Here is a 72,089-nt window from a genome sequence, read left to right as displayed (position 1 = left end):
GTGTTCCATATCAATATAGTAATACACTGGACATCTATTCTTGTCTTGTTTGGCAAGCAAAATGTGTGTGGGGAGGGAGGGGGGACGATATGCATATTCAACGCACATTCTAAAATCCATGGGGAGCGACGGAAACTATAGCGAAGCGTTTAATTAAAGGATTTACAACTAACGGCGATGCGCACAACTTTGCTTACTGTCATGCTATGCAAAGTGTCATGTCATGCAATGTCTATGTTTATGCACCACAAACTCACAATTTTATTATCTTCCAATTTTTGTATTTATGCACTACATCGCTCACCAGCTATACCGTAAGCAAACTCCAAATCAGGGGATGCACAGTGTGATGATGATGATGATGTCCTTAAAGTCATTGAACAGTGTCCTCATACAGTCCTTCTTCCCAGCTGTTACGGTTCTTTTGCTCTGTAGACACAAGAAATGTTTACTGATCATCGAAGAGAACCATGCAGTCAGCATGTAATAATAAACTCATCCAATTATCATCATCAATTACCGTTCCGAAGGCAGATCCCCCCTTGAAAAAAAATAAAGCTGGATCCGCGCCTGACGGTGACTGTACGACGACCATTCAATGGCGAGGATGGAGTGACAACGACGACACGCGATGACAATGCTGGAATGGCGATCACGGCGCGAGGACGACGTTATGACGAGAATGGGATGACGATGCTGGAATTACGGCGATGATTATGACAACGCTTTGATGAAGACGGCAAAACAAGGACCGCGGAACGACACTCACGGCATCACGACGAAGTGAGTGACGACGACGGTAAGATTACGGCAGCGTGACAGCGGTGGAAATATGACGATGAGGTGATGACGACGGAATGGCGTCGACGGCGGCACGCCGACAGGTTTACGACGACGAAAGAGTGAAGACGGCGGAACAAAATTACGACGGCATCACAACGAGGGAAAGCTTACGACGCCGAATGAAGGCGACGAAATGACAATGGCTGCATAAAACACGCCGTCGTGCCACAAAGACGACGACGGCGTGTTTGTGTACTAAAGCTCACGTCCACGCTTGCGCGTATCACCGGCCGTCTCGAGCCGTTTTGCTTTGCGATAGCTTCCGGTACTGGTTTGCTCTATAGGGACCGGATAATCGTGGAAGACGGTTAGCATCCAGCATCCGAAGAGTTGAGGGCAGAAGAAGAGAAAGGTCCACTCAAAAAATAGCAAGATAGCAAGAAAGAAAGATACTGAGATCTAACGCACATCTTGGATTTTATGTGAAGCAATTAAAGCTTTCGTGAAATGGTTTATCAAATGTTACGAGTGCGCCCATTTCATTCCTGCGTCTTTGGCTTAAAAAGGAAGCTGCGACGTGCGCATGTGTGCTTTCGTGCAGCAATATATGTGACACACGCAGCGTTAATGTCAAATAACTATAGTTGTCGTTGGCACGATGGAAGTATGCGTGTGATTGTGGCCTATACCATTTCAAACCATTCTGTCTATATAAGACACAAAATGTCTTCGACGAAACGGAGGTTCTGTACATGGCGCGCAACTTAGACAAATTTTCAGTTAAAGATATGCAGACACAGGTCGCGCATCAATGTCTCGAAGTTCTTTACAGCCGTTCGGCTGCGCCAGAAGCTGTGGAGGCCAAAGAGGAAGAAAAGGTCGTAATCATAGGCTTCTATTTGCCAAGAAAAGGATTCCATGTGGATTCAACGGTATAGGTCTATTTTTCATGCGCCCGCTGGAGCACGTTGTACCACCATCGCCCCCTCCCCCCCCCCCAAGAAAGAAGAAAAGAAAGAAAAGCGCGTCCCAGCACAGTCGGTGAAGACATGTTCGATTGGCTCGGGCTTCTCGCATAGGGTGTGAGGCCGGGCTAGTTGGTATTCCATGCTGACGTGACTAGCGCAAGAGTGGACACGGGGCACAAAACCTTTTTTTTTTTTATATAATAAACACCAGTTGGAAGTTACGCTTGTCCTTGTCGCCCTTTTGTGCCCCGTGTCCACTCTTGCACTAGTCACTTCAGCTTCCTGTACAACCGGCAGTCCATGCCTCATGGCAGGCAATATATCCATTGTCCCCCATCCAAGTTTTCAGAGGCAACGACCCAGTACGTATAGCGTGTGAGGTTTCGAGCGGTCTCAATAGTTGCGCGACGCCGTATACTTGCGTTGCGTTTCCCAGAGATACATATGTCCCTCGCCTCCCTGCTTGGACGGGATGGCAGCGGGCCATAAAACGCTGCCACTCGGCTGTCATCCCGGAAAGGTCAACGGGCTGCATGCCCTCATTGGCCGACTTTCTAGCGGGATTCGGGCCCTTGCTTGCGCACGCTCTGGGTGCGCGCGCGCATGGCGGAGGAGACCGCATCCAGGCGTCTGAAGGTGCGCATGTGTGTTCCTCTCGGCTGGCGACGGCCCCGCTGCCGGCCGATCGTTATACTGTTAACGCCATAGTGTCGCAGAAAATCCGGCACCGTTGTCAGATGGGAAGAGGACTTGGCACCCGGAGATGCCGCGTCCCAGAACTATCATGTACTCATCAACCCAGCATCATTCGGTACATTGACCCCGGCGCTCCCCCTCTACCCGGGCCGACTGGGCGGGGGGCTTTGGTTTGGGCCAACAGTCCTTCCCGGACAAGGGGGCTGCTGTGGTGCAGCGCAAGTGAGTTACTGCACTCAACACACAGACAGCCATGTCGGTCTTGCAGGGCGTGAGCCTGACTGACCCACGGACTGACTGCCTTGACACAAAAGAGGTCAAGGTATACAACAGCCATGGGGATCAGCAAAGCCATCCGAGGAGCAGCGCGACCACACGAGGGTGCGCCACGACCGGTTCCGGCTCTGAGTTCCACTGAGCCAAACAAAACCTCGTAGATCGACTGGCACACACGGCCGAGTCGAGCGACCTTAGGAGCATGCATCATAACTTAATGGATAGCTTTCCACCTTACTCATCAGAAATCACGGCAGGACGAGCCCACACCTCGAGAAGTTTCTTGTCGCCCAAGCGATGCCGCTCCCGGCTGAGATGGAACCAGACCTCCTTCCGTGCTTTCGCAAGCACTTCGTGAAGGCTCGGCGCCCGTCCCCCGAAAACCGCATCACAGCGTGCCAACCAAACTTGGTATGAGCAATGGACGAGAAGCACGAACTGGTTGATCGCCTGTTTAGGCAAAGGGAGCAAAAATCGAGCAGTCTGATATGGAACACCTGGGAACCTAAAAAGGCTAGCAATCCTTTGAAGAAGAGCTGCAGGAAGCAAACACTGCGTAAAGACATAAACCGAATCCTCACGACCGCCACAAAAAAGGGCACACTCCACGAGCCGGGATGGCTGTGAAGGGCCTGTAACTCATGCGGCAGGCACCTTTGCGCCAGACGGTACATGAACGTAGCTCGCCTAGCGTTGAAGAAACTGGCCGTAATGAGCTTCCAGTTTGGCCTGTGGGTGGACAGATCGTACCTTTGGCAATGTGGGGGGAGGCCTGCGGTGAGGATATCGAGTCGTTCTTGGACTGGAGTTGAAACTACGTCGATGCCGGGTGAACCTTTCGGAGGCATACCAGAGAATTGGCAGCCGCTGCATAAATGGTGGACGGGAAACCTGAGCGAGGCACACAGTGGGAAAATGTGCTCTGCGAAAACAAGCGGAGTCGGGTGCTAAGAAACCCTGTGAACCACGCACGTCTCTTCAGCGTCTACAATTGATCCAAACGTCAACGTCTTGAAGTCACGTACATGTTACCTCTCGCGCACGTGCCGTTTTTATAAGAAAAAGCGTGGCTGTTTATAGGACGCGCAATCTACACGATTGGTACGCTACCAAATAACGTATACTGGATGTACAGTCGCGGTCAAAAATACGCGGCCCACGGCTCCAGTCGGCGGAGCGGCCGCGAGCCGCACCGCGGCGCTCGCGTCGGCGCTGCGAGAGTTTGCGCTCTGACGACAGGTATCTCCCTACGTATCGTCCGTATCCGTTACGTATCCGCCCGTTACGTATCGTCCGTTACGTATCCGCCCGAGAGCGAGGGAGATACCTGTCGTCAGAGCGCAAACTCTCGCAGCGCCGACGCGAGCGCCGCGGTGCGGCTCGCGGCCGCTCCGCCGACTGGAGCCGTGGGCCGCGTATTTTTGACCGCGACTGTACATAGGATATCATTCAAGCACCAATTCCAAGCACCATTCAAGTACCACACAGTCTACAGACATGATATATCGTCGGATTGTAATTTGAACATATACGAGCAAACGTCATTCTGTTAGGTGAAAACTAAAAAAAAAAGAAGAATCTGGCAGAGTGACGTCGGCGATATGGTCGCTTGCAGCAGCTGTCGCTATTGCAAGAACCCAGAGTGCCCGCTCTCTGAAATTTCGTGCATACATCGTTCGCCACCAGCGTTTCCCGGTAAACATTACGGTTGCTTAAGCTACAGTTGCCGGGAAGCGTGAGAAGCAAGTCAGGGAGTTTTGAATGCTGTCGCGTTCCGCTCTTCCAAAAATGCTCCAAATCCTGCAGTCCTCCAAAATTTTATTTTTATGCTCGTCGGGGTCCGGGGTCCCCGGCCTCGGTGGGCCCAGCGCCGCCTTCCGTCGTCTCGATGCCCCGAGGCGGGGCCTAATTCTCATCGTGCCCCCGTCTTAATTCCTCTGTTTCTTTATTTTCCAATTTTCTCTGCTGTTGGGGTGCGCGCGCTGGCCAAAGGATATATGCGGCTGCTTGGTAGACTGGGTTCTTTCTTCTCTTTGTCGCTGTGCGGCCACCGGCGACCATTTGACGATGTTATGCAGCAATTGGATCGAATGCGGTCGTGTTGTTAACCTTGTGTTGCATCGAAACGCAGACTGGATGGAGTACCCGACCCACATTAAATATTCAGAGCGTCTCTTAGATAAGTTATCCCTAAGACAACTTGAAGGCGAAACCCCAAGTCGGATAGCCAAAGACATAAGCCTACTTCGCTGAGTCATCCCTCTTAATTCACTAGCTCAACCTTTTAATTCTCCAAGTCGTCACCCTTAATTCGCTTAGTCTGCTTCGCATAGTCGTCCTCTTAAATCGCCTAATCATCAATCTTAAGAGGAAGCTTCAGCTCGGGCTTAGAGTTACTGTATATGCTACCAAAGTTACATTTGGTAGCATATACAGTAACTCTACTCGGGCCCAACATCGGACGCCACCTATTCAAATGCATGTAAAATGCAAAAACGTTTTTCTGAGATAGCACCTGGACCGATTTCAATGAAACTTGTTGCATTTGATAAGAGAGATTCTAGTGACTGTTGGAAGCGGAATTTCGATTTAGTGCCTGAATATTCTTTAAAAAGATTTTGAAAAATTCGAAAGTCTGAAAAAAGTAGACGCACGAAGTTTATAAATTAATAACTCTGCTTCAAAAACAGATATCGCGGTTCTGTACACCGCATCCATTAGATCATTCAAAGCGGAAACATTCGATGTCAATTTATATCTTACGTGAATTTGTTACGTTGTGTACGACGCTTCTGCAAAATCTGGATTTCCATATTACCCAATTTTTTTACATATATGTGTAACATATCACTATCAGGTGCAATTCACAGAATTGCGATATAATTTTTCCTTGCTGAGTGAGAGAGTTGTAAATTTGATAGTTTAGTTTCCTGAAAATTTTCGATTTTTGCCAACTTTAATAAAAAAAGTTTTAATAAAAAAAAAAGTTTTTCTTTTAAATGTAACAAACCTCGTCAAATCTGGTGCACTGGTGGCCGAGAAAAACGAATTCTCCTTTTACATGTATTATAGGAGAAACCGAACTGAAGCTTCCTCTTAACTCTATATTGTCTTTAACTCGCCTGAGACATCCACTTGATTCGCTTAGCCATCCACTTAATTCGCTTCATCATCCATCTTGCTTCTTACGGGGCATGAGCCATTGATGATGATAGTTTTTGTACCATTCGTGTCGTCGACGAGTTTTCACTCAAGGACTTTGAAAGTCGAAAGTTGTAAACATAGGCTTACTAACTAAATTAACAAGCGTGGTGTCACACGGGCACAAACAAACATATCTCACTCGATGGCCGCGGAAACTCGCTGTCAGAACGCTGGAGTAAGCGCGGCAGCAGCAGCGAGCAAATTGACTTTCGTGCTCCCGCTCGCATCAGTGTGAACCACGCCACGAAAACAGCGCGCGGCGGATTCTGTAACCGTGTGGCTTTCAAGATCCCGGAGTAGAATGCCCCCCTTCTTCCCTACCCTCCCCCAGAGCCGACCGCACGTCCTCCCCACTTTCCTCTATTGTGTGCACGTGATTGAGCTGCGATCGCCGGCTCAACCTCGCATGCTTTCATTCACACATACAGTGACGCGCGGTTATGATTTTACCGCCCTTGCACTTTATACGGAACCTCACGGCGACGCCGACGGCGGAAATGCGCCTGGAATGTCCGTATAATTGATATCGCAAAAGAGTGCGTGTGTGAAGCTGGTCATGCGGTAGAGTTACAGAGTGTATATATATACATATATATATATATATATATATATATATATATATATATATATATATATATATATATATATATATATATATATATATATATATATATATATACACATGGCTGTATACATATACAGGAAGGGGGGCGTTCTACTCCACATATATATATTGACATGTGTACTTTATTGGGCGACCACTTCTCACCACCTAACAAATGTTATCGCGCAGCGCAGGACGCGCCTGCATCTAAAGGAAGTTTCTGGAATGTTCTCGATGGCTCCATCCGCTGTCTTTCCCCGCAACTTGTGTAATCTGATTGCATGCATGCGCAACGCGAATAGTGTAGAACATTGTGAAAGACACGCGGGTCCCAGCGGTTACTCTGGAACATTCGACGACTAATCTATAAAAGCCGACGCGCTTGACCCGCTGATCAGATTTTCGACGATCGCCGACTGTGTTCGCCGCTATCGTTGTGTTTTAAGTGTAGCCTGTCTTTGTGGGCACAGGTTCGCCCAATAAAAGCTAGTTTTGTCTTTCACAGTATTGCTACTGTGCTCTTTAACGTCACTACCACGTGACATCTCGTGGAGGTGCTTTTCGTCCATGTACCGGACGCCCCCGACAAGCCGTGATCCAAGCCCGGACCGCAAAGAGAGCACCAACGTAGTCCCGGACCATCGAGCAAGCCGTCGTCTACAACAGCTGCCCCCGGAGCATAGGTTTCTACCTGAGAAGACCAAAAAGATTGTGGCCAAGACAACCACAATGGCGGCCCCAGTGTCGCCCGTCGTACTATGGTGACCATAGTCGTACTTCAACAACCCAGAGAGCCCCCTACCTTCCGTGGAGCTACGTCGGAGGATCCGGTAACCTGGCTCGAAACCTTCGAAAGGATTTCGACTTTTAACAACTGGACATTTAAGGATAAGCTACGACATGTGTACTTCTTCTTGGAAGATGCCGCGAGGACTTGGTTCGAGAACCGGGAGTCAACCCTTGCAACATGGGACCTGTTCCGCAGTAACTTCCCGAGGACGTTCACGAGCGTTGTCCGAAAAGAAAGGGCTGAAGTTCTGCTGGAAACTCGAGGCCAACTACCCAATGAGACCATTGCCATCTTCACAGAAGAGATGACCCGTATTTTCCGGCACGCCGACCCGGAAATGTCCGAAGAGAAAAAAGTACGTTTCTTGATGCGAGACGTAAAGCAAGAACTTTTCGCCGGACTAATCCGAAACCCACTGAAGACCGTAGCTGAGTTCCTGACAGAGGCTACGACGATTGAGAAAACTTTAGAAATGCGCACTAGGCAATATAACCGCCAAGTGCTCACGCCTCAGTACGCCATCCAAGCGCTGGGCTCCGTTGATCTCCAAGAGACCACCAGGGCCATTGTGCGCGAAGAACTGCGCAAGGTCTTGCCTTCGTCGCAGCCTCAAGTAGCTTCGATCGCTGACATCGTGAAAGATGAGGTTCAGCGATCGCTGGGAGCTCCTGAGGTGCAACCTCAATTACCGCATCCCCAGCCAGAAGCGATGACCTACGCCGCCGTCGCACGCCGTCAAGGTCCCCCTCCGCGACCGCGCCAGGGCCCTGTAACGCCGCAATTCCGTCGTCCGCCGCCGCCGCCGCCGCCAGCACGGCCACCCGTCGCCCAGCGCACCTACGCGAGGAAGACGGACATTTGGCGCACCCCCGACCACCTCCCGCTCTGCTACCACTGCGACGAAGCCGGCCATGTGTACCGCCGATGCCCATACCGCGAGCTGGGATTGCGAGGCTTCGCCGTCAACGCACAGCGCCCGAGGGAAGGTGAACGCCCTCGTGACATCGCCGACTACCTCGCCGCTACTCAGTGGAGCCCTCGACGACCGTCCCGTTCGCCGTCACCTGGCCGCTACCTGTCGCCGCAGCGCCGTCCACACACTAGGCCAGCATGGGGCCGGTCAGCGAGCCCATATCCGAAAAACTAAAAGCAGCAACCGATGGAGGTGCGGTTGCTGTTTGACGAAGGGACGAAGATCCTCCGCCGCCGCCGCCGCCGAAGACGCCGAAGAAACTACCTCGACGACATAATGACACGCCGCCGTCCTGACGAAGTGTGGAAGCAAAAAATACGATGACGAAAGACTACCTGATGACGTCCCATACCAGCCACAGGTCAACGCGACACAACCGTGATCCAACGCCAAGACCTAACTGTAACCAAGACAAAGAACCACTGACCTCGACGTGCTTCTCGACGGCCACGCAGTCACCGCCCTAGTAGACACCGGCGCCGATTACTCTGTCATGAGTGGACACATCGCCGCCCAGTTGAAGAAAGTTAAGACTGCATGGGAAGGTCAGCAAATTCGGACCGCTGGAGGACACCTCATCACACCGACTGGAATATGCACGGCAAGAATTACCGTTCATGACCGGACTTACCCTGCCACCTTCGCTATCCTCCAACAGTTTTCACGAGACCTCATTCTCGGCATGGACTTCCTGAACCAACACGGCGCAATTATCGACCTGAAGTCGAAGTCGATAATGCTGTCGGAAGTACGAGCGATACCGTCGGAGAGCTCTCGTAGTCACCATGCCTTAAGCATGCTCAAAAGTCAAGTCAGCATCCCGCCTCGCTCCAGCATTGTCATTTCCGTCGGCACTAAAACACCTGCCGACGTACAAGGCGTCATCGAGGGTGACCAACGTCTACCGCTAGACCGTGAAATTTGCGTCGCAAGAGGGATTGCTTGACTGCACGAAGGAAAAACTAAAGTGTTGCTGACCAATTTCAGCCAGGAGTTCAAACACATCAACAAGGGCACTACGATCACGTACATCGAGGAAATTCTGGAAACCAGTAATGCGTTTGTTCTCTCCGGTTCTGCCGCATCTACCCCGACGACCATAGTTCCCGAACCAGACTTCGACGTAAATCCAAGTCTTCCCATGAGCAAGCAGCAACAGCTCAGAAGTCTTCTCCGATGATACAAGGACTGCTTTTCGACGTCATTGAGGATTCGACAAACACCAGTTGCAAAGCATCGCATAATAGCTGAAGAGTGTGCTCAACCACTTCACCAGATCCCTTACCGAGTTTCGACGCGAGAACGTGAAGCTATTAGGGAACAAGTCAACGAAATGCTCCGCGACGACATCATCCAGCCATCAAAAAGCCCGTGGGCATCTCCTGTTGTCCTGGTGAAGAAAAAGGACGGAACCCTATGTTTCTGCGTCGATTATCGTCGACTGAACAAGATCACGAAGAAAGACGTATACCCCCTTCCACGGATAGACGACGCATTGGATCGGCTCTGCAACACTAAACACTTCTCGTCGATGGACCTCAAGTCTGGCTACTGGCAAACAGAAGTCGACGAGAGAGATCGCATCTAAAGGAAGTTTCTGGAATGTTATCGATGGTTCCATCCGCTGTCTTTCCCCGCAACTTGTGTAATCTGATTGCGTGTATGTGCCATGCGAATAGTGTAGAACTTTGTGGAAGACACGCGGGTCCCAGCGGTTACTCTGGAACATTCGACGACTGATTTATAAAAGCCGACGTGCTTGACCTGCTGATCAGATTTTCGCCGATCGCCGACTGTGTTCGCCGCTATCGTTGTGCTTTAAGTGTAGCCCGTCTTTGTGGGCACAGGTTCGCCCAATAAAAGCCAGTAGAACACAGTATTGCTACTGTGTTCTTTAACGTCGCTACCACGTGACAATATATATATAGTGCCACTGACACTGGTCCGCTGCAGACCGTCAGTTGCTCTTCACTCCTCGAAGAGGCTAGTCGTGTGTTGAGTGAGCTCCTGAACAACACTTTGCTATGCGGTGAATGCAGCAATTAAGTCACAGATACGGGACCTCAAAGAGGTGCAACATAATGCTAATGCATTTCTCTCACATTTATCGCTGGAATCGACGCTGAAATTTTCTTTTTAAGTATGACCTATTTGACAAGACAGCAGCAGCACCCAGCACAAGGAACACCTAGCAGCAACGAAAAGACTGGGAGCATTGGCAAGAAAGCTTTGCTTAAAAATTGTGTAGAAGTGATAGATGAGGATCAACTGTCAGCATAAGCGAATAGCCCGATTGAATAAGGAAGCAGACGAATGAAAGTTTTCCTTTCAGAGTCTGACCATCAACCAACCATGAAAACCCGTGAAAAGAGCCGATGAAATGTATTCACTTTAAAACAATGGTAGAATGAATGCAACGAGAATGGCGACTGTGGGCATGCTCGTGCTGGAGCTCACCTGTCGCCTGGGTGTGCACATGCCCAGAAACGGTCGCGTGCAAGACAGCAGCAGTTGGCAGGTAAATGTTTCAATTAATTCATGACACTTTCTTGTTAAACACTGCTATTGGAGTGTACGGAAATATAGCACGGAATGAAGGCTCTGTTAACGCAGCCCCCAAGGCTGCTCTGGCTGCCTGAAGGCTTCTTGTCTGTAGGCTACTTTAACGCCGGAGCAGCCCCCAAGGCTGCTCCGGCTGCCTGAAGGCTTCTTGTCTGTATGCTACTTTAACGTTTCTGCACCGCGCAGGGTGCAAGCAGACTTGCAGAGGCACACATCGCCTGCATCGATCATGTAACACAAAAATTACGCGGATCCCACGCACTGTGGGAATCTATGTATATGTGGAGCTTTCTGTGCTGTTTGCTTTGATTTACAATTAGCGGTCACATCGATGGTGAATGTTTAATTTCTTCAGCGTTTAGTGCGATACAAAAGTTGCGAGTTGACGGTAAAGGTTACCTTGCATGCATCACTGTTGCTTGTCTTTGTAATTCACAGAACGAACAGCAAAACGTGTTTGCTTGAGGCATTGTTCATAATCTTTGAGAAGGTTAGCAATGTCATTGCCTCGCATGACACATGGCATCGTGGCTGAAATGTTAAACTTTATATGAATTATGGTGCTACGACTGTGTATACACAGAACACACGGCGAGATGTGTTTGCTTGAGGCGTTGTTGTGCGCCACTGTTCATAACCTCCGAGAAGGTTAGCATTGTCATTGCCCCACATGGCACCTATCTCCTCAAATGCCATGTGAATGCAGCTTTACGTCTGCACGCCAGTTGTCCGCTCGACCAATCTGCATGGAGTTTGTTTTTCAGAAACAGCAGAAATGTGCGGCACTGTACCTTGAACTGAAATTTATCCAGCTTGTCCGCAACCTCTGTTGACGTCTCGAGTCACCTTTTTACTCTCCCATCCTCCCCCACATGTATAAGAACTGCGAGAGAACAGTGGCAAGGCTGCCATTCACTCGTTTCGTGGCTCCGTCGGCTCTATACCCATTCTCTGCCTCCTCTTCCTACCCTCCCTCATGGGCTGTTGCCCGATAATGGAAAGGTGAGCTCTGCAGTTTCTGTAATGCTTTTGTGGGGGGTCACATATAATTACAGCTGTCGGGATGATATTGTGCCGATGCCCAAGGAGCTCCAGAGGGCATTGTGACGACTGTCGATGGAAAGGTACAAGTGAGTTTTTCACATCGCCTTTCGTCTCTGCCACGCTCCTGCCATGTAGCTGCCTGCTCTGAACCACCTCCAGACGCAGTGCGCAAGACAGCGGCAGTAGAAAAGTAGAAGGAAGAGGCAAAGAAATCATCCTGGATGAACCAGCCTTGGGTTGATAAAAGACATCTTACTTTTAGAAGCTAACTGGTAAGCTAGCGAAAGATGACTTACTTCTTTATTTTTTTTTAGAGAGATCGCTTTCCATCTGAGCCCGAGCAAAGTGGAAGTCGCATTAATCTCAAGTTCGATGTGCAGGACTTGCCCTATAAATGGAGTGCTGTCAATTCATCCTATTGGAGGAATCGCTTGCACAATTTTTTACTTCCTTCGGAGAGTTCCCGAGCTCCTGAGAGAGATCATTAGCTTTCCATTTGAGCTAGAGCAGGTTGGAAGTTGTACTAATCACAAATGCGCTGGGTGGATCGAATGAACTCGCAGTCTCGCAGTATAAATGGAGTGCCGTCAATTTGTTACCAGAAGATCCATTAGTCTTTCCCTGTGCCGCCTGCTGGCTCCCGACATAGGTCACGGCACGCACACTTCTCGATATAGAGCTCTGAAGGCAGTTGAGAGCAGCTTACGAGCCTCAGTGAATCCAAAATGACACTTGATCCATGGCATTCATTCTAAGAAAAATTTGCACCCAGCGGGCCGTATCTTGTCCTCAAACAAGCATCAATCTTGCATGCCTTTCCCTTCATTAATGCCGAGGGCCCTGTAATTCCAGTTCTTGAATGGCTTGCGTGCTATCAGTGTGATATAGCATTCTCCAAAGGAAAGTAGCGAATGCAAGTTTACAAGGCTGGAAACACAAGCATGACATGAGACTATTATCATTTGGGGACAAGGTATGCCTCAAATAACGTAAACTAGTTTTAGTGTCAATTTCTTGTGGCTGAAGGTACACGAGGTTGACACTAGTTCAATTTCAAGCTACTTTAGAATCTTGTTAAGAAGGTGTCATTGAGCCCTTTTACGAAAAATTAGGTCGTAACTTACGTACAGTATGTCCCAAGAGAACGACTTTTAAGGGGTTACATCACAAAGCTGCATAGTGGCCGAGGAATACTGTAGTGCAGAGTCGCATACAGATTCTGACAACTGGGTGTTCTCCATGTGCTCGAAAGAGCTTATAAGTTGGCAGTGTGTTAAAAGGAACAAATGGTTGATAGTAGCACTTGTCCTCATAAGTACCGTGTGTCCTTGTCTAAATGATTTGCGCTTAGTTTTCCAGTCAACATGTCAGACCAACTAAGCCAAACAGTCAGTCCTTCCGAGGTGTTCTTTAGCGCACGCCCAAAACATGCTACACGGGTGTTTTTACATCTTGTCCCTGCAACATGCAGTCACTGTGCCCGGGACACCTTGAACCCGCAACGTCGGGATCAGCAGCAGAGTGCCATGGCGAGCGGACCCCTGTAGTAGCACACCTGGAGCTGTGGTTAAAAGGACACTAGAGATATACTAAGTAGAGCTTTACTAGTAAATTACCATTTTACAATGTCGAAAAAAAATAAAGAAAAAATAAACATGCCACTCTTGGCACTACAAGAGGCTTGGTAAAGTAGAAGAAGACTCAAAAACAAAAGATGGCTGTCCAGGCTGAACTGGAGCTCTCCGTGACATTGCGAACTCTGACAACCTCTGCTCGCACCAGTTTATGATTTATCAGTAAAGATGGATTACTTTGCATCTTATAATAGCTGAAGACCAACCTTGGAAAGTTTCAAAAACTCTCACAGAGTCACGACTCAAGTATGAAAAAAAAAAACTTTCAAATTCGTGCTACAAAAGTGACGTAATGGTGCAAATGTTCTAGCGTGAAATTAATAAAAAAATGAAAGTTTGGCCTTCATTATCTTTTCTAATAATCAACCTATTAGCGCAAAATTAATTAAAATATCTCAAAGAATACTTAATTTATCAGAACTGACTCAGTGTTTTTTTTTTCTTTGCTGTTCCTTTAAATATAGGTATTTCAAATGAGAAAAGACAAACACAGCACACAAGAGCTTTGTAACATGGTTTAATGAATCATGCCCTTTTATCTTGAAACCGGCAAGTGTGATCTCGATAAAAGGTAAAAACAAAAACACTTTTCTCCAGCCTTTCTCAAAACTGCTTTCGAAACATTCTAGTAAAGCAGTCAGTAAACAATCGTACAAAGACACCGTCTCCTTGCAAGTAGTGCCTTTCTGTGTTATTGAAGGTGTTTCACTTTCTAGATGAATGAAAAAAATAATAAAATTAAGAGAAGTGGCAGGCCTGTACACAAACGAAAGGCAACAACACTAGGGCTGCTGTGAAGCTGTTGGCTGTGCCCGTTCCAAATTACTACATCTAGCTTCAAAACATCTTTCCGCAAAATGGTTGTAAAGACCTAAATAAAAAATCTTCAGACTTTGAAGTGCGCCTCTCAAGTACAATCCACCATAGTGTGCCAGGCCTCTCCTGCATTGTCAAAGAGAGAGGGGGAAGAGAAAAAAAGAATAATTGTGCATTCAGTTCTTAACATCTTGCGCAAGTAGAGGCAATGCAGTCACAAGATAATAACAGTAACACCAACCACAAAATTATGAACAGGAACATGCAACTGCAAACATTTTCATAGCGTGGGATCAGCTTGCTCTTGACACTAAAGGCCTAATTCTGAAACCTTCCTTTCCTTAGGCCAATTCCTAACCTTATATGAGGAGCCCTTCATGCTTCCTTCCTGCAAATGATGCATGGAGGAAGCACGTGTATTCTGAAAGATCCTTCTAAACGCCTTAACGAAAGGAACCCTTTCGTTAGGCAAGCAACCGATTCCACACATTTGGGTTCAAGGGCATTTGTCATAAGTCTCCCACAAATGTCCTTACGCAGCCCAATAAAATTTGTTCACCAAATATTTTTTTATGAGTTACTATATAAATCTGAAAGCTCTTTCCTGATTTAGATGCAACACTAATGTACATATGGCTGCTTCAGATACACTGAGTCATCATACTGTGCTGTTTTGCCCTTTCGTTCTCAAATGAAAGGTTCTCAAAGGAAGGTATTGGTGACAGTAGAGCACTGTTTCTCAGATCCGCTCTCAATTTTTCATGGCCATAGGCTTAATGAGTGAGGCTGTAGGGGCTGAGCATGTTCATCGTGTAACACAAACACACGGACAACATAAGTTGAGGTTCTATAGAAGTAGAAGTTCGAAGCAGAAGTAGGACTGTGCATTTTGTCCACTTCTACTTCTGTTGTCTGTGCATTTACAGCGCAGTATCCCCCGTGTTACAAGATGAACTTCCACCAACTAGCCCAACATGCTGCTCTCGAGCTGAACATGGCCTCAACATTTGACGGCATGTGTAACAAGCAACATGCGCTGCACTATTTCAGAGGCCATAGACATCGAAGTTTGCTTGTATGTACTTTGAACTTTGTTTAGAGGGCATTGCTGTCTGCAAGAACTGGCACCCACCGCGTTTTCTTCTTGTGGGCCAGCTGGCCAGTAGAAAGTTAACTCCGTATGCGCAGAGGAGCATCACGTGATGAAGCATTGCCAAGAAGCACTCATTAAGTGAAAAGAGCTTGGAAAGGAAGCTTGAACGTAGGTTCAGGGCCGTCTTACCGTACGGGAGCGCCAAGGAAGCCTCCACTAAGGGCGTCTCAGTAATGAAGCTGTCATAATTAGTCTAACTGCGATGAAGGCTTCCTTGTTAAGGTAAGGAAGGTTTCGGAATTCGGGCCCAAGAAACGTGCCTTCGTTACTGCGAGCATATCTTCGTCCACACCCGGACAATGCCATCTTTCGGATATCTATAAAGTTCTATCCCTGCTTTGAGGCAACTTCAGTATCCATATTCGAGTACACGTTAAATGCAGAAATGCTCTCGTTACAAAGCCGGTGAACTGATTTGAATAAAATTTGTTGCATTTAAGAGGGAAAGCTGAGGTATAACGACTGTAGCAAGCAGAATTCTGATTTAGGGCCTATTTACCAACATTGCCAAAAATCTGTAAACAAAAAAGAATACAAGCATAAATTTTACAAATCTGTAACTGTGCACCAAACAGATATATTGCAGTTTTGCAAACTGTTTCTGTTCTGGCACCTGAAGTGGACAAATAGAATTATATGAGTTTACAGCTCATACAAAGCTAATAATGTTTATGAAGCTTTTGAAAAAGTCCTACTCTGTGGGGATGCGTGACTCTCACGCCTCCCCTGAGATCTAGTTTTCCCGCATAGCTCGTCTCCTGTAGGGCGGCTTCGCCCGTCGCGTGGCCTGGCGCCCGCGGCGGTCGGAGTGGTTGAAGCGCAGTGCGAGAGATGGCGTTAGTATTGCGCTGCGGCGGGGTTACTTAGGCGCGGGAAAGAAAGGCTCTTCGGCTTGAGCGGCGGACTGGCGAACGCGCCGGACATACCGCGCGCGCGCGCCAGTCCATGCTTCTGCGAGACCGTCTCGCGTGGCCGCTTTGGAACGCGCCACCGTTCACGTGACCGTACACGCGAACGACCAGGCGTTGCGATCCAGCATGGGGCGAACATATTCGCTCGCTCGGTGAGTCGGACTTTTAGATTTGTCGCGCGCCCATCGGCATGTTTTCTGGATAGCAACTCGGCTAGCTGGCATTGATCTATGAAAGGTGCAATAAATGCCCTTGTGATTGTTTGAACTACTGTGTTGTCGTTCCTTTGTCCCAAGAGTACGGGAGGAGAACCCCATATCTCCCACGTGATATATTTCATATTGGGGTATGATACATTACTTTTGTCTGCTTTAGATGTCTCGGTAGGTGCAGTTCAGAGAATTACAATATCGCCGTTTACTGCTGAGTTACAGAGTTGCAAACTTGATACTCGCATTTTTTAAAAATTTGCTATATTATTGCGACAACATTATAGGCGGACCTTACCCACTTTGTAGTTACATGTATATCTGTCCGACGAAACATATGCGCTGATCCTGAAGGCAGTGTAGTCTAACACAGTGTCTAAAAGAGCTAGCTGCCACGAAAGAAGAATATAAGCAACTGGCACATGGCGCGCATGCCAGATGTTTCAAAGAGTGACCTTGGCATGAGATAACCATGCATTCGATCGTGGCCTAATGTAGGCTGCTGTGCTGGACAACAGAGGTTCAATCGCACCACTGGCCAAGCATTTCCATGAAGCATTACAGTCGGACTTCACCAAGTTGGAGGCATCCGACCAAAAAACTCTAGGTGCATTGAGCGTACGTGGGCGCATCATAGCATGCACGAAATTGCAAGTTTGTGTAAGAGGTACGACGTACATATAGAAACTCCATTTTGATAAATGACAGTGTGCAAGGTTCTGCGTGATGCATGCGCGCGCAGCTGTAGAGCCGTCACGATCATCACATTCTAAGTATGCTGCTGCATACTTAGCACTCAAGTTAGCAGTGCTGAGTGCTGACCCAAGTTTTTTTCAAGAATTTTTCAAAACAGTATGTGTGAGTGAGTGAATGCTCACTTGTACTTGCTCACCAATACATACTTCTACAGGTTGATACTCATTCACACTTGTGTGCACTCAAACTCGTTGGCACTTACTCCCGTTCCTGCTTGCGCCCACTCGTACAGCTCGCCAACACTAACTCGCAGTCACAGTCGCTTTCATTCGCCTCTACCGGCACCCACTCATGTTCGTGCTTGCACCCACTCCAACTGATGTCCTACAGTAGGTAAAATTTGAACTTTTTCTCTTAAGTTCAACAAACCTTACCAAATTCAGTTCAGTGGAAGCCGAGCCAAACGATTTCTCCATTCCCATCAGTTCAGATAATTCGGATACGAGCTTCTGAGGTCTAGCTTTCTATTAAATGCAGTCTTGTGATTTCCCCAATCTCTTCACCTTATGTGATTTTCTGTCAGCCTCAATTACGTTTTTGTACCCTTGGAACAGTACCTTCCCCATACAGGCTGCTTGCTTTATGCTCTGCAAATTAGATGATCTCCTGCCTCAAAGCTCCCACAGTGACGATTCCAATTGCGTCTGGAACATGGTCTACTCATATTTGATTCCTAATCCCTTTTCACTGTCTTTCTGTAATTTATAATTTGTCTTTTCCTTTAATGTTACGACTTCCATTTTCCTTTATACTGCCTGCTGTGTGGTCTTCAACCTCCTGTCCTGTTTCTTTTAGCCTCTAAGCTTGGACATGACATGAACATGACTTTAAGCGCACTCTATCGAGACATAATCAGTAAGTAGCCCATCAGGATGAAGTATATTATTTATAGAGGCACTGCTGTTACACAACCTGGAGCTATAAATAGACAGGGAAGGTAATACTCATGCCTTCAACTATCCAGATGTGGCGTGAACATAACAAACATGACCTGATGTGCACTCTATCCAGACAAACTGCATGCACCCGCTGTCACGACGAAGGACCTTACATATATGGGTTCCTGGTGTACACCTCGAAACTATGGATGAACACAACAGGCACTACTTACACATTTAACTTTATCCAGACATTTCTATACGTGGTGCATCACCGGGCTCCGATCCAGTGCTAGACGTCAAGCACAAGCACATTAGGGTCCTCGACCGCGGACTTGACCTTCTTGAGGAACGTTACAGCTTCCCTGCCGTCGATCAGCCGATGGTCGTAGGTCAAGCAAATGTACATCATGGGCCGGATCTCAACCTGCGATGACAGGTTCACACAGGCATTTTACAGACAAGCTGCTGAGCGTGATGTTACAAAGATGGCAGTGGTGCTGTTGTCATGGTTCGTCACAAGACAAAAAGAATTATGGTACAAAGAATTAAGGCAAATTTACTGGCTTGAATTTTCTCAGAAGGCAAGGTGTAATACACATGGCAAAGCTCTCAAAAGACACTTAGCAAAGAGCACTGTTTATAGCATGGTGCAAAGATGCGAAGTAGAATCAAACCATCAACATTCAGAGTTGATGCGTCAATGGATCATCATTAGCTTAACGGATCATCATTAGCTTAATTTATGCCCACTGCACAAGAAAGGCCTCTCCCATCTACATCAGCCAATTCCTTAATTTCGCTACGAACAGATGGAGAGGTTCAAACCAACCTTTCCACTGATGGCCACGGGCCTTTCGAAAATGGCGTGCATGCCGAGGATGGCCGACTGGGGTGGGTTGATGATGGGTGTGCCAAACATGGAGCCAAAGACTCCACCGTTGCTGATGGTGAAGGTGCCACCGTCCATGTCCTCGATGGCCAAGCTGCCGGTGCGGGCCTTCTCGCCCAGCTCGAAGATGGCCTTCTCGATGTCAGCGTAGTTCATTCGCTCACAGTTGCGAATCACAGGCACGACAAGGCCCTGGCAAAACCAGGAAAAAGCCATTAGAACAATGCATGCAAAGACAGGCAACGAAATAGAATTATCTTGGTTTGACGATATTCAAGGTGAATGATGAGGAAAACTGGAACTAATCAGCCAATCAATCAATGAGTCAATCAAAATTTTATTCGTCACTTGAAGACAGAAGGGGTAATGAGAAAAATCTGCATAAATTGCAGTTTGACAAAGTGCTGCCCCCTAAGGTACAATTCGGCATTGAGCAGCACTGGCACACATAACAAGGTGACTTAGCATGAATCTAAGCACTGTATAATGACCCAAAAAGTGAGAGAAAAAAGTTATGTAATAAATTCAGCAGCAAAGCATACAGGCATGAAAGAAGTTTAGCTAAAGAAAAAAATATAGTACAACACTTGACTTGCAAAGAATACAATGGCAACAGACTCAGATGCACACCAATAATACAAAAAACAGTGTATAGCAAAAACAGCTAACTTCTTTCATGATTCCACATTTGTAAGAAATGCCATGCCAACATATGACAAACTCAAAGGCATATCTGACCAACTATTACCAAGCTTTCAGGCAGCATTATAAACGTTGTGTAAATCAGGAACTAAGCTGTATTGTGAGACCTAGCCAACCCCAATGCGTACAAGTTATAATGGTGCCTGGTAATCACAGTTCACATTTGTTTGCCCATGAAATATAGCTCAACTGCTACTCTACATGACACATATGTGTTGTTCCTCGACTACGATAAAAAAAAAGTTAGGATGGAAAGAAAGAAACGAAAGGTAGACACCTGTGCAAATTACTTCCGAGATGTGAGCCCTCAAGGCTGCACTGTTATATATTGCGATTCCTGCCCATGATCCTCTTGGGTAAAGGCAACAACCGCAAAAAAAAAAAAAAAAAAAAAAAGAGACACAATAGAACAATTAGAAGACAAGTCAATCCTGAATAAATGCTCTACTTGGTGCCACAGAAAAGAGCGAATGGATTTTGAAAGATGCTTCGTCTCGTTGGCTACTATAAATTAAAAGTTTGAGACAACGCATGCGAGACAACTAACAGAGTTAGAATGTGAAGGGCCCACCAGAATGACTACTCTCACAGTAATATCCTGCATCGCAATATGTCAAACTTATGACATCTTGGTGGGCTTCTGTGGATGTATCTACTGTTGCACATAGTATATGCAAACCCAATAAAGCATGTTAAAAAAAATTGAGAGAGAGAGAGAGAGAAAGAGAGAGAGAGAGAGAAAGGAATAGCAGCAGTAGAGGAGGTAAATTTGGGTATGAGTCACGATTTGAAGCCACAACAACAATGCAAAAAAAGCAGCATCGAGAACAAAAACACACCTTTGGCGTTGAAACTGCCACACTGATGTCGATGTAGTCACGGTACACAATTTCTTGCTCATCGATGACTGAAAATAAGAGCCAGACTGTGTTTACACCAAAAATCTACAACAGCTAAGCTGCAGTTTTTAGTTACGACACTATCACACACAGCAAGGTACAACAAGCACACTCAACCATTAAAAGTACAGTCAAATGACTTAACAATGAACCGCAATGTTGAAAATCACTCATCTAACAAAAGAGAAAGCATGGTCTGGGCAAATCTGAATTTTTTATGAGCAATTTGAGCACTGCTACAAGGAAGAAATGGTGAGGAATTTGCCTGTTTATTGATGGGCATGTAATTAATTTGCCACTGCTTTACGACTGGCAAGCTTCCTGAATGGCTTTGTTGCTGCTAAAGAAAGCCACGTTCAATCACTGTGCTTCACTGAAAAATTCAGTGGTGATTTAGCAGCAAACGCGAGAGAAATGTGTTGGCATTACGTCACACTTTTTGAGATCCCAGGTCCTTTATTTAAATCATGTTCATCACATTATAAAGTAATAAAGTATTCAGGAGCTCGCTTGACACAAGTCCTGCTGCTTTGAGGAGCGAAGTGTAACTGATGTTGCTCTGGAGCAGACCACCGTCACTCGCACCACACACACATAAACACATGCACATATGCACACACACTTCTAAGCTCTTTCATCTCCTCTCTACCTCTACCACGTGACCAGCTTCCCACACTTCATACACATACACCTTTTCTTTTCTCTGACACTCTTAATGCTAATGCATAAAAAGCTATTAAATCACACATACACACACCCCCAAAGAAACCACCACCCATGCACCCCAGCCCATACAGATGGTAAACCAGTGAAGCTGCAATGTGCAGCGCTGATGTTTATCGCTGGATTAATTCCAACTGTTTATTAAACTCTTTCTCAATGATTGGTTATGCCTTCGTGTTTCTTAATGAGGTTACGCACACGTTTAGCATACATGCTTTGACACTGCCAAAGCAAATGCATTAAAAAGCTATTAAATAAAAAGAAAACTTTACGATTCAAAAACCATGTTCGATCACAAGATGAGAAAGGTTACGTTCTACAAAACTGCAAATATTCCTTCCTGAGAAATATGTTTGGATATGGTTTGTAGAACAGAGCTCCTCTCCGGCCTAGCTTTTATAAATCTTCCTCTACCTTGCAGGTTTCTACCCGCCGTGGTTGCTTAGTGGCTATGGTGTTGGGCTGCTAAGCACGAGGTCGCGGGATCGAATCCCGGCCATAACGGCCGCATTTCAATGGGGGCGAAATGCAAGAACACTCGTGTACTTAGATTTAGGTGCACGTTAAAGAACCCCAGGTGGTCTAAATTTCCGGAGTCCGCCACTACGACGTGCCTCATAATCAGAAAGTGGTTTTGGCATGTAAAACCCCATAATATAATTTTATTTTTTTGCAGGTTTCTCTCAGAACTCATGTGTTCAATCAGTGCTCACCCGCATTAACAATTGGTTGGTCTTGCAGGGCAAAAGCGGCAGCCTTGACAAATGGAGACATGAACCCCAGCTTGACGCCATGCTTCTTGGCAAAGGTGTCCTTGTACTTATTCCTCATCTGGATGACATTCCTGTGCAAGCAAACGCAAACCAAGGCCGGTATAAAAAGCTGAATTCCATGTGCTCGATTCCAAACTTTCCTTATCAACCATTGTTCACAAATGGTCAATGCCTGTGATAACACAAGTGAAGCACTGATGCAGCACAAGAGGAAATAATTGAAATAGAATTCTTAAGTTATCGCAGTCACCTCACCTACACCTGAAGAAGGTGCAAGGGTGAGTTGCGACTCAAAAGAAGGATGCAAGATTTAGCTATAGTTTGCCGCGATCTTTCCCTGATCTTTGCACTCCTGGTCTACACACGACAGTTGTGTGCAACTGCGCCTGCTGCACGCGGCCTGAGACAAAATGAGAGAGAACGCCGCATGTTGGCGTGACAACTCTGCTTATACTTGAGGGATTCCAGCATTTTTTATGGCAAGAGATTCGTGGGGTGGCGCCCTTTATAGTGAGTCCAGGGAAAACAGGGGGAAGGCGGGAGATGGAATTTCAAGACGATGAGCAAAACAGGAACAAGGTGAAAGCGGGAGCCGATGAGCAAAATGAGAACAAGATGAAAGCGAGAGCCAATGAGCTTTCACCTTTCCTTTTCTTTTCTTCCAACTTCAGTATCAGAAAGGTCAGTAACGCAGGCTTTTTGTGACGCATCTACTCGTATTTCAAGCATAAACTTTTACCCGGAGGCCTGCTCGACATGTCAACACCACCTCAAACTAGGATTTTAGCACTGCTGAAAAATTTAATTGCAGTCAGCCTTCAACAGATGTTACAGAGGCTTCAACAGATGCCTCGGTAACAGCAATACAAAGCTATTTTTGGGAAACTCGAAAACAACATGACAAACATCTTGAATTTACTGTTCCTATTCTGCCACCAACTGAACAAACTACAAGCACGACTACTATGGGAGCTATGATTGGATAACTCTGTTGGCGTCACTTTTACTGCGGAACGAAAGATGACAGCACTCACGTCATGTCAACCTCGTTGAACGTAGTCAGCATGGCATATACATTTTGTGCATCCTTTAGACGTTGTGCGATCCTTTGCCGCATACGGTTCATCTTCACCTGTGCAAGAACGGGAGCCAAGGGTCAGAAAGACAAGAATAACAAGGGGCAAAAGAAAATAAAGAAAGCAGGGGTGTGCAAATAGTAGTCTTTGAGCCCGAATCAAATAAGGGAACATTCGATTCATTATTCAAAAATTTTGAATATTCACGGACTCCTAGAAAAAAGGCTTTTCTTAAAAATACTATCAGGTGGATAGAGCAGTACAGAAAGATTATAAAAATGGCAACATATTTTTCATACCATGCTTGAGTGAAAAGGAGGTTAATCTGAGTTACTGTATGTACTGTTTGGTAAGGACCAGTTCAAATTGGCCTATTTCTTTAAAAAGAAAGTGATGAGATACATACAGAGAACCTGTCTAGAGGGCTATTGCAGGACTTTTTTTTTAACTACAGTCGCTGACCGATTTTTATGGACGTGCTCGATTATTTGGATCAGCCCTGCCATCTGTTTTACAGGACCAACGTATAACAGTGACTGAAATTTTGGATGAGGCAGCGCTGGTAAGGCCTAGATGTTGGGGGTGGCGAGTGGCAAGCTGTAGTGAGAATGTCACACTCTTGACATGCCCACACCTGTAAGGGGCCACCTCGGAGATTATACAGGTTGGGTGTGAGTACACTTGCATGGACTGGACTGACGGCTGCGTGGTGAAGCCACGTTTGGGTTTGCAGGCAATTCGCTGGCAACTACCATGAGTGCGTACCAAGATTTTTGTGCGTTAACTAGACGGAATGGTATAAGCTCGCGAGTAGGAATATCAACCTCTGAACTGAATTTGCACAACACAGGCTAAACTGACAGCGTTGTCAGACAACGTTGTATACGCAACATCTGCATTGTGCTACGCTATGGGCAAATGCAAAATGCAGCCACGGCCTGTAACATGGTCAAATTTCAATTACGTATTACAGTAGAACCTCGTTCATTCGAACTCCAAGGGGACCAGAAATTTATTTTAATAAAATGGAGTTAGAACTAAGGAAAGCCCCTATACTTGTAGTGTCCAATCAATTGTGTGGTGCAGCAAGCAAAACCAAATCGTCCCTGGGCTCGCACAGAAAAAAGCTATCATTCATCCATCAGCAGGCGACGACAAGTGCCGGCAGCCTAGGTTCCCTATAAAGTCCAAGTGTGATAGGATCGTGCCTCGCACTCTGGTATCTGTGGGCGAGAGGGAAAGCGTGCAAGGGTGAGCCAAGAAGGATGGTGGCTTGATGCATGTCGTCCTTCCGTATATTCAACCCAATGTTGGAGGTCACGTGATTGAAATGCGCACTATAAAGAAGGTGTAGGTGTGGTCAAGCACACACCAGAAGGCTCCTTCCTGTCTTTTTCTTTTTTAAAAAGCTGGATGAAAAAGGCGGGTACGCACCGACTTTTTTGCTCTGGTTCTGTATCGGCTCCCATTTTTACGGCAAGCAACATTAAGTAGGTAGCTACGCTTCGAACCTTGGCCTTTGGCTCGAGTTTGTCCAAAAGCCAGTCCGCAGATGCGAGACATTTTGTTCAAGATATCCACTGCACAGTTTTTGGAGTTCAAATTCATGGGAGCTTTTCTTTTTTTCAAGTACATAGGACTTTGCTGGGGTCAATAGAGCAGTTCAAATTATCCATCAATTTGAATAATGAGATTTTGAATTATCAAAATGTCACTGCACTTTTATGAAGCACAACACACAGCAAAATTCTGCAGACAAATTATCTGCGATGAAGCTATAAAAAAAAAAATTTATTTTGGCACGACTTTTTTTTTCAGACTGCCCAATTATTCGGACATTTCTGCAGTTCTATGTACTAAAAATTTGTTGGCTGCTGCATTTGAGGCAACAAATTTTGCCTTCTTTATATTAAATCCTTACACTCAGTTATTCTAAGTTTGAGTTTCCGATTATTGAAGAAAAAATTTCAAGAACACGGACACACAAGAAGACAGTGAACCACGCAAAAACTGTCGATTATGGTACCATTTAGGTTATGCAATGGTGTTACAGCCGATACTGGCAGAACTACCAGGTGTTTCTTTTCATGGAGCACACTTTTGAAAAAATCGAAGAAACTGTGGCGTCTAGGCCCCTGCGAAGTAGGTTACATGGCTAGGCGGACAGTAGCAGCAAGAAAATTTTCAACTATAATTTCAGTATTTAGTGAAATATGCTAATGAACTTTTTAATTACGAACTATAGGGCACATGTATTTGCTAACTTGATGCCAAGGAGCAGTGAAGTCATGTCTGCGTAGCAGAAATACTAATCCTAAGAAATCCAATGTACGCATTCTAAACTATTGCTATTAGCACACATGGTTTCACACATGCATCAGGCCAAGGCCTTGCATCTCTTTCTCTCTTGGTGGTGATGTCCCATGCTGTCAGGATGCCAGTATTACACAGCGATGCTTCTGCATGAGAACAGTTAGCATGTCTCATACCAAAATGATCCCCCTTACCCTTTGCTCTGTTCTTGCGCCAACTGGTGCTGCTGCTGTGGCCGCTGCAGCAGCGGCTTGCGCAGCGGGGCCCGGTACCTGAATGCTGGACACTGGAATCGAGGCCATTGGTCCTGCACACACGTCAAGAGACACATCCTAAATCTGCGCAGAAGCTTACTCCGCTTTATCAACCAGGTTGCCAGCCTGCTAAATAAGGCTGTGCGGACAGCAGTGCTTTGAAATTACAGGGGCGTGATCCTTTGAGTATCACGGTCACTAGATTTCGTGCAACTCGGCAACTGACCTGTGAGTACCTATGGGCAACAGTGTTCCCGGCATTGGGCCAGGGAGCTATGCGAAAAAACGTTGTCGCCCATAGACGCTAACGTGCCCGTAGCTGAGTCACGCGAAAGCCCAATAAAATGTGATCGTCCGAGAGTGCTGCCCTGGAATCATACAAATGTCTTGATAAGTTTTCATAGAAGGCTAAAGTTTGTCTAGGTGATCGCAACCGAGTACAGAAGGAGGTACGCAGCAAGGTGCTATATTCTGAGGGCGGAAGCAATCGTCAGCACTGATGCCTGTGTGTTTGTTGAATGTTGGATGTAACAGACATTTTCTTTTTTTTTTTAAAGCCCTCCCTGCTTTCCTAACCTGTGGGCATTGCTGGCGTGGGAGGCGGCGTTGTCGGTATTGGTCCCGATGACGCGGCTGGAGGCGGCGTGCTGGTCACCGGCGTTGGCGCTGGAGCTGCCGGTGCTGCTGCCGGGCGCGCAGCGGCAGGGGCACCACCAGCTCCTGAGGGGGATCCGAGGGAACGGGAGTTGTAAACAGCAGCAAATGGGAGAGGCCTGGCCAAAGTTGCCGTGAATGCAGTCATTATGGCCTGGCCAAAGTTGCCGTGAATGCAGTCATTATGGCTCGTCCATATATGCATTACTCTTTATGAAATTTATTTAGCTTCTTTGTTTACTCGCAGTATTCTGAATACCCCACCAATCATGGCTTTTAATAAGGCATGGATGGCAAATGTAAACAAAACAATGTTTATTTTCAAAGTAATTACAGCAGTGAACTACACAACCACACTTAGTTCATGCATTCCTTCTGTTCATTAACATGTACCTTAAATAGCTCTTGTATATTCTAACATGCTGTAGCAAGATCATGTGGAACTTTGTCCAAGAACAATACATTAACCCTTGAATTCAATTTTTGTCTAAATAGAACATTAGCAGGTGTTACATTAAAATGATATTTATTAGTGATATGCTGCTGAATAAATGACAATAATTTTAATCTGAAAATAAAAAAAATAGAACTTGAGCTGATTAACACTTTTAATCATTAAAATAATCCATGTACCTCAGGCAACATGGCCTCTTCTTCGGTGCCATTGCTTCTTGAAGACACCTTGTAATCAACATCAAAGCTTATAAGGGGTTCGTAAATTTGTGCATAGCGAAAAAAAATGTGCGGACCCTTTGCGCCTGCTTGCCAAGTTGTAAAACGAGATAAGAACAGCACTGAGAGTCAATAAGCGTTATTGCAATATCTGTCATATAAAAACAAAATCTACATAAAACTTTAGTTTAACCAAATCCCGAGTAGTTGGTGAGAGCAGTTTACAGGTGTTTCACGTTCACGAATTATTTTGGGAATCGTCAGGAGTGTGAATTTGTCGCCAGAAGAGTACCGTATTCAAGCATAGCCCTTAAAGGGCAAGAAATTGTTTCGCTACATGGGTGTTCTTGTCGAAGAATAATAATAATAATAAAAAATCAAGGGCTCTCTGTTAATAGAGAGTTTTAGAATAGGGGCCCCAAATGTTTTGGGGCCCCAAAGAAATAGTGTCGAAGCCACTGCGCATGCGCCAGACGCAAACTGCCTTTGGGTTTTGCGTTGGGAACGCTATTTCACCGATTTAGCGGGAGCCCAAATAGCGGCCCCAAAGGTTTTGCGTCGGCAAACATGGCGGCACCCATCGAAGCGACGGCTCTAACCTAGCAGCAAACTGGGTTCGATTCGCGGTAATGCGTGAAGTTCGCAAGCTAGGAGAAGTGACTGCGGTTATTGCTTTTTCACAACTAGCGTGTGTTATGAAGATTGACTCATTAGACGCCGCTGATGTTGAATTCGATTGTGGATATTATGGCTCGTAGGCCTAACACGGCTAAGCTTGGCTGGTGAAGGCTAGTAAAGTTGGTTTGCTCAAAACTAAGCGCAACAATTGTTTGCTGCTTACAGAATAACCTCTAAATTGTAATTAAATGCGAATACACGAAAGTCAAAATTATTATTCCTATCATAAAATGGTATATTTTATTTAATTGTTTCTAATAGCTTTTCTTTGATGCCGTAGTTGCGCTGTCAGCGCAAGACGCTATCTGCAAACGTAAAACCCTATTCTAAAACTCTTCACTCCTACGTGCCCCAACACCGACACCTGCAAAGCTCTTTGGGGCCCCAAACTATTAGGGCCCCTATTCTAAAACTCTCTAATGATTACGTCTTGCTTACGTTTTACAGAAGTATCTAGGTAGATCATGACTGGTCACTGCAATAATTGCTGCATGTCTCTTTCTGGTTGAAGTCTGCACCACAAGATGACATCACTAATGTGGCTGGTCATGTCTATATCTCCGGTAATCTGGCACATATTCTGTGAGAAGTAATACGTATAACGCAGGGCTACGACAATTAGTAATGACTGCTCATGACCATTGGATGAGTTAGGTCGGATTACACAGACACAAATCATAATCTGTCAAAAAAGTGCAAAACGCACTGATCCAATAAATAAATGATAAAGTAATACAGAAATACTTCACGTAACAGAGACACTATATTCAAATAAAGATTCCCCAACAGGCAGAAGGAAAGAAAGAACATTAGAAGCTTGCACTAAGGGCATTCAATGCAGTGTCAATCAAAGCAAGCGAGCTATGATATGAGCACACCGCTGTCAAGCAGCTTTTGTTGGAAAGATGCGAAAAAATGGAGTCTCACCTCCAACCTGCAGTCGGAAGATGTCCATGCCAGGCTGCACTGTGGTTCCATCGGCGGCGAGGATCTCGAGGATGACTCCACCGGCCGGAGCGTGGATTGGCACTGATGTCTGAATAAAATTTGAGTGTGTTACATGTGTGTACCTTATGGTGCAGAGCGCTCCACTGTTAAAGGCAACACCCATTTAAGTACTTGGCTGTTACTACAGCTGATCTACTACACGAAGCAATCCAGACTATAACTTAAAAGACTACATTGTGAGGTTTAAAGGGACAATAAAGAGAAAAATATTCAAAACAATTTCACTTTGAGTTTCAATTTCTTTCCAATAAGTTGCTTAATACAAGACATTCAAGCTTGAACTTAATTTTTCTACTCTATCTTAGTTAATTTCACGGTAATAGGTTGCCTGTTACCCTGAAATTAGCAAAAATCAGAATCCCGAAATACCTTACGATTCTAAAATGATGTAGTGTTCCTTTTTAGCGCCTCTTTAATGTCAACAAACTGCAGAGTGGGTCATTGAAGACATAAGTGGCTCTGGATTAATTTTGACCGCCTGGGGTTCTTTAATGTGCACGCTACCCAAGTGCTCTTGCATTCCACCCCATTGGAATGTGGGTGCCGCAGCCGGTATTGAAGCCGTGAGCTCGAGTTCAGCAGCGCAACATTACAGCTAGTGAGACGCCGCGGCAGGTAGACTATAGCATAACACGTTGGCTGCGTCGTGGGCCACTGGTGGGTCACCCAGGGCTGCCAGCTCTAGGGATTCTAGGCAGTATTTAGGGAAACAGGGATATAGTACATCCAAATATAGGGATTTTTAAAAATGCAATTTAGGGAGACAACTAGCTTTTCCAGGGTGGAGGCACTGGGGTCACGGCAGTTATTGCCTCGCGTGCGGCTGTGCGGGGCTTTCCTGCCACACGCAAGCGGCACCTTAGCTAGAAATCAATGGAGAGGAAAAAATTCTCGTTGCTTCTGGTCTAACACTTCGTGGTGCCATCTTGATGCGATCTTGGTGCGCCTTGAGGGAAGTTTCAATGGAGCAAAACATCTGGTGACTCACTGGTGGGTCATCGTGCACCAGAGGAATATGACAAGTGACCCATAGGATGGCCATCACGCAAATGAGTTGAGCGGCTTTAGAAAAGTGCTGCCACAGTGAACGTGTCGATGGTGCGAAAAGGCAGGCGTGCAAAACACGAACACAAGACAAATGAAGAAGAGAACACAAATGCCTGCCTTTTCGTACTGTGAATGCCAACTAGATTGCTCAGTTTTCTGTCTTTGTATTATCTAACGCAGAGATGTCAGCTTAACATGCGTCCTCTCAGCCACTTCTTTCTCCAAATAAAGCTCAAGTGTTTCAGATATATCGGCATTACTAACAGCTGTGCGTTCTCTATATTAGTACAGCACACTGTACAGCATTTAAGCTTGTGTAACAAATATGATGGAAAATTATACTGGCAATCCAGAGGCAAATTTTTTCTTCTTTTTTATTTTTGTTTATTTTTTTGCAACTAGGGTAAAGTAGCTAGGGTAACTGGGTGACCTGGATACATTGCAAGGGTACTTTTCCTCTCAGCATTCGTTTCCTATCTGTGCAACTGAATTTTTAAAGTCAGTGATAACAAGGATGCAGCTTCAAGTGAACCAATCTTGGAACACCAGAAAAGAACAGAAAATGAAAACGAATGTTTAAAAATACAGCTGCATGTTTGTATCTTCTGTGGGCCGTTTTAAAGAATCTAGCACCGTGACAGAGTACTCCTTCTTGTGCTGCCGCTGAGACACAGCTTTAGCTGGAAATTCAAGGGCCCGTCACATTACTATCGCCAGCTAAGTGAAAGATTGAGTCTGGCTTTAGTGCTCAATCTAAATACTGACATGTGATGCTGAGCAAATTTTCTTTTTATAGCTGCATGTTGTGTCAGCGTGCGGCTTGATCAGCATTTCAAACATTTACAGGTGACAGAGGTAGGGATACTGAAAGCATACACCAGCCAACCTTGATAAGTAAACATCCCACAGATGTGACAAGGAGGGGGATAGCCCACATTTTTTTTAAAGCTTGCCCCAGGCACAAATTTGTTTGTGAGAGATAAACGCACGTTTTCTTTACAATTATTTACCTTTAGATGCAACACACAAGCAGCTGTAAAGTTGAAAGAGCAGAGACTAATAGTTTTTACGTCACAGTGACTGTTTCAGTCACTTTGCTGTAGCCAATGTCGTCTGTTTTAAAGAACCTTTCTGTATGAACTTGCTCGAAACAAGTGCCCCTCTGCCATACTTGAACCATCAAAGAACTTCTAATACAAGGTTCAAAGACCAACAGGCAAGACTTTTTTAGTGAACAGAACTTAGTTTTTGTAAAACTTGACACACCACTTGTAAAATTGTAGAATGAGCCAAAATTCGTAAACCTTACAAAAATGTAGGGAGAGCTGACAGTTACCTGTGCTGAAATTGCACTTATGCCCCGACAATTATAAGAACACAGACAGAATAGACAGGAATTACTGTGAATACTGTTTGCAAAACTGGATGCAGATCGTAATTTTCGGGACAGTCTGCCACTGTGCAGCTCGTCTTTCATTGGCAGACTTGCAGTTGTGAAATCCAAGCAACAGCTCGTAGATACAGGACAATCAACCAGTGGAATTTGCCAAGTAAACTGCTCATATAAGGGTTACCATGCACTAAAGTGAAGCTGTGGTCAAGCTTTAGTAAAAGAGAAAGGAAGAAAGAGCATTGCTATTTACAAAAAAAAAAGATGTTTTTCTAAACAATCAGCCAAAGAATCTTGCAATCTTCAATTTGCAGCATTTGAACAAAAACTCAGGCCCAGCTTAAACATATATACATACCATACTGTCCACACAATGCAGCAAAGTGTTGATCCAAACAGTCTAGTGCGTGATTACTATTAAATACACAGTCGCATTAGCTTAGCTGATCTATGCAAGTTGCCATTTTCATTTGTTGAAACTTGATGAAAATGAAACTGATGATGCTGATGATCATGAAAATTGATGTTATTCCTGCACAGCCACTGTGCCATTAACGTAGGCTTGACTTGATGCACAAATAACAGCAAGTTGGCACTCGGCACACCAACATGGCAGGCCACAACGTACCTTGTCAGTTTCTACTTCGCAAATAACTTCGTCCTCGGCCACAGTGTCACCAACAGCTGGAGGAAACAAAAAGTGCATATTGAGTTTCTTGAAGCTGTGTAGGCCAAGCATTCTTTCAAAAGGAGCGCCAGATATATATGATGCTTTCACTCTAAAAAATATTTACACCCCTTGGTGCATATCTGGTCCCCAAACAATCGTCATTTGTCTTGCTTGTACTTCCTTCCTTGAAAACTCTGTGCTCTCAACTTTTATCTCAAGAATGTTATGACACACTGATAACATGCATGCCATTCGTGACCTGGAAGTACTAAGCATGCAGCATTACAGAAAAGAAAGGCATGAAAGATAGGTGAGACCGTGGCCGCTATTGATGCTATCATGGATTGCGATCTTGCATTTCTGAAGGCACGCATCCAACACGTGCAACCATTCAATACAAGACTACTGCTTGCCGCAAATGCTGTGAACGAAACCGTAGCGGCTATCGATAATGGCGACTATGCAGTTATGAAGGCGCGCAGCCAACGCAGTGTTTATGTGTGGTGGTAAATGCAAGAATAAAGAACTTCAGTACGTTGTGCTGGAAGCCATTTGTGCAAGTATAAAGGCTTTAAACGTAAGCCATAAACGCATAAAAAAAGGCGTAAACGTACGTATGATTTCTGCTGATGACTAGTACGATGTAGACTCCACCGCTTCATTGCAGTTGGATGCTAGCGCTGTTTTCGTTCTTCTGTGTTGCACATTTGCGCTGCTTTGTGCTCGTTAAACTCCAAGATATCTGAATTAACCAATACGGTGTGGCCAAATGCATCCAAATTAACGAGAGTTTGATTGCACTAAATAACGCATTTGCCTGCCGGGACCATAGGTCGGATCAGAATGATCCGATTTTCAAATTAACTAGGGTTATATTGCTGAGGCTTTACTTAACTGCTTGTTTTTGTCGTCCACAGTAAACTTGAAACGAACATTGCATGCAGCAATGGCACAAAAAATTATGTTGAATTCGCTGCAATGAAACAGTGGCACCATCTGTTACCACTGCGGTGATGCAAGGAATCCGCTATGATGACACACTGCGTTCGACACAGACCTCACAAATCAGCATGGCGCTCAATAAGGCTACGACTAGGGCTAATTGGTATGACAACATTCTATTTACTGCACTAAACTGTTACACAATGGACAAAGCTGCGCACGTGCGTGTCAGCTGATCTTATTTTGCCCTTTCTCTAACGGTATATCGCAGCATACAGAACGACACCATGTGCAACAGGTCTCCTTGGTGCCATCTGTGCATCAGGCAAGTAACGGTACAAGAGCAGTACATGAAATATGCACTATCACAGTGACTTGCACCGACTCTAGGTGCGTTCACATGGCCTGTGTCAGCACCATTGGTGCTGCGCTATGCTGGGTGTGAAGGCCCATGTGCGGTACTGAACAGCGTATTTTGGAGGTCACGTGATCTGCGGTTAGTGCCAGGGTGTGAGCAAAGAAGGCCGCAGCATCCTTCCCTTGTGCCCAGTGTCGGAGGTCATGTGATCTGAATTTTGGAGGCGCAGTTTGGTGAAATGATAAAGGGTGCAGCAGGCCGGAACGCTCACTTTGGGACAATCGCATGCTCTCCTTACTGGCCAGAGCTTCTTATCATGCCAGCATTGTGACTGCGCAGGCTTGAGGCCCAATGAGCGAACTTTGTTCATCTGTGTCTTTGGTCACATGACACTGCATGTGTTTAGATAGTGGTAAGTGAATGTTTAGCACAGTTTATACTGCCCATAAAACTAAGAGCCTTACTTCGTGTAATATTCTAGTACCTTGCTATCACTGTCAATGGTTTGCCCTTTGCGCAGAATGCAACATTTGTCTTTTAGATGCCCATCCAATTAAGTGCTGTACTGCATGCACAAGGTATTTGATGACGTAATGCCGACTTTGAGAATAGCAACAATAATTCAGAGAAAAATCCATGTATTCATTCTAAATATCTTTTGGATTGTTTCTCTTACTGCCGTTTTCTGTGGCTATTGTATAAAACACTTGTTAGCCTCAATCATTCACTGAATTTGGCTTCGATAACATCTTCATGCTCAAATTAGATAGTGCCTGTTGATGTCGGGCAGTGCTTTCACAATAGCAGCCATAAGAGACTTTTTTAGTGTCGTGCGGCTGTTTGTCAGTCTCCGTTCCAGCCCTTCTTTTTTATTTCTTTATTTATCAATTTTCATCAAGGTCTCTAAACACTACGAGTCCCTAAATCAATGCTCTGCTTCCAACAGCAGGTTAATAAAATTCTGGGGTTTTACGCACCAAAACCATGTTCTGGTTTTGAGGTACGACATAGTGGAGGTCTCCAAATAAATTTGACCTTGTGGGGTTCATTACCGTGAGCCTGTTGCACAGAACATGAGCGTTTTTAACATTCTGCCCACACATGGTGAGGCCCACATGCTGAAGTCATGGCTGGAAATCCAACCTACATCCTCGTTCTTCCCAGGGCAACGCCACTGTCATTCAGATACCATTGTGTGTCCAATGGTCGGTCGAATGCAGCTTCCTTTCCTAAATGCAACAAATGTCCTTCAATGTACACCATTGGTTGTCTGAAGAGAATGCGTGCTCCAATAAATTGGATTTGGCCACGAGCTTAAAGTGTGTAGCTTTTCTCAATACGGATCATCCTAAATTTGCATATAAACCTCGGACTTACAGCCAGCAAGCACCGAAGCAATCAAGGAGTGCATAAAAAAGGCCGTTTGCTCAGGCCGAAAGCATGGGCGAAACCAATGAGAATGTTGTCACAAATGATAATGCAGATGCACACCTTTGCTCCAGCGGATGTCTCCTTCGCTCAGCGATTCGGCCAACTGCGGGCACTTGACGGTCCGCACTTCGCCGGCGCCCGAAGCGGCAGCGGCGGCTGGTGGTGACGGTGCTGCTGGCGCTGCCGCCGCTGCTTGTGGAGGCGCTGCTGACGCCGCTCCGCCACCTTAAAACACGAAAATTGGTTTCATCAGGGTTTTAAGGTTGTCTATAAAAAAAAAGCCAAGGCCTTTCACATGGACATTAAACAGGAGTTTTACATGGAGCCCCTTCCCTTCCATTCAACACTGTCATCTCGAATGCTGACCAAAAAATGGCAAAATTATTTTTTGAAGACCCCAGTGGCCAGCACGTTTGACTTCCTCTGCCAGGATAACTCACTCCTGCTTGCGCTGCCCCACAGATTATGTGCCAACATCTGCCAGAGATGAAACTGAGACGAAAGCACCGAGACGAAACCAGCTTGTCCATGGCATTGCCGTCGACGAGCTGAGCCCGTCCTTGGATGTTTTCACCAGAAAAGCATGTACAAATCGAGCTGGTCTATGCCATGGAAGAGGGTTAAACTTCTGTTATGGCAAAATGTCAACTTTCTTTCATGAGTGGAGACTTGGTAAGCCAGAAAAACACATGAAAAGCTAAATACAGGTGCCCCCCCCCCCCCCCCCCCTCCATTGCTTCGTAATACCTGCACCAATTTGACTCAGGTCTCGTCAATTGTTAATTGATAAAGAATAACGACACTGTATTCCAAACAAACCAAAGACTACACCTAGCAAGCTTAAGGAATGTTTCAAATGCAAGAAATGGCTGCAACAGAAGAAAATAATTTGAAAACTGTGATGCCTCACATAGACAGCGGCACTGAGGTTTCTGCTCTGGAACCAAAGAAAAGTTGGGCCTTCCCTTACCTCTTTAATAACCATCATTTTGTCGCCAAACGAATGAAAATAGGATTTAAAAGGAATGCTTTACCAGCCAAAGCTAATTTACCATTGCTCTATGGCATCTCTTCAAGCGCTTCAAGGACCACGACAAACTATTTTTGCAAAACTAAAGCAGTGTTTGATAACGCCAAAAACCGAAACATCAATCTTCTACAACAAGCAAACTTCTTTCTTACTGGATAGAAATGACAAAGTTACACCAGCTTTGCTACCAGATGCCTCCAAAAGTCCACCAAATCCAAATGAAAAAAAATAAATAAATAAGTATCTTTAAGCGAATCGCCTAGATAAAAAAGTTTTTCCAAGATCTTCAATATAATGTTAACATATTCCAAAGCTTTCCACAAAGTTTCAAAAACAACTGCAGACTCTTCTATATGCCTGTCAGCTCAAGCAAAAATGGGCCTGAATTTTCTATAAATGTGGAATGCACTAAATGCAAAATTAGGCAAATGTGGTACGCACTAAATAAATGCAAAACTGCACTGAATGCAGAAATTAATTTCCTACACTGCCTAAATGCCGCAGGAGCCTAATTCATTGGCCTAGCTAGCGTTCATTTAAGCCCGCTCTTTGTCTTCTATCCTCTCTCCCTCTGAGCCTTGTTATGGACATTTCTCCTTTCTCTGGGCAGTGGCCCATGTCCTGCTGAATGCGAGGGTTCCTGTCCGTGACAAAGCGCCTGCATTCATGCTACATGCAAAATGCACTAAATGCAAAAATGCAATAAACCTGAAATGCAGCAAATGTGAAAAGTGCATTCGAAGCCCTACTTAAAAGCCACCGGAGCATAACACAATGTGCCTAATATTCCGTTGTGCCCTCTCTTGTTGTGCTTATCTCCTCTCCCTTTCCCACCTTAATAATGAACTCTGTTTGGCGATTGACCACGTCATGCTGATTACGCTTGTTCTAGTCAGATGACTGCAGCTAAGCCCTGTTGGGCTTGGTCAGTGTATGGGAGGGGACCACATAGGAACACTGTGTTCTGACGGCTGCTCTTCTGGCTTAAAATAATTCAGTTGTCCACCTTGAGTGAGAAAGTTATGGTGTTGGCAACAAAGGAGATGTGCTAAAATAACACCTCTTATGGTTTATGAGAATGGCTAGGCTAACGTGATAACCGTCGATCATGACATACAGCTATGCAATGTTCGATTCACCTAGACAGCAAATGTCAAGAAAGAGAAAAAGAAGAAGGCCCTGCACACAGAATTATCGAACCTGGGCAACAACAGCTGAAAACCTTTCATGCCCTGATGACCGGTACCTTTCAGGACACACGTAACAGCCATGTGTCCTGGCAGATACCTATTCCAATGCGTGAAGGGCCCTCAGCTATTGTCCTTGTTCGGTGATCAACAGCCTCATGCCTATCGCCTTCGAGGACACATGCAACAGGCATGTGTCCTGGAAGGCGACACGCATGGAACAGTGCTCCTCTGTGACATTTGGCAACACTGCTCAACGCCACGGGATCGAAACGGGCACTTGCCAGCTCCAACTTTGAGCTTCATGATCTCCTTGCCAGGCTGAATCGTTGCTCCGTCTTCGACGAGGAGCTCGGCAACCACTCCCGCAGCCGGTGCATGAATCGGCACTGAAGTCTGCAAAGACAGTGCACCGCTCAAGTGCATGCAACACCCTACACCTCAGTGACATATAAGTCACGGATGCATACACTCCGTCACGACTGGTCCCGAAACGGCTATTACTGAAGCTGCGGTTGTCTGTCTCGTGGTGTTTTCTGCTCTCTTGCTGCAAACCCAAACTACCTTCTTTTTCATTTCAAGTGTGGGTTCACGAAACGGATGAATTGTCAGTTACCTCAGAGTAGCCACAAAAGATGCACAGAAAACCCAAAAACTGTGTCCGCACTTTCACAGTAGCCCATAACTCAACTTTGCTCTGCGATCTGCTAGCCTCCTGGTGGGCTCAAATGGTAGTGCGCCTGCTCGGGAAGGGCTTTCGTCCCACGGTTTGATCCTTAGACCAGATAAATTTTCCTGCAATTGTGAGACTTTCTTTCTGAGAAATGCATATGGGTCTATCTTACAGAATTGCGGCGCAGCAAAAGACGAGGGCCGACAGAAGCAACTGAACTGTCTATGTTGCTTCTGTCGTCTCTTGTATTTTGCTGCGCTGCAATTATGGCAATTAGTCATGTCCTAACTGGCCCAGCGGCATGTTTTATTGGATGTAGCTCTATAGCTTTGTGCTACTCTTGGCTGAATGAAAATCATTGTTTCTTCTTTCTTAAAGTTTTCACCACCTTCCATATTTCTGCAAAACTGATTTGCCATACTCAGTATCCATGCGCTTCCAACAATTAATTGACTCTCACTCTACAATCTTCTATCCTCCTGGCCAGCCCAGATGGTACAGCGACAGCCACAGGAACGTGTTTGTCTTGTTAGATCCCCGGACCAGGAGAAACTTTTTCTTTGCGAACCTTTCTCTCGGAGAGACTTCTTCAGTCTTCTTGCTTTTGTAACTTCGTGCTACTCGTTGGTGCATGAGAATTTATCCCTTGCAAAAAAGTGCCTCCACCCTGCAAATTGTCGAACTGATTTGTCTTTTGTTTTGCTATTGCGAGTGTGCTCTGATCACTGCAGTACTGCATTTTGCCCATCGTTTGAAATGTGCTTTCGTCACTGCGAGTCTGCAAGGCCAGGCTCGTTGCAGCATGTTCAATGACAACAGTGCTCAGCCATTCACGTGCGAGCATGCAATGGCATTTTTTGTGCTTTTTCATCGGCGTACTTATGAATTTACCTCGTTTTCTTGTTAAAGCAAACTGCAATATGATGAAACCACACTGTCAGAGGCGAAAGTGAACGCATCTTGATGTACGGATAAAATGCATCCTGATGTGGCCGACAAAAATGCAGTGAAACACGGAACATGAGTGCCTGCCGAACCCTTTGAATAGCTACGGCCCTCACCCTCTGCATTGAAAGAGATGCAAAATGCACAAATGCTGTCCTAGGCAACTGATGGATCAGTTTCAATGCAACTTGCCAAGCTAAAAAGCAAAAGGCGAATCCTATCGACTGCTGGAAGCAGAATTTTTTATTAGTCCTTCCTAATTCGCACAGGAATTGCCGAAACGGGGGAAAGGAAAAAGAAAAGCTAAATATCATGTTCATAATTAATGCTGCAAGAACAGCAGTAATCACAATTCTGTAAACAACAACTTGCAATATGTTACAAAGCTGCACACATGGTGCTTTTCTTCTGTCTAAATCTCATGAATTTTGCCATTTTTTAAAATATGAAGTTGTGCGTAAATGAAAAGCCTGCTTTTTATTCAAGTGGACCTTTATAAGTACTAAGTCAATTTTCACTAAGATTTTCTCAGCAGTCGCTTAGCAACAGCCTTGATTTCCCTCATATTCATAACTGAATTGTGAATATAATTTCACACGCATTTCATTATGCTGAATCTATGATCAACACAACAAAACAAAAAAGGTAAACTAACAGTTTAGTTCACTAATGAAATCAAACACTTACCATAGAAGAGTGACACTGTAGGAAAGAGGAGCCATGCACCTTTGACAACAAATTTTTTTCAAAGCTAGCATTTCAGAAAGCACAACTCAGCAGCCATCATTAATACTGGGGAAAATAACCGATGACCATTAGTGGCTACAGACTGGATTCCAAGAGAAGGGAAGTGTAGCAGGGGGGGGCGAAAGTTAAGTGGACGGATGAGATTAAGAAGTTTGCAGGAACAACATGGCATGACACAATTAGCACATGACCGGGGTAGTTGGAGAAGTATGGGAGAGGCCTTTGCCCTGCAGTGGGCGTAGCTAGGCTGCTGCTGCTGATGATGATGTGCTCATTACCTTGTCTGTCTCAACTTCACAGATGACTTCATCTTCTTGTACAGTGTCACCAACAGCTAGAAAACAGCAACCAACAGTGCATGAACATCTTACTAAGTCTGCATCTGGATCAAGCAGCATCAAGCACAAGCGAAGCTATAATACAGGGCTTGTCAGGATTATCTACATCCCATAAGCTGCTTATCTAAGAGAATAATCTTCAACTACCAACTACCAACGTGTTCAATGTATTCACTATATTAATTTAAAACACCTTACTAAAAACAATTGTACTTGATTTTTCTCAGCACAAGTACCATTTTCTGTCTGCAGTAAGGACTACTTATGGCAAACTTGCAGCTCTGTTCTTCTGCATGCCAATGTGAAATTCATTACCCTTGCAAAAAAAAACGACATTGCATAATGTTTATTTCCCTTGTGTACCAAGCTATGTTTTGCTACGGAATTAAGCAATTCATTTCAATTCTGTAACAAGATGACAATGTGTGATGCCTCACAAGTGTATTCATTTGGTTTTGATAATAGACATTTCTTACATAATGAATCGAGTTATCCAAGTTACGCCAAATTTATTACAATTTTTGGTCTTTATTGTTTATATGATTGTTCAGATTTCTGCTCTTCTATTACTGCTTAGTATTAACATTGTATGCACTGCAATATATTTAGAAGATGAAATCTCATTATCTCGTAATTGTTTGTTGACATGCCCGCCATTTTTATTACTGTTTGTTCTCTCTCTCTACTTTCTTTTTTTCAATTATCCTATTTATATAATTATAGGGTGAACTGTCAGTTTTTTGTTAAACTCTTGGACATGCCGCTGCAATATGTTTCTACCTTGCACTATAACCAATTCAGACATTGTGCACAGATTAGGGGAGAGCAAAATTTCACAAGTGCGCTTCTCCACACACCTAATTTGACCTAACAACCACTATTGGGTTAGAACCATAATTAAGGTGTGAACAAGTGGGCTGCTGACACCATTCATGCTGCCTTCCCTCCCTCGCCCCATCCAAGCTTACTAAACGCGTGTCTCAGGTTGAACAGTGCTACTAGCTGTAATGTGCCCACCTCGCTTAGGGCAAGTTAGCTTGGTGGGAAAGCTAGCTTACAGAACTACGCATATAACCTATTGTGCATCTCATGATAGTGAACTAAAAGCAAACATACTCATCAAAGCAAGCAACACCCAAAAGTTGTTGCACACATCCTGAAACACTTCTTATTAGACCTGAGCTGAAAGCTTTAATATTATGTGTAAAATGTTTCAAGAAATGAGTTGGAAGGTAGATGACTGCATGTTTGCTTTTGGTGTCAATACGTCGTCGTGTAGCAGGTTCACTTCTTTCATTGTTCCTCACAATATTTTACATCAGGCATACTTATCAAGTGGCTGTATAGGTGCTTTCCTAGTGTGCTAGACTAGAAAAGTTTATGTTCTCACATCTGGTGCTCTTGTAGAGAGCACTTACATGGAGTCCACATTCTGTAACCTTGATAAAACTCAATTCTCAATCCTCTCTGCGAGGTAGTTATTAGTGACTCACAATCCGCAGTTCGTAACTACGTGCGGGAATGCATTTCCTCCGAAACTCTCCAGATCCTAAGGAAAGCTGGTCGACAGCACTTCGATAGCACCGTGATCATGTGGTTCCCAGGACATGTCGCCACCCCCACCAACGAGGTAGCACACCGCTCTGCGGGAGAAATGACCCGCCATGCAGAGTCGGAGACCCCTCTTCGAGTTCGGACCTCCTGGTGCGAAACACACGAGATCGCTTAGCCAGATATAACTACACCACCAAGTACTACCAGTTAGGCAGATGGATAGTGCCCCCACCTCACCCCAAACTGAAACGCCACCAGGCAGTCGTCTGGCGACAACTGCAGACACAGATTCCCTAGTCCCAGTGCTCTTTGCAAATTATGTCAGGCTACTAGAACGACGCCCTCACACGTGTTGTGGGAGTGTGCTGTCATAGCAACTAAGATGGCGGTAGCTCCGGATGCTCTTGCGCCGAAGTGGGCTGCCACTCTGCACAGTTCTAACCTAAAGACACAAGAGTGGGCAGTCCAGCAGGTCTGAGAGGTGGCGACGGGGCAAGGCTCCAAAGTCTCCCCATGGGAGAGCTGAGCCCGAGTCGTTAAACATTGCCGGATTTTTGATAAAGTTGTTTCCGTCAATCCACGCAGCTGTTCATTTCTTGCAATTCCAAAGATGCAAGAAATGTGAGGAAACTAAATTTTCAATGGACGCAAATAAATGATTCCTGCGAAAGGGATGGGTAACTTCACAACACTTTATGAAATCAATTTTATTGTGATGGCTATACTATGCTTAAAGACCTACATGTTTGGCAAAGGACTTCTCTCATGGCATCTGTGGAAATTCCAAGGAAAGCGTAAAAGTCACAAGCAAGCTGTGGAAGAACTCAGGGGAGAGCCTGCTGCTGACCACTGAAGGAAGTATGTGTGTGTGTATAGCATGCATCCTGTCGGGGCCAGAGACAGCCGATGAATGCATGTCGTCAGCGTGCCAGCTTGTTGATAATCTTTTCTGCTAAATGTTAATGCTTAGCTTTGAACTCATTTCCTATGTAGTTTGTGTCAAGTTCAGTAAACATTATGCCACTTTGCGTGCTACCTTTTTCTTGCTCGTGAGAGGCTGCTCACAAAACCTTCCATGATGCCAGTTTGCTTCACGGTTCAAAGACACTAGCACAAAATTGTATGTTTCCATGACTCATCTTGCCTGTACGCACATAAAGCAAAACAATCAGATCACCAACCTTTGTTCCATCGTATGTCACCTTCACTCAATGACTCGGCAAGTTGTGGACACTTGACGACTCGAAACTCGTCGCCTAAAAGAGAAGTGAATTTTGCTTGTTTTCTTTCTTTTCTCACAGAATGTACAATGACAGCGTTTAAATAATTTGGCATTAATCACACAGGTGACATGGAATGAAGTACTCACTGAGTACCGACGTCGTTGAAATGTGTCGTAGGTAGTGTACGTGCCAGCTGCTGGGACTGGGTAGACATCTGCAACATAATCAGTCATGTTTCACGAAGCATGAGAAGAAAATGAGAATGATGTGCACACATTCAACAGTTCTCGCAACAGGCTGTTTAGTAACAGGAGAAATTGCAGAAAATATTTCTGAGTTATATTAACCAGGGAAAAAAAAAAAGATTAGTGGCTGCTTGACTCTTACTAGACTGAAGTGCACAAATAATGCTAATTCTGCAACTCAGCAATTAATAAACTCTTGCACGTTCTAATGCAAATGTTACCATCAATCTGCTTTTGTACACTACCGTTGCTGACATGCAACTGTAAGAAAAATACACAAAGAGTCTCTTCAACGACTTAACAGCTTGCCAATGTCCCCCCAGCCCTCTCTCCCATACACACACACATGTACACACACACCGTTTGCGATTCACTTCACACAATCGCCAGTACTGCCTGTTGTGGATTTTGAAATTCATGCACAAATGGCAACAGTCAGGGAGTATGTCTGGGGTGTAAGGATCCGCACAATTTGACCAAGCGCCAAAGCAGTGCAATAGCGGTGGTTAGTGGATGAAACTCCCAAGGTGTGCATCACCACAGCAGCACTAAAAGATTATGAGGTTTTATGTGCCAAAACCACAATCTGATTATAAGGCATGCTGGAGTGGGGGCTTTTGGATTAATTTTGACCACCTGGGGTTCTTTAATGTGCACCTACACCCCCGCAGAAGCACGAGTTGAGATCCTGCACTCCACTTCATCTTAGATAAGCAACACTGTGGAAGTAGTGCACCAGTTTAAAGTGAGCTCAGTAGTGTTAGGTAGTGCAGTAGCAGTACCTCACAGTGCACTACCTCACAGTGCTACCTATTAGTGCAGTCATGGAAGTATCACTCAGTATGTTTAGAAGTGCAGTCATTCTTGATCTGCGATGTCTTTAACAAAATAAATGCTTTACATATTTCAATACAACCTTGTGGACAAAAGGTCATGTTAAACTATGCATTATTTCTACATATTTGTACTTATAGTACATGATATACCGCACGTATTTCAGTTGTGTGCGCAAGCAGCGCACTGCGGCTGCTGGTCACAAAAATTTAACCCCACTGCTTATTTGGTGCTAAATTTCTGATCTATGAAGCCTCCCACAAAATTATTATGTCAAATTTTTCTACGTAAGAGCACCAGGCTTAAACTTGCATCAAATTACATGAAGCAGACATGAACATGACGCAAAATTTCTTGGCCAGAAGTGGTAGCAGTGAGGAAGTCTCTCTACAGCCTTCGTATCATTGCCTGCTACTTATGAAGCAAAGTGTAAAGACTGTGGATAAAGTTTCATTTTGAAGTGAAAAGCTTGCTTTAGCTCTTTCGCAGGTTTTCGTGGTCAGTGGTTTGTGGTTGGTGGTAAGAGTTTGGCAGTCGGAGGTTGGAGAGTGGAGGTTGGTGGTTGGGAGATGGTGGTTGGGAGATGGTGGTTGGAGGCTGGTTGTTGGAAGTTGGCGGTCGGAAGTTGGCGGTCGAGAGTTGGTAGCCAGAGGTTGGAACAAAGGCACCAATGCAAAGGGCATGTGCATGCCAGAAATCTTTGAAACGGGTGTGCTGTCCATGTATATTACAAATGTGCTGGTTAATGGCTCTGTTCTTAGTGGAATTACACAATGAAAAAACAAATGCTACCTAAATATTGTTACTGCAACAAATCTATGTTGTCAAGCAAACTGTTCCTCTAATAAAGAAAACATCTTTCTTGAAGCATTTCGCTATTCGCTTACATTGAAAATCATTGTGGGTGGTTCCTGCACAATTCCTTTTTCTTTGCCCTATGGCGAGGGTGATGCTCAACAGGAGGAGGTGGCCTGCCGATGATGATACCATAAAACGATGACAACTCGACGACACTGTCGTCGGTATAACGGAAAGGACAGACAGATGGATGGACACAGCGAACCAAGCTTCAAGACTGTAACTGCAGTTGTAGGTAAAAGGACGCATAAGGAAAATAATAAGTCAAGCTTGATTGACAAGATTATTTGTGTAAAAGAATATTTTATTCTTCTGAGCATCCACATGCCACTTTGTTGCAAGAAAAAATTGCCACTAAAGGACCTGCTGCTGCCTCTCAATCAGAACTGCCGACATCGAAACGGACTAGCTGACGTAATCCCCACATGACCGCCCTCAATGCCACACTGTGAATCAGCCAGCGCTGACGTCACACTAGAGCTACCGCAGTCCACAATAGGTGGCGCCACTCTGACGTTTCAGTTTCGCCATTTTCTTGCTTACGAAACTGCCATTCATGGCACGAATGACGCATTTGTGTTCGCAGAAGCTTAATCTGTCAATTTAGGTTGACCTAATGTGTTCCTTTAGGGTCCCTTTAACAAGGAATTAGGAAATAAAACATATGAGGACAGAATAAGTGGACAACAAATTCTTCGAACTTCAGTGGCCGTATTCTGAAACGACCCACTTCGGCGATGCTATCGCCTCGGCGATAGTTCACCGTCAGGCGCGCACTGATTGGTTGTTTTAGCAAAATCGGATGAGCTACGTCAACCGATTTCACTCAACCAGCCAATCAGCGGACGCCTGACGGCGAAGTATCGCCGAGGCGATAGCATCACCGAAGTGGGTCGTTTCAGAATGCGGCCCCAGGTGGCTACCGCATCCACCGCGTGCCAGCTGTCGCCGGGATTCAGCAAAAAAACATCCGGCACGCCCCGTTGTTTCCCTGCGCGGGCGAGCGACCCCGTTTCCCCGACTACCGCGCTTTCGGCAAACTTTCCCGCCCCTCTCGTTAAAGAAACAAAGAGCGCGCGGAAAGCGCGAGCCGTCACCCGCGTAAGCGGAAACACAACGAAACAACCCACGTAGACGCGGTACACCGCCACGACCCGGACGAACGAAGACGTTTCCTTCGAAAAAAATAATAATAAAAATGCAAGCTCAGGTGAGCGTCGGCGGCGAGGTAGCACTCTTACCACTATACGCCGGAAAAATTTCCCCGCTCGCTTTGTTTGCTCATCGCAGCGGCGGACCACGCGCGCTACGCCCGGACGCCCTAAACACTTTGCATATACGCTACGCTGAAACACGAGCATCTGATCCAAAAAAAAGCAGCAGCGCGACCAACGCGGCGGCGTTTGTTTCGCTCTCCCCCCGCACAACGAGACGACGCGCCCTTTCACACAGGTAGATATTCTACGCTACACAACCAATAACTCTTCCCTTCGGTTAACGACGAAGCGACCGGAGCGAGCGATTCCGCGTCGCTATGCCTAAAACGCGAAAAACATCCCCTCGCCTGCCGGATTTTTACGGCGGTTTACTTCCTCTTCGCGTTTGTAGGAACGGAACTCCCTCCTTATAACGCAGTTTCGCTCCCCCCCCTTCCCCACCTCATTTTTCTCTTGCTATAGTAGCCACAGCGTTTCCTTGTTCCGTACGAGCGCGCCGCATTCCCGGTTTCCAATGACGCGTTTCCTTTTTGCAACGACGACCCGTGAGGGCTTGGCTTCCAACGGAAGACGCGAACAGACGCCACCGCGAGGCTGTGTGGGTGGGGGGGGAGGGGGGGGGGGGGCGTGGAACGATAAAACGCGAGACGTGCGTAGCGCCGGCGTTTCGCGCTGTATGTGTCGCAAAGCGCGCGCACGCGGTTACAGCCATACGATCGGCGTCACCGTGTGTGCTTGGTCGCACCTTTCGCTTCCACCCCCTCCCCCTCGCCTCCCCCAGAACTTTCATACAACACAACCGGCTCTCTTTCCCCTTCTTCGTTTTCCCGTAGTTTCTAGATTTTTGCTTTGTTTCCACTATTATTTCTAAACTTCTCCGTGAAGCGGCCGCGCGCCGATCCATGCGATGGTGTGACGTGTAGGGCACCTCCCCCCGGTTTAACGTCATGCGGTTTTCATTAGGGAGTTTTAGCGCCCCCCCCCCCCAAAACTTATTACAGCAGAATGGTAGACGATTTCCACTAGCAACTCCTTCGAAACGGGCCGGCGACAAACAGTCACCGAGCAGAAATTATACCAATACCTCTATCTACATAATTAACAGTTACCCATTCCTGCCACCGACGCCGGTTCAATCAAACTCTTCTCTGCTTTTTTTTTTTCCCCACCGATATTCTAAACGTACCTTGCTTATCTCGACCGCTGACAAGTTAATGCTTGCACCCCCTTTGGATCCGAGAGCATCTGGAAGGCGGACGCTCCTTACAGCTTTTACTGGGCGAACATCTTGGCATCTCATTACGATGCGCTGAGTCGTCTCCGGACTTTAGCTGCAGATGACACTTAAGCCTCATCCTAGCTGTTGCGAACATTTGGCATAGCGTAGCAATGGCGCTGGTAGCGCTATCCAGCGGCGGCTTTTTCTTTAACCATAAGGTTTGACAAACATTATTGCGTTGAGTCATTGTTTTTTGTAAAAAAGCGCATGAGGAGAAAAACAACGTGCTACGGTTAACGAAATGCTATAGAAGTAAGTGTCTTTATCGCAACGTGTAATATGATGGAATGTCTATCCACCGCGCAGGTCACAGCTCTATCATCTACAATGCCCTTACGCACTAGACTATTTGCAATTTATGCTGAAACGCAAGCAAGGCTGCGATTTAGTAGCGATGCTTCCCGCTCGAGTCCATACCGTTCACGGCTGGCCGATCCCGTTGATAAACGTGAGCGGAGCGCGAAAAATCGCGAAAAGGAATGGCATCGGAAACGGCATGGCTACAAAATCGCGGCCCATATGGCAGTTCAGTGGAATGCACACATTGAGACTCGGATGCAGCGACGTTCGCGGTGGCGCTGGTGAGGAAAGGCGTATGTCTAGAGATGTACGACGCAAAAGACAGCGGTTGGCCATCATTCACCCGTTTCGTTGCGGGGTTTTTATGGCCTAACGAAATCGTCTCAAATAGGTGTAGTTAGCGTTGGCATGGGAGAAGTATGCGTGCGGTTGCGGCGTAACGGTTAGAAGCGCATCGGGCTGTTGTGCTCGACACGTTGTCTCATGGGAGAAAGAGAAAGAGAGGGAGAGAAAAGAGACTTCTCCCCCCTTGCGTCCACCGACGAACACTGCAGGAAAGCAAGAGGCTCGCCGCATTCCGGGGGCACGATATCGAAATTCTGAAAAGGCGAGCGACGGTCGAGAAGACGAGAGAGCAAGGGGCGAAGCCGCGAGAACTTTAGTGTGCATGCGCGGGAGTCCACCGCGAGCGCGGTTAAACCTGTCAGACGGCGCATCATGCATACCGGAAGCCACACAGACCTCTGTTCGCGTTCCTTTCCGGCGTGATCATACATATAGCTTGCACGTGACGTCACTGACGCAGCTTTTCACCGTGCTGGGTCACAAACACGACACGTAGGATGACGTCAGTGCAAGCCATCTATAATATAGCTTGCACGTGACGTCACTGACACAGCTTTTCACCGTGCTGGGTCACAAACATGACGCCTAGGAGGACGTCAGTGCAAGCCATCTATAATATAGCTTGCACGTGACGTCACTGACACAGCTTTTCACCGTGCTGGGTCACAAACATGACGCCTAGGATGACGTCAGTGCAAGCCATCTTAAATAAAGGCACGCTGTGGAGCGTCTGATCTGGGCACATTTTACGCCGAGAACGCTCGTGAAAGCCTTGAGATCATACAGAATGCAACGCATTCCTATAATTTACGGAAAAAAAACAATCAACTGTAGACTAGACTCGAGCAGATGCCGTCAATATTCACGACACCGCGCTTCGATGGTGCAAGAAGTCAATTCCGGGTTCTTAACGCGCGCCAAAACCGCGATGTGATTATGAAGCGCGCCGTATAAATGTTGACCACCCGCGGGGCTTCTTTGATGCGCATCCAAATAAGCAAGGTGCACGAGCGTCCTGGATTCCGCCCCCACCGCAATATGCGGAGGCCGCGGACAGGAATCGATCCCGCCACCTCCGTAGCTCAGCAGCGCAACGCCGTAGCCACTGGGGGTGCAGGAACTCGCGTCTCTCCCCCTCCCCTCCCCCGTTGTTTCTGGCTTACAATGCCACCTCGGCTCGCTGTAAAAGTGAGGCCGTTTCGCTATTCCCAGAAGCGTAAACTCACTAACGGCCGTTCGACTCTCCTCTTTGGAGTCCCCCCCTTTAAGCGCCGGGCGCAGTCGCCGAGATTCGAACGCAAGACGCTGAGAACCAGACGAGATTTCTACCAGACCAGAGAGGGGCTATACTAAACATGGAACATAATAGAAAGGAGACCCCAGTCAAATGAAAAGAAACCCAACACAGAGCCAGCCAGGCGTGACCATTCACGAGATGCCGCAGGCTCGCAGCCCGTATACATATAACGCCTCACGCGTACGGTATATATATATATATATATATATATATATATATATATATATATATATATATATATATATATATATATATATATATATATATATACCGTATACCTGCCCTGCAAAGAATGTTCTCGAAGGCAAATTGCCTATACTACGAACTCAAAAGCTCGCAGAGTGCTCCCGCCTTGAAGCAAGGTGAGAACAGAGCGAGCGCGAGGAGCGCGCGAACGCCTCGCATTCCGCGCGCGCGCGCACAAGTGGTACCCGTGCCTTCGTACACGACTAGACGGCAACGTCGCGGCAGCCGGAAAGATGATGAGACGACCCGCTTTCCAGCGCTTTCCCTTTCTTTATTTCGTTCTTTTCCTTTGACTTTCTTTCTTTCTCTTTCCTTCATTCTTTCTCCGAAGCACGTAGACTTGATTTCCATCTCTCGCGCTCACTTTCCTATAACCGACGAAAGTCGGGCGGGAAAAAAAGGCTGGCATCTCGCGAGAACGAAAAAAAAAAAAATCTCTCAACGACGAGGAGTTGGAGAACGAAACAAGTAACCAAATAAAGAAAAGAAAACCCGAAGTAAACGGAAAACGCCAGGTTCGCTGGAGGTGGGGGTAAAAGAAAAAAAAAAAAAAAGAATCGCGACATTCCGCACCAAAGTGGTATACCGTACGCGGGCGTGAACGGCGTCGGCGACGCCGGTTGAAAAGCGTCCCCCATATACAGCGACGACAGCGACGACGACGACAACGGCGCCATATTTCAAAAAGCGTTTTGTAACCTCGTCGCCGCGGCGCCGTTCCGCGGGCGGTCCTTTAAAAATATTTCCCTTCCTCGATTCTTCCATCTTCTCTATGAGAATTCGCCCAGGCGATGCCTTTGCTTTTTTTTCACAACTTATATTCAGCTACGGCCTTCGGGAACAATATCATAAAGTAAGAAATAAGAAAATGTAAATAGATAGAAAGAAAGAAAGAAGCCAGCAATAGGCAATATCAGGGGCAACTTTAAGACCGGCAACACAAGACCGGGAGCATACCTGTAACACCGGGAACAATATCAAAGTAAGAAGCAAGAAAATACAAATAGAACGAAAGAAAGGTAGAATGACAGAAGCCAGCAATGGGCACTATTAGGGGCAACTGTAAGACCGGCGACAACCCCCCCCCCCCCCCCCCCCGCCCCAACCAACACCGAGGTGCGCAGCGAGCTCCTCGAATTCCAACCAACGCCTCCCCTCCCTGCGATCTCCCACTTATCTTCCTCCCTTCTCCTACTTTCGGCGCCCGGGCCAACGTTGCGCTCGCATCCTACGCCTCCCGCCAGCGCTCTATTCGACGCGCCACCTACCGGAGTGTGGCAGCCTACGGCATTGTTCGTCATCGTCGTCGTAGCTGTAGTTCGTTCGTCCACCGAGGCGACGGCGGCCAGGTTTCATAACGCGTCGTCGTCCGGAACGCCGCCGCCGCAGCAGCAGCGTGAACGCGCGAAGGCATCTCGAAACGAGAAACTTTAAAAAGTGCTCGCCTGCCTCTGCCCGAGCTGAAAATCTCCGACCCGACGACGACACACGGCAGGTATGAGAGAACAAGGAACTAAACACATAGACGGAGACGGCACCGCCGAGAACGCGTTGCAGGAAGAGATAGATCGAAGGGGACAGAAGGTATGAACACGGCCATGTGTAGTCTACGCGTTTCTTCTCGCTTTTTATTTTCCATCGCTCAATTTGATTCCGGAAGTCCTTGAAAACCGGCATTTCAACACAATATATAAAAAAAAAGAAAAAGGAAGAAACAAACAGAGAGAGAGAGAGAGAGAGAGAGAGAGAGAGAGAGAGAGAGAAGAGTGAAATTCTTCGCGCTGTACGCCGCGTGACAAATGCGTTTCTGGGACGACGCGCAATGCGTCGCAGCCGGGGTCTTTCTCCTATCTCGCCAATCTATATCCGCCGAGATTGAAAAATCTTCCGGCACACCTTTCATTGATTTGCGGACGTTAGACACTGCACGCGTACCATGCGCTGCTTGCGACGGCGGGCGCTGCGTTCCTTCCCAATCCCCTGTAGAGCGTGCTTCACCGACAGCAGGAGAGTTTTGCTACGAAGCCTAGCCACTTCCGTTAACACGCGTAAAAGAGGGGGGGGGGATGCGAAACAGAGAGCTTGTAAAGCCGGCTTTATCCGGAGCAAGGCAGTCCGCTGCGAAGCCCACAGACTTTAGTAAACGAGGATAACAGGTATAATGAGTGACCGAGTATTAAAAAAAAAAGAGCGAGCCCGTAAAGCGCGCTTCACCACACACGTACTTGATGTGCTGTGAAGCCTACGCACTTAGGTCAATGATTACCTATTAGGAAGAAAAGAAAGAAAGGGGAGGGCGGAAGGCTAAGTGTAGTGAGAAAACCGGTGCCGTGAAGACTGCTGAGAAGATCTGATTTCTTTATTCTTACAGCTCTAATAAAACCCTTAGTGATAGAGGGGAATAACTTTCGGCCTCTTCAGTGACAATACAGCGGGCCATTATTTGCCAGAACCACACAGGAGCGGAGATTATTTCCAGCACCCGCCCTCGAGAACGCCATGATGCGGACGCTTCGTCAGAGGGAGTACTCACCGTGATGTGTGCTTGTGAACTTGTCTCTTCGGCGTTCTTGCACCTGCGCAAAGAAAAAAAAAAGTTAACGTGAGATGCAGTTACCTGAGATCAGTAAGGTCAACGGAGCCACCGCTTGGCAGGCTTCAGGGCTACAGCTGCCAACTAATAATACGCGAAACGGTTTATGGTCCCAAACTAACCTCTAGGCCGCGAGTGACCCCGAAGTTCGCATAACTTAGAAAGATACCAAGCGAAGCTGTGCGGAAGCAAGGTTGAACGCGAAAAAAAAAGAAACACAAAAAAGTTTACCCTACGCAGCTGCTGCGTAGCCAAGGGCGCGCTTCGTGAGATAACGATCAGTCGCGCGTTCCCTAGGGGTCGTGATGCTGAAAACTCTAAAATAATTTTTGTTTAGCGTGTTCATCAGCGCCACTCATGCAGCGTTGTATGCACTCTAAGAAAAGTTTGCACCCTTTGGAGTGTATCTCTGCCACACAACAATAATCGTCATCTGCCTTGATGCGTTTCCTTTCTTGAAAACGCAGGGCCCGCTACTTTCCTGTCGGGAATGCTATGTCATGCTGATAACGCGCATGCCGTTCGTCACTGGAAAGAACCGGGCTCGCAGCGTTAAAGAAAGGAAACGCGTCAACGCAGATGACGATTATTGTTGTGTGGCAGATATACACCCCAAAGGGTGCAAACTTTTTTTAGAGTGTAGAAGAAGTTAACCAATACGACGTAGGCACCGCTTGCCCATCGGCCACCCTAATGCCCCCGTCACGTTGCAAACGCTCCGACGCTTTCGCTGGCAACTGGATCGCGCGAGCACGTTCCATAAAAGACCGACCCACAGACGCCATTTTGAAAAGAGATTGCAAAACCTGCGCGCAAGCAAGGGATACGTGCGTACGCAAGCAACGCCTAACGTAAGGGTTACACGTTCTACGCACTACTGATTCACACAACTGGCTTGCCGTTCGCACGGTCGTTGTGTACGGTCGGCTAAACTGTCTAACGGTGTGTGTGTGTGAAGGGAGCGGGGGAGTAGGTCTCGGAATTCATTTTGACCACAATGGGTTATCTAAAGTACACTCGAAGCGCGGTACCAAAGCTGGAACCACACTTATGGCACTTAGTTTCTGTCCTGGCATATTTGGCCCACGCTTCGCATAACTTAGAAAGAAAGATACCGTGCGACGCAGTGCGCAAGCAAGTTTGAGCGCGAGAAAAAGAACAAGAAAGTAGAAGGAGAGAGAGAAAGAGAGAGTGAGAGAGACAGAAGACGAAGTCGCGAAATGACCGCAAACGCTGCTAACGATGACGGATGGGCAAAGAACGGAGACGACGGATCGGAAAGAAAGGCGCTGTCACGGAGAGGAAAAAGGCGCAGGTCGGCGAGACGTTTAAAAAAAAAGAAAGCAACAACAACGGAGTGCTTCGGATTAAAAGAAAAATAAAAGATGGCAGGCAGACACGATGACTTGGAACGTAATCTGGCAAGAGGCCACTGCGGTTTCCCCCCGAGCGAAGTGTGTACAGCTTCCTTGCGGCGTCCTCCTTTTGCGTATACACACCGGACGCGCCCACGAGCGGCGCTGCAGATTCATTCTCGTTAGGGGGCGCAGCTTCCCCAGGACGTCGCGGCAGACGGAGGAGGAAGGCGCTGTGCATCATCCTTTCAAATTAGCGGTGCCACGCTAATTAGAACAACAAAACAGAGCCCCTCCCCCCCCTGCCCCCTCCCCCCGCCACGCCTGGGGCAAAACAGACGAAACTGAGATGGCTAGCCCCTATACCGACCGACCGACCATAGTAAACTTCCTCCCACCCCCCAAGTCCAGGACCATGCGCGCGCTGGCTGCTGCGGACAAAGTTGCGTCGTCTGTCTCTGCTCCTTCGGGCTAGCGTCGTCGCGCCTCTCCCATCAATCAGGCAAAAGTTGCCGGCAACGCCTTAATTCTTCGCTAACGTAGGGCGCGCGCCCCGAGCACGAAACGATAACGAGAAAGAAAGAAAGAAAGAAAGAAAGATGAAGAAAGGAACACGGAAAACCCGGACCACGCACACCGGAGGCGAAGCTGGTCTCGCGAGCAGACGAGAAGGAGCTGGCAACCGCGGTGACGAATCTGTCACTTGGCGTAGTCAAACAAGCGATTGCGGAAGAACATTTAACGAAAGAGCAAGCGTAATGATGAGCAGTTGCGCTCCGTTTAATGTGATGCAAACAGTCCGGTCACAGAAGTGTACCACTCCGCGCGGTTCGCAGTGAACCGGCTTTCTGACCTGCGCAGACGTCTTCTCTGCAGTAAAACTAATTACAACTATAACGCATGGAGATTACGTAACGTCAAATAATTTACATCGGTCCGACTTCTTGGTGTCTATAAAGAACACACTTTTGTTTTTAATACTGCAGCGAATTCTGGTAGTAAAAGTTTCTCTGACTTCAGCAGCGTTTCCTCCTATGTGTGAAACGAAGCCAACCTTTCTGCAATAACGAACCTCCCTCGCCCTGGCAGAAACAAAACTGCTTTGACGGATTCCTCTGGCAGCCAAGTCGTGTCGGCTATGCTAGAGGCATTTCTATCATGGCTAATAACAGCGCACCGAAGACGATGGAAGGCGTAGACACAACTGCTGACATCTTTTTTTCTCGGTGAAAGTATGGGCGGCGTTCGCGTTAAACCCAGCCATGGATCAGCCGCAGCTCGGGCACGAGTCAACGACTGACTGAATGAGACTGACTGGTCGAGATGGATCTTAAGTTATGTTAGTATTAGCCAATTAAAATTTCTGCAACAGCGAAATGGGCCTCTTCTTATCGTGACGGGAGGCTTCGTAAAGCCAGCAAATAAGCAATAACATGGGGGAAGGAAATAAACTAGCACCACGTCACACGCAGCCAGCCTCGGAAAAGCGAACTAGCCGTGAAGCCTCGCAGTCTCGGCCCAACACGCGTGACCAGACTATACAGCGTACTGGCTGGGAATGTTTGGTTCCAGGTAGTTTTTAGTCGACGCGCAGTTGTTATAGGCCGGCCTTCCACAGCTGTGCCTGCCAGAGCGGGAGTACTAAAACCTACCCCGCGGAAAAAAAAGAAAAGAGACGGAGAGAATTAGCAAAAAGGAAAGAATTAGAAGAGGGCATCGCGTAACAGGATTGAAGCCAAACGTATCGGCCCACCTATGGCGATCGCCGTTTCATAGCGCACGGTAGGATTTAGCGCTCCCGGTGTGACGTGATGGCCACGTGTTGGGTCGATACGTTTCGTTTCAAACATGCTGTGCAATGCTCTCTCCTCTAATTCGTTCCTTCCTCCAAGAGAAAAAAAAAAAAAAAAAGAAAAAAAAAAAAAAAAAAACACCCGAGACTCGGGGCGACGCAGGCCAAAAGCTACCGCACAATGTGTGACGGATTTTTACGCCTATTTGGGTCTAGTTCTTCGCGGTGAGAACAGTCGAGAACGGCGGAGAATCAGGTGGCGTGATGCAATTCGGAAATTTTCAGTCATAACTTCGAATTGGCGCAAGACTGCGGCAAACGGGATCGCTGGAGAACGCCTTCGTCCTGGGCAGTGGACACAAATATAGGCTGCTGCTGCTGATGATGATAGGTAGCTGCGGGTGTGCATAGGTGAACGTGTTAGGAGCTGGTTTTTTTCAGTGTCTCACAGTGAACACAGCGGCGACACGATATACCGCGTATCCCCGTGCCGCTATTTTGTCCGTTGCAAAGACTGCATTCAGTACAGCCTTTCGATCACTTGGCGCGCCTACTTGGACGGCGCAGCAGGCGAATCTACGCGTGTATTTTGCATCGATACCGCTTTAGAAATCAAGAAAGGTAAACCAAGAGTCGTAAATGTGGAATCGCAACCCCTGCATAACGTCAACCGATTTCCATACCCTATAGTCGCCTGGAAATTTCCCAATCTCAAGCCAGCCCCTCATCACCTGCCGTTTTCGACGGTATTCCTCGACGGAGAGAGGTCGCCATCTAATGGCGAATTCGGCAAATCGCACCGGGGCGCCCTGCTCGGATTTTGATTGGATGAAACGGCGTCTCGGCGCGGAAGTGCAGCAATCCGGAGGTGTTCAGGTTTTGATGGCGACTAACCGGCCTTATATCGCGTTACGTGGGTCGACACCATCCTTGATCTCGCTGATCTTTACATGTTAGATGGCACCCTTTTTTTTTTCTTGGCTTTGTGCTGTCGTAGCCTTTCTTTAGCACTTGTTTTCCGAAATAAACTTTGCCTTGCGAATCAGCGCTAATGTTAATCGACTTCTAATATCGCCCTTGCTTTTCTTCTTGGGCAATTTTTTTCCCTTTCATATTATGGACTGGTTCGCTGGAAGATTAGGTTTGCTTGCCAGTATTTCTTAGGCTTGGCGGCATTTCCTTCTAGAAAAGTGGAAAATGGCACGTCAGTGCTTCTTCACTAAGTTCCACTCGCGCGTGTTTCGCCTTCCAGTAGCGCGATACGGAGGTCCTGATGTTGCATCATGGTTGTCTCGCAAGAGCGCAGAGAAAGTGTGGAATCAGCGTCAAGCATTCCCGCTCAATGAAGCGTCCCAAAAGTCGTCCGACGTGTTACGCCACGACCGATAACGCCGATAACGTTGAGAATTCGGGCTCCCAGACCTTATCGAGACGGTGCGCCTGACCAGCCCTATTGTTCGCGAAATATTTTTCTTCTCCGCCTCCCCCCCATCAAGGAGGAGCTCCACCGATAAGCGTGACCTGCTTTACGGCAGGGCAATTTGCCGTTTTCCGAGGAGTGCAACGCTTTGCAACATCAAGCGCAGCAATTTTTGCTGTTGTTTTGTACAGTCAAACACAAAGTTTTACGGAACACAAAATGTGGGAAAAAGCTGGATATCTGCGCAGCCTCACAACGCACCCTAGTATTCGCCTTTACAGCCTCTACCAGTATATGTGAACAACACTGTGATGTTCGGTTTTCCCGACTACTTTTACAGGCTGCTCGGAAATTGAACGTTTTCCGAGATCACGTGGTCCATAAACTTTCGTGGTTGACTGCACTCTGAGCAGGAAATGTAGAGATGTGTTACTGTCGCATGCAAAAAGTAACGAACCACCCAACATTCAAGCTGTCATTGGGCATCACTTGAGGGACGTGCTACCATTAACTCTTGTTTTAAGGTGCAGCGATGTGCCTGCGGTGAATTCTCAAATAGAAACGACGACGACATCCTAGCCAGCTGAGGTAAGAATGGTGGTCAGAACAAGAGTGGGGGTGGGAAGGGGAGGTTCAATTACTTTTGCTGACGTGGGTTCGAAGTAGTAGCAGTTCTTGTAAAGAACAACATACAAAAGGTCAAGCCGCACAATTTTCAAACAGCACAATGCAGAAAAAGAGGCACGTGACAGACAACTGACCAACAACCAAGTGCTTGCCCGTGCCTCTTTTCCGTGTCCTGTGTCACACAGTTAGAAAATTCTGTTGCTTGGCGAGACATGCCAACCAGTCTGTACATGCTGTCAACATACAAGTGTCAAGGTTCAAGGTGGGCGGGGCTAAAACTCCGATCCTGAAACGCTGTTCCTAGATTGTGTGTCATATGAGGGGAGACGAGAGGTCAATTTTTGTTTTCTTGTTTACGACTACGAGAAACCAACAGACAAGGCCCCTCAAGTGTTGCACAATGATTATGCTCCTCCCGTTATATGCTTTATATGTAGTTGCAATTTTCCGCTTATTATTCTCCGTGTGTAAAGTTCTTGATCAGAGCAGCTCATGACTCATTTATTCTGCTTGTCAACATACTCCACACTCATTTGCAAGAAGAAAAAAAATGATCGTGTGATCAGCTCTTGTTAATGCCCTCGTCACAAAGTCAGTTGGAGGTTTTCTAATAAACAAAGCTGACGATGAATAATGAAAACAATGGAGGCATGAGAGCGATAGCTTCTTTCACTGACCATAGAATATGCCTTGAATTAGAAGACACGTGCTTGCTGAGCAGATTTAAGCTCCTAGATCGTAGCCAGATAGTGCCTAACCTGAGCACCCTATATTAAGCGTAATAGCTAAATATTACTATGCAACAGAGAAAAACTAAGGTTGTGATTACAGAAAACAAGGGAGCCACAGGGGAAAAAAAGAATGAGACAATTAAAGTGGAGAAGCCCAAATGAGGTTCTGCAGTTCGTGCTTTGTCAAAGCTGCTTGACTGCTTACTCACATACCACTTAGCACCATAAAGCAATAGCAGAAGACACTGACACTCGCGCAACTTCATTCAGTCTCACTGAAATACTTCAAAACATCCAAGCTGGTGCATTTTGTGTTTGCACTACGGTTAGTTAAAGGCTGAATCTTTGGACGCTGGACAGCATCAATAATTTAGACTAATTAGGAGCTTCACTGGATTGAAAGCCCTGCCTTAAGAACTTGTAGAAGCAGGATAATTTCCGTTGTTATTGTGGAAAATAAAAACAAAAAAAAACTGCGTGCAATTTCGGACGAGGGTGGCAATATGGGCTTGTTGGCCGAGCATCATGAAAAGGTGTCTGGATAGCGCAGCAAACACGTTAGCGTTTGTCTTCGTCTATTCCTTTCTTCTTGTGTCCGTGTTTTGCGGCGCTACCCAGACACATTTGCGATTTTTGTCAGTCAAATAGGCATTTGCAGCAGCCAGATCATGACACAATTGTTGTATACTTCAAGAGTTGTGAGCAAACACTAGCAGATTGTCTCAGAAAGTCTACACATCAAACAACACGATTGTTGTTAGTACAATATGTGCAACAGCCTGCACACGGTCAGTGTTTTTGAAATGTTTCTCAGTACTGGCAAGGAATTTCACAGTCATCACTTCCCTGATAACCTCAGTCACACCCACATCGTTGTAGGCACTAATGGTGTCTCAGACAGTTACGTCTGCCCATCGCACTCCATCCACTGAAGAATTTCCCCTGAAGTAATGATCTTCAAGACAGTGTTTACTGTGTCAAAGCAACATTTGAGCAATAAGTGATGTTACAGTGGAGGCGTCCAGGTTAATTCTGACTGCCGCAGGTTCTGCAGTGTGCATCTAAATCTCAGTACACCAACATCGTTGGGTTTCTTTTTCACAATAATGCGAATGTCATTGCTGGGATTAAATTCCATAGCTTCGTGCTCTGCAGCAGAACACCGCAGCACTCTGTAGCAGGTATAATAGATGGAGAGCTGCACATCCATCACCAGTACCGTTCAGCTGCACTGAAGTGGTCTGCAGCTTTTGTTGATTCATCTTCAGCACATGGCTTCATGAAAGGCTGCAGTGTATGTAACCAAAGTTGCACCTGCGAGACTATTGCTTATAATTAAATCTAGTTACTAGATTATCAAGCAAACTGCACCCCAACCATTCCGATACAAGCACAGCTCCATTGAATAAAGTGAACGATATGATACATGATGGTAACAACATTCAATAGTACAACAAGCAAATTGCCTTACTTGTGCATGAGGTCAAATGTCGCAGCTGATGAATCTGTGAGAAATGGAGAAAGGGAAGAATGCTCATAATAAAGATCAACCAGTGTGGAAACGGCCTTGCATGCGATGCAAGGATGACAGCAGCATGATAAAATTTTGTGTAGCTCCTCTGACTCAGCAACAATGCTTTTTGTGAGGGAGTCCTTCTATAAAGTAGCCCTAGTGTGAACACAACGCTCAAGCAATTGAAGCGTTAGATGTAGAAGCAGGTTAACAGGACACTGATGATGTTTACATCACATTTGGCATCATGTAAAGTCAAATACATCTACGCTCATAGCTGTGGGACAGCACTGTTACAGTCGTAGCTGTACATGAGTGGTCTTCCTTGCTGGTGTCGCAACGTACGAGCATAACATAACCCTCTCTAACATGAAGTGACATGGAACCCAAAACCCCGATGATGATTACAGCACATCAGAGATGTCTGTGTGCTGTATGGTAAACACTGGTGTCAAACCCGAACAGTCAGTTGACTGATATACTTACAAGCTCACCCAGACAAATCTTGTCAATGAAGTGAGTGGGAAAATGTTTTCAATATCAGATGAAGGCATTACCCACCATCATGCATTGTGTCGCAGTGCTACAACACGCTACGATGGCTCAGTGGCTGCTTCGTTCTGCGTCTTAGCATGAGGTTGCGAGTACTGCTTCTGGCCGCAGCAGCTGTACTTCAGTGGATGCATAATGCAGCAGTGCTTATGTATTTATATTTAAGTGCATGCTAAGAATCCCCAGCAGGTCAAAATTAATCTGGAGCCCTCCACTACGGTGTCTTTCGTTGCTCCAGTGTTACTATGGGACATTAAACCCCACAAATAAATAAGTAAATAAATAAATAAATAAATAAATAAATAAATAAATAAATAAATAAATTTCTGCTCTGCACATTGCCATTAGTTTAAACATTGGCAAGGGTTGCACATTAGGCTTATTCATACTGCACCAATTGATTACGGGGCTTAACACCTACAAAAGACACTGCGGTGGGGGGCTGTGGATTTGCAGATTAATTTTGACTGCCTGTAGTTTGTTCATGTGCACATAAATAAAGAAACACATGTTTCTGCATCACGCTCCTATCAAAATAGAGCCCTTACGCAGCTGGGAATCGCACCTGCGACCTTGTGCTCAGGAGCAGAATGCCATTGCCACTCAGATACCGCCGCGGGTATTGGTGCATACTATAGAACTTCCACTTACAGCGCCTGACGATGATAGTGCATGTGAGCGTGCTTGTGTCTGCATTGCACTTGTGTCCTGTGTCAGGTGCGCTCCGTCTAAACCCTGTCAAATGAAAGGTTGAACTTCTCTAAAGGTTTCTGAATGGAAGTGCTTTGAGGCCTGCCTGCGTGAATTACATAACGAACACCTAAATAATTTGGGGCGGTATTCTTGGGCGATCGGTTTCGAAGATGCTTCCCGTTTTTCAAGATTTTGCGCGCCTGGTGAACGACACGGCGTCCATGGGCATCTGCGACACTGTGCTATGACAGCGGGCTTGGCACTGTACCAAGAACACTGTTACCTGTAGACGCCGATGCGTTTGTCGCCAGTTGTGTAAAATCTCAAGACGGTATCTCGGAAAATGATTGTCCTAGAATATTGAACCTGCTTGAGAAACCATCACTGCATTGCATGAGCCGCAGCGTGCATTTTCCTTGCCCAAAGTCCAACATGTTGCTCACAAGGATGCTACCAGTACCTGCTGTCAACCAGACACATGGTCTGCCACCGTCCTGATTAACACACTCTCACCACATAGGTAACAACTGGTGGGCCAAGTGTGTTTTCCAACTCATTTTTGGGCACACGGCCGAATACTTGGTTGGACACTCACTGTTTAATACTATGTGAATGCATGCCGTTTTGAACCATAGCTTACACTTTAGACTGTTTCACGAATTGAAGCATCTGCCATTCACAGAGACCAAAACTGTAGTCTGTCTCACCGATTACTTGTGGTGCAGCGAAGCCTAGGGCTCGAGTCAGCCAATCAGCAATGAGAACAGATAGCGCATTCCGCGGGGGGGAAGGGCTCACCCGTCGGGCACTACTAATCCTTCTGTGAAGGATTCCGTTGGCGTCGTGCAGTGAGTGATCACAGGCGGGCAATGGTGGAGCCCCTCTTATAGTTCATTATTCTGGTGGGGTGACGCGACCTGTACATTTCACTGCACCACTGCAAGGAGTTGGCGAGATGGATCACGGTGTCTTTCAGCAGAGGAGACATGCTGTCAAAGCCCGGCCGGTGGCGTTAAGGTGTGAGACTAGTGCGTTTTCCCGCAGCTCTCGAACAATACAAGTGAACTCTCTTGTCGCTCTGCGAGCAACAAAAGAGGGATGCAGAAACATCGGAATGCTTCTTGATTAATTGACTCTTTGTTTGCCGGGGGTTTAAACTTCCGAAGCAACAGCTGGGCTTTAGAGACTTGCCGCCATATTGGGAGGCTTCGAGCTAATGTTCGCCACCAAAGTGTTCTTTAACGTGCATCGAAATCAGACTATGCAGGCGTCCTCGCATTCCGGGCTCGTCAAACTGCGGGCGCCGCGAGCGGGATTCGAACCGGCGACTTTTTGCTATGCGCCAGAACGCTATAGCTACCGTGCCACGATGGCTGGTGCAACATTACAACATGAGGACGCACAGAAACCGCCTTGGCAGCGTATTGCTTGCGGTAAACGCCCTTTAAACGCTGGCGGAAGGCTTCATTAACATGTGGCCGTCTGCTGTGGCAAAATCACGAAGGATGGATACAATATTAAAAAAAAGAAGACTGATCACCGCGTTTCAATGAAGAAGGCTGCCACCAGCGCTTATTAAGCATCTGAAGGATAACATCTGCCAGAGGTATGTTTCAGCCAGCACTTTCGACACGTCTTGCACCACTGTTTCAGGAAAGCAAAACGAATGAAAACGGTAAAAGCATCAAGTTTAGTTTTTATGCAATTCATAAGTCAGTTGAATGTGCCGAAAGTACGGAGAGCTGTGACGAAAGAAAGTAAAATCCCATCACTCTAAATCTCACACATGATCAGGTTGCTCCTTTCACTTTACTAACGGAACGCCGGTACTTTAACACACTTCGGTCACTGAGGAACCAGGTTTTCAGGACACGTAGCCATATATTACACAGTAAACTAAAAGATGCCATGAGAAAGAATGCTCGTATAGTGACGAAAATAAACAACTTTTCAAGCGTCAAAGCGTTAAGCACTTCGTAGCAGTAGACCAGAGTCGATAACAGGCGCGAGTATTGATCCGGCTTCAAGACGAGCAGGTGGGTCGGGTAAACGCCCAGCTATGTGACCAATGCTGTATTATTGTATCACATTTCTGTGTGTGTGCGTGGGCGTTGCTGAATGGCGTGCTATCCCATACTCTTCTGGACATTACCTATGATTGGCTGGCCGTGTGGTGAAAGTGGAAGCAAGGGCGTTCGGCTAGCACAGCTTCACTTGGAAGGCATCACATCGTGTTGGATTACCCATAACGCAGCAGGGGCAATGCACAGAGCAGAATCCGCTAGCCGAGAATCACAGTAAACTACCGTGTTTCTTGTGAAGCTTACAAAATACGAAGTAGGACACTGCTGGCGAACCTCTAAGGTCATTGCTCATAGGAGGACATCATGCCGTTACAGCTGCTGGAAGGACAGCACGCAGTCGAACAGCAAGCGCACGTCCAAAGAGCTCGAGACAGGGCGTCGCCGTTTCTTACCTTTGAGGCGTCGTGACTCTCACTCACTACTTTTAACCGATAAATAGCTCGGAGAGAACTCCTGTTCAGAAAGGCAAAGAACGCCGCCATGTTGCTAAAGGCTACGGTATTGAGGCAGCCGCACTGTCGTAAAAGTTGGTACGTAATTGTCGCAACGCGAAATACAACTTTAACTAAGCAATTACGTAAATATTTGTTTTTAAAGTCTGAAATTTAAAATTTTTAGTTTACTTTGGCTATGTTCAAGAAATGTGAGATTGGAATCGGTGTCGTCTGCTCTGTTTCGGCACGGCACTCGGCGATGGCGTTCGCGCGTGTGTGTATGTCATTAATTTGTGCTTCGTATTCACATTCGTTCTGTTCGACGCTGTGGTGAGTGATAAACTTGTTGTTTCTTCTGCGCTGGGGCAGCAAGGATGAAAGGACGTCAGAATTATTGTACTATTTTCTGTCATTCTGTGAGGTGATGGCAAGTTGGGTGATGGCCATTCTGATACAATGTGGCGATGAGGTACAAATAATGAGAGCTAAGGAAGTGCAAGCCCGATTTCTACGCCACAAAAGCACGACTTAAAGAGGCAGTCGGTATCCAGCGTCACAAACAATCGCGCATATTTCGGACCCGCGCAGAACGCGAAGTGCGCACTTGGGACGCGTGATATTGTAATTGGCCTCGCACAGACATTTCAGTATGGATCAGTAGCGCCGTAGCTTAGCGCTGACATTCGCCGCGACGCGAACATATTTCCAGAACCAACAGAAGCTTCAGAGCAACTATTTCGTAAAAAAAAAAAAAAAAAAAAAAAAAAAAAAATAGAAAGGAAGAAAGAAAGTGGTCATTGAAACTATTGCATAGCCTCCGAGACAGTCAACGGGGCTCTGCGCTAGCGCCGTGGTGCGTTTTGTTTAAAAATCTCCGAGGCTATGCATAGCGTCGGCAATCACGGAGGTCATGTATATCATTCAGCATTCAAAGCTTTTAGTACAGGCTTGCGTGCTTCTACACGTTCGCTCTATATATACATGATCGATCTTATCAGCAAACTTTCATGCAATTACATTGTTGTATCTATAGCTTGAGTATAAATATTTTTTTTCGAAGGCAACACAATGTTGTTCAAGTGCGTAATCGATATATCCCCTCGAAGGCACAGCCTACCATTTGTAATACGCTGAATTCGATGCCTCAACACTCTGATATAAGCGCTGGGTAGCACAACGTAGAGCCCATACTAGCATTCTTTACATGCTGGGGAGAGTTTTCAGCTGGGGAGAGTTTTCAGCTGTGGATAGTTCAGCAAATCAACTACTAATGAATTAATTACCGTACTAATTAATTTTTACTCAATTGTAGTTTCACTATTTTCTTCCTACCAATATACCCTTCATGGCCAGAAATAGATCTGAAGAAGTTACCTTAATTTTGTTTGAAGTGATATTGCTTTTGGCCTTTGTGGGGATATGCTCAGAACAGTTTTTCTTAGAGGGGCGGAAGGGGAGGGGCGGGCATTGCGCGCTTATCTGTGCAGAGTCGTTTCGAGAAGCGTTCCGCCCGCGTTATCAATATGATCTTCCAACTGTGAACGGTACGAGGACGATAAGAGCGGCACAGAAAAGAGCGGAAGGCATGACAGCAGAATCGCGGCCCAGCTTAGAATTTGAATGCCGATAAATCCGCAAGACAGGACCAATTAGAGATCGTTGGGAGAGGCTTCCGTCCTGTAGGGGACCTAAATATGGGCTGATGATGATAGCAGCCAACGCCCGGGGCCGGAACCATTGCTGCGCGTGATAAAGGATGCACGGCGGAATGATGGTGCAGATTTAGCGGCCCACATATAGCGGCATCACGACATTGCACTGCCAACGAATGAATGAAGGTAACGAAGGCAATCCGCAAGCCACTTCCCCAAGGGGGCCGTGCTAGTAGCAGTGGCGTAGCCAGGGGGTGGCATATCAAACTCGTGCCTACCCTCCCCCTACCCACCCCCGAAATTCCTGTGTTAGTAGGCGGCCTGCCCGGCCCACCTCACTTTCCATCATCCTTCCCGTCTCCGGTCAAGTGAATGCGCTTCCCCCCATCCCGAAAAAAATTTCTGGCTACGCCACTGGCCAATGGTGACGGTGCCAGCGTGACGAAATGCAGGGATGTAATAATGACGTCATAGGAGCTTTTTTTTTTGTGTCAGTTTCGCTTTTGAGACAGCCTTCGTATGTGAAATATTTGTTCGCGTATAGCTCTTACAAGAGTGTGTTTAATGAAGATTATAAAAAATCAATTAAATCCGTTATTTAAGAGATAACAAAAAAGCTACGCAATTTTGACGACGGGTTCCAAACTACTCATTTTTAGTAATTAATCCACGATAAATAATTAGAAAGTTCATTAACGCAACTCCTTTATTTACGCAAGCAACTGCACGAACGGCTATACTTATGCAGAGGCGGTCAGTCTGAACGGTCGAACGGTAAAAATAATCCCACCATGTCACCAAATTGGCCTAACTTAAAAATAATTGGTGCGGGTAAAAAGACAGCCGGTATTTCGCCTATATATCAACGTTGTTTTGTGGGTTCGACAGTGGAGCCAAGTGGGGGACTCTGGCGTCAAGCGGAGGAATTTTTTTCCCTCTCAAACGCATCTCAGTTTCGTTTCAAAACGGAAATAAAGTTACGATGCATTGATCGAATGATTTATGCGTTGCAGGCGATTGGGGGCGCATGCTTTGATGTGGTAGGATTGTGTTCCACGCGTCTCCAGACCGCTGCAGTCACTCTGACACCGAGACGGAGGTTGGCGGTTTGGGTCCCTGCTGAGCCTGCTGATGCAACAGCATGGCATCCTTCCTGACTCCTCCCCCATTCGGTGAGTGCCCGGCGAAAGAGTCTGTTCAGACAAAACTACCGTTGTTTCATTCCACGTGACATTCTCGTAACTTATAACCGTGGCGTTTGGCTCGGGGTTTATCAGCTTCTTTCTGGGGCTACAATAATGTAGGGTACTAGTACTGGAGTACCAGTTAAAGGGAAACTCCGGCGATTTTTCGATGTCCACTGATCTTAATAAATTTTTGAATATACGTTCTCTTTTGGACTTTGATTATCTGTGCCAAACGATATGGCTGCAAGTCATTTAGTTTCCCTGAAAATGATTTTTAAAGATTGGTTGCATGTTCTCGACTCATGGGACTTTTTCCTGGCCACCCTGTGTTTGTGACGTCAGAGGCTACACCGCCACTGTAGCTGAAATCGTCGCTTAAATCGCCGCTGTCGGAAACTGTAAAAGCTCCCTGTGTCGTCAGGAGACTTCATTAGCATCGCTTCTCTGGCGTTAACCCCACGTGTGCTGCGTTTTTAGCCCGCGTTCTGCGTCTTTACATTATGGTAGTGGAAGATCTGACGCCATCGACTCACCGTGACGTCACACGAAGCAGCTACCCGTTTAGGTTTCGGTATCTCGGTTACTTGTTATTTAAAATTATTGAGGAATTCCTAAGCAAATTGAACCACCCTACCGTTGACAGGACTGTCAATGCAATTTGGGAATGAGGGTGTCCCAATATGGTAAAAAAAATGGCTGTGGCTTAGCTAAGGTTAAGCCCAGGATGCGAAGCATACTAGCCTTTATTTTAGTTGTTGAACCACTGTTTAGCCTGCTGAACTGCTGTTGCTTGGCTATATTTGGTTCGGCTAGTAGAAGAAACAACTCATGCGTTACTCTGCTTCGCCTTCAAGAGTGGAACGCGACAGCGTTCCCGTCGACCCGCCAAGGGGTGTAAGACAATGGGCTACGGCGCAGCGACTACGCGCCCCGCATGGGACGCGGTGAGCGTCGAGCAACGCAGCGTTCGGCGCGGCAACGAAATGTGCGCCTGAGCAAGCGACGCACGCCTGAGCCTTAGAAACAGCTCGTTTCTAAGGCAACACCGCATTCACTAGAGGCGCTTTTGTACCGCTTCGAAGCATCGTACTCGTGGCTCAGTGGTAGCGTCTCCGTCTCACACTCCGGAGACCCTGGTTCGATTCCCACCCAGCCCATCTTGCAAGAGTTGAGCCAAAGCCAACTAGAAACAAGCGCAGCTGCTTATATACCGCCGCGACGCCGCGAGCGACGGCGCGAGTTGGAGCCCCGTTTCTCCTCTGTCGTGACGTCACGGCGTCACGTGGTATTGAAGGCGACACCGCCGCGCCTGAGGAGCTGGGTTGAGCCATGGTTCAGCTCTAGTAATATGCTTCGCATAAAAACCGTTGGAGTTGCCCTTTAACTCAACATGGCTGCGTGACGACGTCGCTTGGGCACGCTAATTTCGCAAGGAAGTCCGCACAGGGGGCGTTGCCTGCCTGGGGGAACATGGGGCACGCTGGATCACAGGAGTCGTAAATGTGAGCAGCCGGGTTGGTGGCGCCATCTTGTGATGCAGAGTTTAACAAGAGAGGGCAATGTTATTATTGCGGTATAACCAACACTAATCTACCTGCGTGCTGGCACTGAGGCGATCGACCACATGCAGTCTCTTCTTGCTTTATATTGCTTCGACGAGAACAGTCGTGTAACGCAATGTAATAAAAAAAAAAGTTTCACGTGTTCGTGGACGAAGCGTATCAATATGTCGCTACCCGGCGTTGTTACCGCTACCCGCGTTTACCGCAACGCGGGATTTCCGTAAGGATTTTACAAACTAAAATTATATAATTTCGTACGCTTTCGGTATTACTTCTTATTTATTTGTGGAAGGCTTTATAAAAGGAGTAGCGACGCATGTTTTCGAAGTTGTAACACCATATCGCACGTCATAAAAGAAAACGCCACATCATAAAAAGAAAGCATACAACAAACAAAATTACAAGGAGGAAAGTGGACATTCGGAAACAGAATATAGAAGACAGAGCCTTCAGGCAATGGATCTATAGCGCCACAAAAAGTATCGGAAGCGTCACATTAGAGAAACATATTTTCAAGAAAAAAGAATGTTTTTATGCATTTTGAAGTGTTAGCGTTACTTTAGATGCCAGTTGGAAGCTTAATTCCATGTTTTAGCTCCAACAAATGCTAACTTTTACGGCACCCACGTACACTGCTAGGATCTGTTAAACTGAAATTGCTCTGAAGCGCCCCCGAGAACGTGCCCCACCCCCTGACAAATATTATGGCTAGGCCACTGGCTCTCTCAGAGTAATGGAAAGCCAATTTAGAAGACCATGCTTTTTATTTGTTCCTAGTGCAGATGGTTAAAAAAAGGAACTATGACGTCATTTCCGCCGTTGATTTTTTTCACACCACCTATTGCATAAGGAATGCTTTAGCAGTGGCTAATGGCAGAGCGCACATGCTACTATGTTTACGGAGCCTTCCACTCGAACGACATCCACGGGCAAACTTACGCAAAGGTACAAAATTTATTTGGCCGCATTTGCTTCGATATGTTTACTCTAGTCAGTAGAATACCGTTTGCTCAACACAATAAATTTCTGCAACGAATTTACTCTAAACTGTCACCTTTTACCGCGCCCAGTTCACGCAATGAATTTCCCTCCAGACATATATACCCTCTGTTTGGACAGTGCAAGTGGAAATTTACAAGCATAGCGGTGTTTTATTTATGTCATCGTACATACTAAGTAAATTCATATACGATCCACCGCGAATACGATGTCGTTGTATGCTGCTTCTGCTGCGGCTGTTGTTGACACGGATACAAACAAACAAACAAACAAACAAACAAACAAACAAACAAACAAACAAACACCCGCATGGACAAGCGCTCACACAGGTGCGCTCGCACTCATTCAGAATACACTAGCAAAGTTGGTGACCACGCGTGACGCAATCGTCGCGGCTGTCGGTGTCGCCTTCCCGTACGAAGTGTCTCACCTTATCAAATTAAATCAAAGCCGACAGTGTGCTTAGGCGGCACGATTAAGTAAGCTGCGTACAAAAAAAAAAAAAAAAAAAGCACGCGATTGGAGCCGATAATGGGCCCCCTGAATGACGTATCAGGTTTCCGTTCCTTCATTGGCTCATTCCTTTCTTGCAGTCCTTCCCTTCTCAAATATTTAATTTGGCGCCACGGCCTTGCCATTTTGTAAAAAAAGTTTACAACTGCTCCGCGCATGCGGCGCAGGCTGAGAGAGAGGCCAATTTCGTTAGCTTATGCAAACCTCAGCAAAAAAACGTACCTAAAAAAGTCGTCTTCACATTTGGACTAACGGGTCGCTCCCGCCGCCTCCTTCTAACGTCCCCCCCTCTGCCTTCCCCCCTCCCCTTCCCGTTTTCCTTTAAGTCTGTCTTTCCCTCGTGACTCATCGCGACGCGGTGAAGCCCAACGGTGGGGTGGCTAAGGTTTGGGGGGTGAGGGGGGGATGTTGGGAACGCTGGCGTGATCAGACGTCCCGCCACCTTGACATGGGACGCTTTCTCCGAGCTCCAGGCGCCAACCGCCACGTGCTCCCTAAGTGCTGTGGCGAGGAGGAAAGAAAAAAAAGGGCCTGCTCTTGCGCGGCTAGGATCGAGGACAGATGCGCGCGGTGGTAGAAGATTGAGGGGATGCTACGAAGGGAAGTTGGGATACGCGGGAGCGGGGGTTCTGGCGCAGTGGAGAGAGAGAGAGAGAGAAAAGAAAAAGGAAAATTGAGGGGTTTCGGTGGGGAAACGTGAAGGTTCCGTATGTACGGCAGGAGGAGGTGCGTGTTCTTTGTCGTACGGGTCCCACCCTGGGGCCTTTCCTGGCCGGCTAGCACGAGGCAGCTATAGGGTCTGGCGTGGGACGTTCTCCCCGGAGCCTAGACGACGCTGTGGGAAACAGAACGCCGGCGGTTGCCGCCGTGCTTTTCGCTGCGGGAGGTTCGCTAGGGGGAGGGGGGAGTTGAGGAGGGGGCTGGGGGAGAGGAGGCGGGCGGTTGCTTCTGCAGAGTGCCGGGCCTAGTTGTCGAAACGACGAGCGACATTTCTTTGTTCCGAAATTGCAGCGCTTACGGAAGCGCCTTTAAGTGTGTGTGATTCTCTGAAAAAAAAAAAAAATTGAAATCCGGCTAGTACTAAATTGCTTTAGGTGAAAACGCGTGCGTGTTTTGAGTTGAAGTCACACTAGTATTGTCAGACTAAAGGAGAAAACTTGGAGTTCTGTTCGCGTGCAGCTCAGAGTGCTTGCTTGATGCTGGATGAATGCTCAGAGAGCACAGTCGAAGGCTGCGTAAGGAACAACATGTGTAACTTATTTTTAGCGCTTTAGTTATTTTCCTCGGTCTGCCTTTCGCGGCGACGAGCTTTTCTACTTGCCTTATCAGAATTTCATGGCGTCGTTCGCGGGCATCATCGTCTTATTTGTCGTCATGTTTCTTCAGATTAGCGAAAAAAAAAAAAAGAGAAAGCTCTATTTGTCCCGGGTCAAAAGTACGTAGATCGCGGGACCTCAACGTGTCTAGGCCGTCGTCGTTCCGTCGGCGTCTTGTTATCTTTCGCTGTCTTGGCCGGCACTTCGTAGATAGTCGTCGTCGTAGTTGTTTAGCTGAATGCCTACGACATGTATACCCACAATGGGGTATCGGTCCAAGAACCCTACGATTACCGGAAGACGGTGCCCTTTACGTGTGAGGCCATCGTGCCTTCATCGTGCCGTTGCCGTCATAGGGACAGCCATGCTTACAACGCTGCAATTTGTACGACACTCCAGGCTTTTGTTTGAGGCTTTCTCCGCAGTTCTTTGTCTTGGGCGCAGAACAGAGAGTGGCGACTTTGTATATACCGCCGTCGCGGGCTCCGATTCTAGAACGAGCGGGGTGTTTGGGAGGGGGATGGCGGGTGGGGGGGAGGGTTGCTCTACACGCCTGCGACACCAGCGTGTCGCCGGTCCCTTTGTAATACAAATGGGGCTGGAGGAACAACCAGCGCGTGCCCTGAATGGAGACCCACGCCTTCCCCGTCCCCCTTAGCGCCGACCGTCTGCCAAACAGCTCGGAATTTATGGCTTTTCATCACCGTGTCGTTGTCTCCCGCGGCCACGCGCTGATCACAATTGCGCTGTTGCTTACGTGGCTGCTGCTCGCGCAGCCGTGTCTGTGAGCGCGGTGCTGCCGGTAGTGGCGGTGGCTCGTTTTTTCCAAGGCAACACCTCCCCCTCCCCCCTCGCCTTCTCTTTCATCGCTCGCACACTCTGCCGCATTGTTGTTCGTTCTTTAGCGCAGCCATATCCGCCGGACGGCACGAGCGCTTAGCCAGAGTTGCCGCTTTCCACCACGAGATGCCGCTAGGTGCTTGATAGAAGCAAACCTATGGCGTCTAAGGCACAAGTTGTCCAGCCAGCGAAAAACCGTTTTCTCGCCGTTTTCTCCCCGAAGGAACGGGATTACGAACACGATGTCAATACGTGAAAATAGAAAAGCCAAGAAATTTGTATGAAGCACGTGCAACAAAGCTTACGAGCACTAAACAGCGCTAAACAACAGGACAAGTAGAGGGACACAGCGCTGTTGTCTGTGTCCCTCTCCTTTTTTTAAATGGGGTTTTACGTGCCAAAACCACTTTCTGATTATGAGGCATGCCGTAGTGGAGGGCTCCGGAAATTTCGACCACCTGGGGTTCTTTATCGTGCATCTAAATCTAAGTACACGGATGTTTTCGCATTTCGCCCCCATCGAAATGCGGCCGCCGTGGCCGCGATTCGATCCCACGACCTCGTGCTCAGCAGCCTAACACCATAGCCACTGAGCAACCACGGCGGGTGTCCCTCTCCTTGTCCTGTTGTTTAGCGCTGTTTTACTGCTCGTAATCACGAACCAGCCAGCCCAAATGCGTACTCTTCTGCAGTTTAAACCTTGGCTGATTTGAAAGAGAGAAATTAAAGCGAAAAAGAGCTGAAAGGCTACAGACTTAGTTGCTTGTACCGTCTTCGAGTAAAGCAGCCAGAGAATCGCAGAGAAATAGTGGCATAGCCAGGGTAGGGGGAGGGTATACCTGGCACGTGCCCCCCTCCCCCTCCCAACCGAATTTTCGGTGGTAGTACGCGGCCTCCTCAGCACCTCCTCCCCCCACTGTCGCCTCTTACCCTCCCAGTCGCCCGTCAAGTGCGCTCCCCATCTCCCACAAGCAATAGTTTCTGGCTATGCCATCACAGGCAACGTCACTGGGGCTCATAGGTGATCGGAGCGTTAACCGGTCAGTGGGCGAGATAACAGATAAAGGTTTAATGTATTGGCGAAAAAGGTAATCAATAAAATCAGGGCAGAGATGGTGCCTTGGTCGTCACAGGCATACGTAAGCTTACGGGATAAAGCAGAAATAGGC

The 72,089-nt window shown here is 46.7% G+C and overlaps 1 protein-coding gene across 1 annotated transcript; it reads right to left on the bottom strand.

Moving 5' to 3' along the window:
* Window positions 1-14,033: 14,033 nt before the first annotated feature.
* Window positions 14,034-62,906, bottom strand: LOC126533699 (dihydrolipoyllysine-residue succinyltransferase component of 2-oxoglutarate dehydrogenase complex, mitochondrial). Its single transcript, XM_055072271.1, has 18 exons — window positions 62,810-62,906; window positions 59,047-59,080; window positions 51,591-51,633; window positions 42,583-42,650; window positions 42,395-42,469; window positions 39,600-39,655; window positions 37,241-37,352; window positions 34,800-34,964; window positions 31,967-32,022; window positions 28,821-28,929; window positions 26,466-26,609; window positions 25,830-25,942; window positions 23,281-23,378; window positions 22,187-22,317; window positions 20,691-20,758; window positions 19,090-19,341; window positions 18,491-18,684; window positions 14,034-14,476 (listed from the first exon to the last, which is right to left on the bottom strand). Exons 1-17 carry the CDS (start codon window positions 62,897-62,899, stop codon window positions 18,550-18,552), a joined length of 1,749 nt encoding a protein of 582 aa, XP_054928246.1. The 5' UTR covers window positions 62,900-62,906; the 3' UTR covers window positions 14,034-14,476; window positions 18,491-18,549.
* Window positions 62,907-72,089: the final 9,183 nt, after the last annotated feature.

The sequence above is a fragment of the Dermacentor andersoni genome, chromosome 7, assembly GCF_023375885.2.
Source record: "Dermacentor andersoni chromosome 7, qqDerAnde1_hic_scaffold, whole genome shotgun sequence".
In the NCBI taxonomy this organism is placed as follows: Eukaryota; Metazoa; Arthropoda; class Arachnida; order Ixodida; family Ixodidae; genus Dermacentor; species Dermacentor andersoni.
This window is presented reverse-complemented; position numbering and strand designations above follow the sequence as displayed.

Bases quoted from the DNA above. Each gene is read 5' to 3' on its own strand.
- LOC126533699 (XM_055072271.1), bottom strand. From the start codon at position 62,899: ATGGCGGCGTTCTTTGCCTTTCTGAACAGGAGTTCTCTCCGAGCTATT. The intron at 23,379-25,829 runs GTAAGGGGGATC...GTTCTTGCACAG, and splicing joins GCGCAAGAACAGAGCAAAGG to GTGAAGATGAACCGTATGCG. The intron at 19,342-20,690 runs GTGTGTTTTTGT...TGGTTTTGCCAG, and splicing joins TGGCAGTTTCAACGCCAAAG to GGCCTTGTCGTGCCTGTGAT.